We start from the raw sequence: 72089 nt of genomic DNA on the forward strand, positions 1-72089 counted from the left end.
GTCAAGGATCGAGGCTTGGATCGGGATGTACTTAACGCTATGCAGTCGACACTATCTCACGTGGTTTTGTGTGGGCTGAACCACAAGTTCAACATAAGAAAAGCAACTGGGAACGAGATTACAGGAAGTGACGTCATACTTCAACGTGAGGCAAGGCGGGTCGTTATTTGAATAGATGCCGTAAGTTTTCTAGCTTCATTTGAAATAATTTAGCGTTTTTATTGAAAATAACTGCTTAATATCGATAGATTAATCGTTCTTCTACCTGCTGCAACCGTTTTTCTTTCTTTTTACACGATTAAACAATAGTTAACACGATTTTGCTGCATGTCGTCCCCAGCGACGGATTATTATGCTTTTGTCATTTTTCCTAGTGTAGTTCTCACATCACGGAACACACTGAAGCCAAATATCAATTGATCAGTGCATTCTGCGTCTAAATACATCTACTTATCTTCATATATCCGCTGTTTTATTACAGGATTCCCCCTTACTTCACGTTTTCTGAAGGAGCACAGAATCCGGCTACATGCGCAGAGTAAGTATAGCTATATTGTCTCTAAATACGTTACCCAGACCACTTCAGAAATTGAACTCATTTAATTTGACTAATGAACTACCTCACGCGACACACCTCCTGGCCGAAGCATTTCTTCGCATTTCAATGTAAAGCTCACAAGAGTGGTTTTTAATTCAGCCTTAGTATAACTCTACTAAAGAAGTAGGCATTATGGTATATTCTAGAAATCAGTTTCACCTCCTTTCCCCAACTTTTTTTCATCACTCAACTCTCACACTTAACGGCACGACGCATCTCCTATCCACTTACCGATGATTCTTGCCAATCTTAGAAATTTTACTCCCCCACCCAGACTAAATATATTTGTATTGTCTGTAAATAGAAATCATGCCCTGCTCTAGAAATGAATTTCATGTCATTTGTTCAATTCTTTATTTCCAGAAATTGCATGGTTTATCCTACATTCCATCACAGCCGCCAGGAGAAATTATTGCCTCTTTTAAAAATATTTCTACCTCACGCACATTAAAGATAAGTTCATATTCTATAAATATACACACTGTAAAGCCTTCCAGAAATCAATTTCGCCTCATTTTCTCTATGCTTTATTCGCTCACCTCATGAATTTCGCTGCATGTCCCATTTCACAAGCACTTGCCGATGTTTCTTTCCAACGTTTACAATTTCTGTACCCCACTGTGATTCAGTTGAAGTCTCTGTGTCTCTATCCTTCAAATATCCACTCTGATGTCCCCGGAAACCAGTCTCGCCTCATTTGCGCAATGCTTTCGTCATCCCCGTCATGCATTTTTCTGCTGCACCCATTTCTAAAGTCTTTGCCTATGTTAAAAATATTTCTACCCCACTTAGACTCAATTTTGGTCACCATTTTATAAATAGATATTCTGAAGCTTTTCAGAAATCAGTTTCACCTCATTTCCTCCACGCTTTCATCACTCATCTCACACATTTCCCTGGGTTGTCGATTCCACAGCACTTGCCGATGTTTCTTTCTAATGTTGAGAATATTTCTACCCCACCAAGATTTAACAGTATCCCATAAATAGACACCCTGAAGCAATCTAGAAACCGATTTCACCTCATTCATTTTTTATTCACATAATGGCCACGTCTTGAAAACGCTCGTCCTTTCCGGAGCACTTTGCGAAATTTCTTTCCAATGTGAAGAATATTTCTACCTGACTGAGATACAATCTCCTTACTCCATATACTCACTCCATATACTGTCACAAACACCCCTAGACAATCTCGAAATCAGTTTCACCTCATTTGCTCAATCCTTTCATCACGCATCTCATGCATTTCACCGAATGGCCCATTTCCGATGCACATGTCAATGTTTCTTACCAATTTTAAAAATATTTCTACTCCACTTATTCTCATGCTAACTGCATATCCTATAACTAGACATTGTCGAGCATTCCAGAAACAAATTTCATGTCGTTTCATTCGTTTCACCCCTCAGCTTGCACTTTCAAGGGTGCGTCACGCCTCCGAACCATCCGCTCCTCAGCACCTTTCCAATTTTACAGATATTTCTACCTCACACAGATTTAAGGTAAGTTCATATGCTATAAATGGACATTCTAAACCCTTCTAGAAATCAATTTCATATCACTTCAATCATTTCGTGACCCACAATGCATTTCGCTCAATGGCCCATTTCTCAAGCACTTACCTGTGTTTCTTTCCAACGTTAAAAATATATCCAACCCAATGGCATCCAGTTTAGCTCCATGTCCTATAAGTAGACACTCTACAGTTTTCCATAGACCAATTTCACTCACCTCCTTTGCTCAACGCTTTCCCTACCAAACTCTTACATTTCGATGAAAGGCCCATCTCCGAGGCACTTGCCGACATTTCTCTCATATGTTAAAAATATTTCCACCCCAACTGGATGCAGTTTAGGTGCATATCCTACAAATAGACACTCTGTAGTTTTCCAGAAACCAATTTCACCTCATTTGCTCAATGCTTTCCCCACCAAACTCTTACATTTCGCTGAACGGCCCATCTCCGAGGCACTTGCCGACATTTCTCTCATATGTTAAAAATATTTCCACCCCAACTGGATGCAGTTTAGGTGCATATCCTACAAATAGACACCCTGTAGTTTTCCAGAAACCAATTTCACCTCATTTGCTCTATGCTTTCCCCACCAAACTCCTACATTTCGCTGAACGGCCCATCTCCGAGGCACTTGCCGACATTTCTCTCATATGTTAAAAATATTTCCACCCCAACTGGATGCAGTTTAGGTCCATATCCTATAAGTACACACTCTGTAGTTTTCCAGAAACCAATTTCACCTCCTTTGCTCAATGCTTTCCCTACCAAACTCTTACATTTCGATGAAAGGCCCATCTCAAAGGCACTAGCCGACATTTCTTTCATATGTTAAAAATATTTCCAACCCAACTGGATGCAGTTTATGTCCATATCCTATAAGTAGACACTCTGTAGTTTTCCAGAAACCAATTTCACCTCATTTGCTCAATGCTTTCCCCACACACCTCTTAGATTTCGCTGCAGTAGCCATCTCCGAGGCACTTGCCAACATTTCTTTTCAATGTTAAAAATATTTCCACCCTAGTGAGGTTTAGTTTCGGTCCATGTCCAATAAAAAGATACTCTGAAGCACTCCTGCAATCTGTTTCTTCTCATTCACTCCACTTTTTTATTCACAGAGGCCTAATTTTGGACACGCTGCTACTGTCCAGTGCAGCTTGAGCAATTTCTTTCCAATGTTAAAAATATTTCTTCCCCAAACAGATTGCAGATAACTTCATATCCTATAACTAGACATCTCTAAGGAATCCAAAAACAGATTTCACATCATGTACTCAATTCTTTCATTACTAGCCTCACACATTTTGCATGCATAGCTTACGTCTGAAGCACTTACGTTTGTCAATGTTAAGTATATTAGGTTAGGTTGAACCTCTACTGAGGTTGTGGACGCCTCCAGTATACTATAAGTAGATAGTCTGAAGAGCTCCAAAAATTAATTTCATTTCATTCAATTTTTTGTTAACATATTTGCAAAATTTTTAAAAGACTGCTCGTGTCTGCAAGAATTTGCACAATTTCTTTCTGATATTAAAAATATTTTCTCCCCACTGGGATTGAATTTAATTGAGTATCCTATAAGTAGACATTGTGAAGCATTCCAGAACCACATTTTCTGTCATTTACTGAATTCTTTCATTACTCAACTTGCATATTCCAGGGCACATCTCCAAACCGCCTGCCAATGTTTGTTTTCAATGTTAAACATATTCTACGTTACATTCCAAAAATCAATTTCACTTCATTTTCTCAATCCTTTCATCACTCTCCCCACGCACTTCTCCTCACTGCCCGTTTCTGAAGCATTTGCCCATATCCCTTTCCGATGTTAGGTACAAATATTTCTCCTCCACCGAGATGCAATTTAAGTCAATGTACTAAATGTAGCTATTCTGAAGCATTCCAGAAATCAATTTCACCTCATTCACTTCATTATTTTATTCACAGATTATGAAAAACATTTTATATTATATTTTACACATTATTTTATATTATTCAGAGGCCACGTTTTTAAAATACGGCTCCGGTCTGGAGCAATTTGCAAATCTGATATCCTGATGCATTCCAGAAACAAATGTCATGTCATTTACTCAATTCTTTCATCACTGAACTTGCACATTCTAGTGACAAATCTTTAGACCACTTGCCAATGTTTCTTTTCAATGCTAAAAATATATCTACCTCACACAGATTCGAGGTAAGTTCATGAAGAAAATAATATGAGGCACACCGGTGAATGTAGAAAGATGCACTTGAGTCTGGCTAAGAAAAGAAAGATAACCACACACACTGGGCTCAAACCATCACATACTTTGAATGGACTTAGAATTCATAGATAAAGATAGTGTAAAATTGGAAGGGGGAGTTCAACAGAAGGCATGCTGGTGCCGATTGCTGATGTTGTTTGGAGAGATCATTCTTCCACATGACTGGAAAGGTGGTACAGCTTGGGACAAAAGTTTACGGAACACCGAGGTGTCGCATTTAGCTGTTGGGACGACCCCCTGGCAGCCAAAAGGAGCAGACACACATACTGAAAAATTAACAGAATAGCCGGTCACCTGTTTCTTGTTCGATCTCTTCCTAATATCTAACAGGGGGCCGCTCGGATGAAGAAATGTGCCAGTGCCGTGTTCCGTAAACTTTTGTCCCAAGCTGTACCACTCCATAAATCAGGAGACAAGCATTGTGAAAGAGGAGCAACAATTATTGCCCCATAATTTCATGTACAATACTAGCGCACATTATCTAACACCTAAAATTCTGTTCCTCCTTCTCTCCATATCAACGCGGTATTAGAAAAAAAATTGTTGTGAAACGCGGCTAGTCCCTTTTCTTATGACTTTCATGTCACACTGGATCACAAGTTCTGCATGAACTGCAGATTTCTTGACTTCTCGAAGGCATCCAATAACGTATCACACTCTCTCTTTTTTTCATCAATTGCACAATATTGGCATTGATGATAAAATTCTATCTTGGATACATTCCTTGTCAGTTTGTCTCTATGAACGATAATGAATCCAGTCTAACGCCTGTCCTCTCTGGAGTTCGCGAAGATTCTGTCCTTGGACCACTTCTCTTTCTCATATACAGTCGTGTCTCATTATCCAGACACTTCAGTAGTCATCCCTTTTCATCTGGATACCAGATAACTGAACCAAGCAAGCTTCTGGGAAAACCTTAAAATTGATACTCCTGCCTACTCCTTGGGTCTTTTTTGTTTGTTCCCTGGCACATGAATTTTTACCAATTTGAAAGTATGGGCCACCAAACAGTCCCATCTTTAGCCCTTTCCGGGAGAACCAGACAAATTTAAAACTCTCCTTTATAGCTCCAGAAAAGGGAACAAAAAAAAAGATTACTTCAAAAAAATCATGCAAAGGGAACCGATTGCAATCAATAGTAATGTGTGACAGAATTCTGGTCACACCCACAGCATGCACTGAGTCAACCTGCTAATGTCTCAGAAAGTTGGTCTTCTTCCAGGATAACCGGGACCAAGTCCTATGGTAGCTGGCTCATTCTCGGTAATGCAAGTTTTCCAGATATGTGAAATCCGGATAAGCGAAGCATAACTATACATTAACAACCTTCCAAATGATCTTACATCAGTGATTTATCCAGACCCCCCCATAAAATCTAGCGAGATTGCAGAATATTGAGTGACAAGCATGTAAATATACCCTCCCCCCCAAAAAAAGAACCAAATTCTGGTGATAATTTCTCGCTCTAATAAAGTGCATGTGACTTATTCCATTAATAACATTCCATTTGAATCAGTATCACCATGGTCTCTGTGTATCACTTTACAAATACCTCATAATTTTCATTTCATCTAACCTGTCCTGGCTCCCTCATGTTGAACACATCACTACCAACGAATCTCGAGCTCCAGGTTACACCTCTGAATTTTTTTCATCCACTCCAACTATAGTGACTGTATAAATTACTAGCCCTTCCTAAGTTGGAAAACACAGCTCTGTGTCGGATACCGACTACATCAACATTTCAAACTCAATAGAAACAGTACAATGCAGGACAGCCTGTTCATATTTGGTAACTACAATGCCAGTATCACTGCTATGAAACATATCCTCCATCTGCTTCTACTTTGCACTTGTCAAAACATAACTAGTCCTTGTTTCGACAAGATTTATTATCATTCATAATAATCACCTCAGAGAATCTTTGGTCTAGCAGGCTATATATATATCTCATATCGTGCCGATCACCTGTAGAAAGTGGGTATTCCCTGATGTTCAAGGAAGTCATTTCTGAATTCATTTCTTCCTCGTATGTCGTAGTGGAACCGCCTTCCCGGTACCATCGTCAAGCAATTCAAGAACTGGTTATGTGTGCATGTGTTTTCATTACACATGTTGTACACTTGTGCTGTATTTTTTGCTCTCTAATAGGCCCAATTTCTTCATTTTTTCCACATTCTTTTCAATTCACGTTGTGCAGTTTTGTACATGTGGACCTAATTTGGAAATATTTTTGTGTGCTGCTTATATTAACATCGTACCAATTTTTAATCCACTCCTGGCTCGATGTAAAGAAAAGCTAAGAGATTGTGAAGCTACGTGGAACCCTTGTGAGAATCATTGTGCAGTATGGAGCACACATATATATATATATATATATATATATATATATACACATGAAAAAAAAAAGGTGTTAGTAAATATTGCATTGTGGTCATCAGTCTGAACATATATAATGATACCCATGCACTGTGTTGAAAGACAAATCATCTCGTTTTGTGGCCTTCTTCGTTTCAGAAGTGACTAGGTTTATCTCAACAGTGGACAGCCAGATTCTGAACATTCCATCTGTTTGATCCACAGGATTCCATTTGTGCAGCCCAAGTCTATAAAAGAGAGAGGTCAAACAACAGCAATGATGCCTGAGGTGCCTGTTTGCCCCACATGAACACCAACAGTGTAAAACTATCAACTTTGAGGACTACGAATCAGTCAAGATTATTCGTAATAGTGAAAGCGGCACACTTCATCGGGTGACACCTCTAGAGTGAACACCGCAAATTATAGGACTTCATATGTTCCTGTCATCCACTACAATGGTCCAAGTGTTTCACAATGTAGGCAACGTGCAAGAAAAAAAATGACCTTTGGCGGCCTGCAAAGGCGTGACAGTTAGTCAGTTGTAACGGCAGTGGCCACGCGTGGAGCCAGAAATGTGCGCTCGCTTGTACATTCCATCACTGCCAGTCAGAACTCATGTTGAGGAAGCCATCTCCTCCTGATGGTCCTGAGGTTGAGGAAGTCTCCTCTACTAGAGGAGTAAGAACACACCATGTGACGCCATCGAGAACATTCCACCTCTCCAGCATCCTTTCCGTCCTGTGCGAGTATCACCGTCTCTGTCGTGAGAAACACTATAGGGGCACAGAGTCTTGGTAGCACCCATCTAAGCCCTACACAGCCACATCCCCCATTCCCTGACACACTTCCTTTGCCAGCAGCAACATTAGCAAGGGTGAAGCAAGTTCCTTAACTGGCTTAAAACTGTACTACAATGCAACTTCAGCTACTGTGCAATAAATCCTCGACTCCAATGACTAACGCGTCTATCTACAAGACAACTTTAGCCCCACACCATTACATTGTTGATTGGTATGAGTTAAGGAATCCTAATTGAATTTTTTAGTGTACCGGATTCAGTGTGCAGAGAAACTGTTGTCTAAGATTGTGAAATGTAAAAACATGTGTATAGTTCAAAATAAATGATATACAATGTGAAAATATCTGTTTACCTTGGTTAGAATTAGAAATAAAATTGCCATATGAATACACAAGAGATGCAGGAATTGCTGGTTACATGGTTCTGTTGTCCTAGTTCCTTGGCTAGCCGGCTACGATGCAGCTTGGAAGAAGGTACATGAAAGTGCTCTTTCTCCACCTATGTGAAGTTGAAGGAGAACGGAGCTCTGAAAAACAAAAAGAAAAGCAGGATACCAAGACGGAAGCACAGCAATATCAGAAGTAGATGTTGGACAGCATATATTTCATGACATGCAATTGTCATAAAAAGGAAGGCAAAAAAATTAACAGTAATAACCTCCACAACAGCATAGAACTTGTAGTCATAAAAGTCACACATTAAGCATTTCTTACATTTGCAGGGATTTCTTAGAAGGATTCGGCGTTATAGTATGGGGGAAAGCTGCAAAGTATCAAAAAAGAAAAGAAAACTTGTATGGCAATGAAAATAATTTACTGGTATGCTTCATAACGCCCGGTTACAGGGTGTTCAATTTCTGTATAGATTCCGAATGTCAACCTATAGGATATGGACTTCGATTGAAATGAGTGGAGAACAATATTTAACATTGGAATGAAATTTTGCGAACTGCTCCAGACAGGACCTGTATATTCAAATTGTGGCCATTATGTGAATAAAAAGTTAACTGAATGAGATGAAACAGATTTCTGGAGCACATCAGAGCATCTACATGCAGAATATGGACTTAAATTGAATCTCTCTAGTGTAGAAATCTTTTTGACACAGGAAAGAAGTTTCTCAAACTGCTGAAGACACAAGCGTTATCTTGAAATTTGTCATATGTGAATAAAAGATGGAGTGAATGAGATGAAAATTATTATTGGAGCGTACCAGATCTCTATTTACAGAATATGGACTTAAATTGGGTCTCAGTGGGGAGAACTATTTTTAACATTGGAAAGAAACCTCACAAACTGTTCCAGACAGGAGCTGTGCCTTCAAAATTTGGCACATGAAGTGAATAATGACGTGAAATTGATTTCTGGATTGCTTCAGAGTGTCTATATCATATGTTATGTTACAGTCTATGTTATAGAACATAGACTTCAATTAAATTTCAGTTCAGGTTAAATTATTTACCATTGGAAGGACACATGGGCAAGTGCTTCAGAAATGGGCAGTGCAGCAAAACATGCATGGTAAGTGATGGAAGAATTCAGCAAATCAAGTGGGTTTCTGGAACGTTTCAATGTGTCTCTTTACAGAATATGAACTTGAATATATGTGGGGTGGAAATATTTTTAACGTTGGAAAGAAATATCGGCAGGTGCCTCGGAGATGGGCCTTTCAGCGAAATGTAAGAGTTTGGTAGGGAAAGCATTGAGCAAATGACGTGAAATTGGTTTCTGGAAAACATCAGAGTGTCTACTTACAGGATATGAACCTAAACTGCACCCCATTAGGGTGGAAATATTTTTAACATATGAGAGAAATGTCGGCAAGTGCCTCGGAGATGGCCCTTTGAGCGAAATGTAAGAGTTTGGTAGGGAAAGCATTGAGCAAATGAGGTGAAATTGGTTTCTGGAAAACTACAGAGTGTCTACTTATAGGATATGGACCTAAACTGCATCCAGTTGGGGTGGAAATATTTTTAACATATGAGAGAAATGTCGGCAAGTGCCTCGGAGATGGGCCTTTCATCGAAGTGTAAGAGTTTGGTAGGGAAAGCATTGAGCAAATGAGGTGAAATTGGTTTCTGGAAAACTACAGAGTGTCTATTTGTAGGATATGGACCTAAACTGCATCCAGTTGGGGTGGAAATATTTTTAACATATCAGAGAAATGTCGGCAAGTGCCTCGGAGATGGGCCGTTCAGCGAAATGTAAGAGTTTGGTAGGGAAAGCATTGAGCAAATGACGTGAAATTGGTTTCTGGAAAACATCAGAGTGTCTACTTACAGGATATGAACCTAAACTGCACCCCATTAGGGTGGAAATATTTTTAACATATGAGAGAAATGTCGGCAAGTGCCTCGGAGATGGCCCTTTGAGCGAAATGTAAGAGTTTGGTAGGGAAAGCATTGAGCAAATGAGGTGAAATTGGTTTCTGGAAAACTACAGAGTGTCTACTTATAGGATATGGACCTAAACTGCATCCAGTTGGGGTGGAAATATTTTTAACATATGAGAGAAATGTCGGCAAGTGCCTCGGAGATGGGCCTTTCATCGAAGTGTAAGAGTTTGGTGGGGAAAGCATTGAGCAAATGAGGTGAAATTGGTTTCTGGAAAACTACAGAGTGTCTATTTGTAGGATATGGACCTAAACTGCATCCAGTTGGGGTGGAAATATTTTTAACATATCAGAGAAATGTCGGCAAGTGCCTCGGAGATGGGCCGTTCAGCGAAATGTAAGAGTTTGGTGGGGAAAGCATTGAGCAAATGAGGTGAAATTTGTTTCTGGAAAACTAGAGAGTGTCTATTTATAGGATATGGACCTAAACTGCATCCAGTTGGGGTGGAAATATTTTTAACATATGAGAGAAATGTCGGCAAGTGCCTCGGAGATGGCCCTTTGAGCGGAATGTAACAGTTTGGTAGGGAAAGCATTGAGCAAATGAGGTGAAATTGGTTTCTGGAAAACTACTGAGTGTCTATTTATAGGACATGGACCTAAACTGCATCCAGTTGGGGTGGAAATATTTTTAACATATGAGAGAAATGTCGGCAAGTGCCTCGGAGATGGGCCTTTCGTCGAAATGTAAGAGTTTGGTAGGGAAAGCGTTGAGCAAAGAAGGTGAAATTGGTTTCTGGAAAACTACAGAGTGTCTATTTATAGGATATGGACCTAAACTGCATCCAGTTGGGGTGGAAATATTTTTAACATATGAGAGAAATGTTGGCAAGTGCCTCGGAGATGGCCCTTTGAGCGAAATGTAAGAGTTTGGTAGGGAAAGCATTGAGCAAATGAGGTGAAATTGGTTTCTGGAAAACTACAGAGTGTCTATTTGTAGGATATGCACCTAAACTGCATCCAGTTGGGGTGGAAATATTTTTAACATATGAGAGAAATGTCGGCAAGTGCCTCGGAGATGGCCCTTTGAGCGAAATGTAAGAGTTTGGTAGGGAAAGCATTGAGCAAATGAGGTGAAATTGGTTTCTGGAAAACTACAGAGTGTCTATTTATAGGATATGGACCTAAACTGCATCCAGTTGGGGTGGAAATATTTTTAACATATGAGAGAAATGTTGGCAAGTGCCTCGGAGATGGCCCTTTGAGCGAAATGTAAGAGTTTGGTAGGGAAAGCATTGAGCAAATGAGGTGAAATTGGTTTCTGGAAAACTACAGAGTGTCTATTTATAGGATATGGACCTAAACTGCATCCAGTTGGGGTGGAAATATTTTTAACATATGAGAGAAATGTTGGCAAGTGCCTCGGAGATGGCCCTTTGAGCGAAATGTAAGAGTTTGGTAGGGAAAGCATTGAGCAAATGAGGTGAAATTTGTTTCTGGAAAACTAGAGAGTGTCTATTTATAGGATATGGACCTAAACTGCATCCAGTTGGGGTGGAAATATTTTTAACATATGAGAGAAATGTCGGCAAGTGCCTCGGAGATGGGCCGTTCAGCGAAATGTAAGAGTTTGGTGGGGAAAGCATTGAGCAAATGAGGTGAAATTGGTTTCTGGAAAACTAGAGAGTGTCTATTTATAGGATATGGACCTAAACTGCATCCAGTTGGGGTGGAAATATTTTTAACATATGAGAGAAATGTCGGCAAGTGCCTCGGAGATGGGCCATTCAGCGAAATGTCAGTGGTGTGCGTGGAAAGCATTGAGTAAATGAGGTGAAATTGGTTTCTGGGGACATCAGAGTGCGTATTTGAAGGATAGAGACTTCAACTGAATCACAGAGAAGAGAAATTTAATTTAATTTAATTTAATCTTAGAGAAATTTTTAAGATTGGAAAGAAACTTAGGCAAGTGCTTCAAAAATGGGACGTGCAGCAAAATGCATGAGGTGAGTGAATAAAGCAGTGGGAAGTAAGGTGAAATTGATTTCTGGAAGGGTTTAGAATGTGTATATTTATAGATGGGTTGCAACGGCCCTAAAGAAAGAGGGAAAAAGCACTAGGAAAGCTATGGTGTGACGTCACGTGCAACCCATGTATAGAGTATGAACTTACCTTGAATGTGTGTGAGGTAAAAATATTTTGAACATTGGAAAGAAACATCGGCAGGTGGTTCGGAGAGATGACACGCCCTGGAACGTGCAAGTTGAGTTGAGTGGTAAAGCAATGAACATATGACATGAAATTTGCTTCTAGAATGCTTCAGAATGTCTGCCTATAGGATATGGAATTTGATTGAATTGACTATTGAATATCAGTGGGGAGAAATGGAAAGAAACTTCGCAAACTTCTGCAGATGCGCGCAGTGTTTTTAAGATGTGGTCATTATGTGAATAAAAAATGAAGTGAATTAAATGAAATTCATTTCTAGGGGAAGGCATGATGATTAGTTGTACGCTATATTATATAAATATGGTTAGTCTGAGTGCGGGAGGAATATTTTTAACATACGCAAAACATTCCGATGACAACTTGGGAGGTGGAGTGCAGGATCAAACGTGTCATTTCTGCACATAAGAAATTTACCAAATGGCATTAAATGCATTGCTAGAGCACAGCTTGATTTCTAGTTGTAGGCTCTATATATGTTTAGTCTGAGCAGTGAAGAAATATTTTTAAAACATGCAATAATTTCTGCTGACAGCTTGGATGGAATGTAGGACAAACCATGTAATTTCTGGAAATAAAGAATTGAACAAATGACATGAAATTCATTTCTAGGGCAGGGCATGCTTTCTAGTTACAGACAACATAAATATATTTAGACTCAGTGGGGGAGTAAAATTTCTAAGATTGGAAAGAATCATCGGTAAGTGGATGGGAGATGTGTCATGCCGTTAAGTGTGAGAGTGGAGTGATGAAAAAAATTGGGGAAAGGAAGTGAAACTGATTTCTGGAATATACCATAATGCCTACTACTTTAGTAGAGTTATATTAAGGCTGGATTAAAAAACACTCTTGTGAGCTTTACATTGAAATGCGAAGAAATGCTTCGGCCAGGAGGTGTGTCGCGTGAGGTAGTTCATTAGTCAAATTAAATGAGTTCAATTTCTGAAATGGTCTTGGTAACGTATTTAGGGACAATATAGCATTGCTTAGTGTGCGCATGTAGCCGTGGATTCTGTGCTCCTTCAGCAAACGTGAAGTAAGGGGGAATCCTGTAATAAAACAGCGGATATATGAAGAGAAGTAGATGTATTTAGACGCAGAATGCACTGATCAATTGATATTTGGCGTCAGTGTGTTCCGTGATATGAGGACTAGACTAGGAAAAATGACAAAAGCATAATAATCCGTCGCTGGGGACGACATGCAGCAAAATCGTGTTAACTATAGTTTAATCGTGTATAAAGAAAGAAAAACGGTTGCAGCAGGTAGAGGAACGACTAATCTATCGATATTAAGCAGTTATTTTCAATAAAAACGCTAAATTATTTCAAATAAAGACAAAAAACTTACGGCATCTATTCAAAAAAACGACCCGCTTTGCCTCACGCTGAGAAATGACGTCACTTCCTGTAATCTCGTTCCCAGTTGCTTTTCTTATGTTGAACTTGTGTAATTTCCTTTTGTGTGGTTTTGTGTTTCACTTTTGTGTAGGGCTTTGTTAGCGAGTGCCCATAATAAGGAAGGAAGGAAGGAAGGCCCGTGCTTCCATTGTGAAATGATAATGCGGTGAGCATTTTGAGGTCCATTTTCGTTCCAGCACAAGAAGGAAAAACTGTCAGTGCGACTCTACAGTGCCACGGAAGTGACATTGTCATATTTTTGCTGTGTTCCATGTGGTAGCACGGAAATGTTCGAGAAGTGCACCAATCAAACTCTTCTCTTCTTTTAGAAGAAATGGTTGCAAGGGGATTCCAACCTCACCACGGAAGAACATAGGACCACCAAATAGTCTATTGTACGAGGAAACCGTCAAAAAGAGGTGAGTTATCGGGCTTGTTTTGGTTACTACGGGTGCGTGACAGCTATGCATGAAAATCTACTACGCTACTACTACGATACTGACAAAAGATTCCTCTTGCATTGATACTTGTCAAGTCGCTTTCCAGGTGTCATCTCTTTCTTTGTATTAGGAATGTCATAGGAGACGCATGTCATGAGTGGTTGAATTGAGCACATGCAGAATACGGAACATTTTGATTTTGCTGCTATTTCCTCTTGAAACCCGAATGCACGAAATAAATGCCAGAGTTGTTTCATGTGCGTATTAAGACTTTACTACCAGAAACGTTGTGTGTTGTTGCTAGCGTTGCACCAACGGTAACGTAGACAGAGAGTGAAGCTACACCAGCAGGGATGCAAACTGAAAGCACAGCGGTAACGCAAACTACAGGTCAGAGTTCGAGTAACAACAGTTAAAGTTACAATAATGGTGTCGTGTTGTAACTTTGGAATCTCGTTTGCTAGCATGTTCGCGATTCCGAGGATTTGTGCGAGCTGATATAGATAGACGATGTAGGTAGCATGGACCTGACTGGTTCCTCCGTTTCACCGATCTTGTTTTGGCAAACCGTGTTTTGAAGCCCAGAGAATAACAGTGTGCAACTGAAGGTGCTCGTTTGGTGCATGGCTAGACTCCTCGCATGTGATATACACGAATATAGGGGCCGGTTGACACGAGGAACTGGACCGGGGGGGGGGGGGGGGAAGTCTGCTTTGGCACGATCGAGTTACGTGGACAGAGGAGCACTGGTCCCAGCCAAGCATTCACACAGGATGATGCGTGGGGGAGGATAGGTCTGTCTCCAACGCTCACTTTCCTGCACTGCGGTAGAACAGAAAAATATGCACGTTTTGTATGTTGCGGTACATTTTATCTCAAACATTCCACAGTGCAGGAAACCACCGCACCAGCGAAAGCAGAAAAGAAACTAGTAGCGTTGATCGGAACATAAAATGTTCACTTCGTTGAAAAGGAAAGACTCGGGCCGCACTAAGTTTTTCAGGGAAGAAAACGTACAACTGTCAGATGTTTAGTCTGGGTGTGTACTAAAAGCTATTTACGGGACAAAGTGTATATGCAAAACATGTCACAATCATAATAGTCATGATCATATGTTATGTCACGGTCTCTTAATAGCTTACTGGTCATGCATCTCCGCCGATAAGTTGGCCTAGGGACCCACGGCTCCGCCATAGGTATGCGGTATGAAATGTGGCTATGCGATCCGCGAATGGGACCCTGTGTGGTGTTGTTGTAAGCGTGTCGGCTCCAGAAATCGCCGTGTTTTGACAAGACTATTTGTGTGTTGCTGCGCTCGTATAATGACTATAAAACTTTCTCTTTTTATGTTTCATAGGAACAGCAACAACACGCGGGTTTATTATACTGGTCAGGGTTGGTTCTGGCAAATTGGGTCCCCCCCCCAAGTTGTCATTCGCAGTAGGCTCGAAAATAGGTATTAGCATTTACCATTACAAGGAGCTAATTGCTACAGAAGGATGGTGACATCTTGCCCCGCTTTGCATTGCACAGATTGCTTTTCATCATCAAATTCTCCGATGTGACGATTGCTATGTGCATCACAACTTATTGAACACATTGAGTCAGTGCAAATACACTGGGGAAGCTAATTAGCCTGTGCTTTCAGCATATTTTCATTATTTCAACGACTTTATTGCGCACTGCCCATGTGCCATAAACGCTCTAATCATCATGACATCCTTAGTCAACAATGACTTGTTGTGTTTGTGTCACTCTCTGACGCAGAAATGAGCCTCGTGTTGAGGAATTGGGGTGGCCCTGAAAATCATTCGCATCAACACTCCTGAAATTCAACTGTTCCAACTGTTCAATCAAGCGTGGAGAGGGAAGTGGCAGGTAGTAGTTCTCTCGAAGAAAAGCCTACACCGCTGTCATCTTTATTTTCAAAAGGAGTCTGTCATAGACCCATTCAGCACTGAACCTGCATGTATTACATCACACCATGGACTATAGTCACAGCTTCAATAAGTACACCTCATGGTTCCATAGTGGCTATTACAGAAACACGGTACAAATGGACACACTGTACCTTATTGCAGCTGAGGTCCGTGCACGGGCTTTCTTAAAGGGACAGCCGGGGCAATTCCGAAACTTAACCAAAACTAGCTTCACAAGTACTGTACACATACAACTGTCAAAGTTTCATTCGGAATAACCAAGTCGTTTTCGAGGAACTTGTCAAAACGTGCTGTAATAGCAGGCTATGAAACCTGCGCTTCTCTCATGCATACGTCACGTATGACGTTGACCTGCGGGTACGTCGTCGCTGTCACTGTAATTGTAACTTGCTGAGTCATCCCCTTTGCTCTCGAAATGGGGACACTCAGGCTCTACCTCCGCGAGTGAAGAATGTAGTCCGAGCATCGACTGTGGGGGGTCTTCGATAATGCGGCACACAATCGGATACGTGGAAGCTAAGTAACATGTTTTCTTTCCGCGAGTATTTAATGCGGGTTTTAAATAAACACGTACTCTTTCTCCATGTATGTCGTCAGCGACACATCATTTCAAAGCATGATCAGTGTGCAACGGGGAGTGTAATGGAAGTGCGCGTAACATATTTTTGGTCGGAGCTGTACTGCAACCGCGCGCGCCGATGGCCAGCGACTTCAGGTTTGTGATTGTTTGTGGGGTTGTGCTGCGACTTTTAACTTGTCTCTGAGGATTAACATAGTTGTTCTAAACCACCATGCTTGCTGCTTCTTAGAATGTCAATTTTTCACCTGAGAACTGAAAGAAAATGTACGAGAGTTGCCGCGGTGCCCAGTAACTTCTGAAAGTTGTCCGCTCATGCTGATGCGCTAGCACGCGCAAAAGCAGACTATTTCTGTATCCTGTCACGGACCTTCCCGCAGGGGGACGTGGCCATTCTTATTGTTGCCAACACAGGTCGTGGTATGCTCTGCAATCTTTATCAATTTAATTTGATTATTTAATAACCGTGGCGTGTTTTGTCGGGTAAGTTCACAGTATTCCATTTTCAACAAAGGGCAATCGAATGGTACGCTTTACGAGAGGGGCAGGGGGTAAAAGACTGTCCCTTTAAGGTATTGGTCGAGTATAGCCTTTTCTCTATTTTCTGGCAGAAGAATTTTCCTCACCTCACCACGATTATTGTCGAAAATTTTTCCTCACCTCACTTCACCCCAAAGGAATTTTTGAAACCTTTCCTCACCTTACCTCAAATTCTTTTCGAAAGTTTCCTCACCTCACCTCACCTCACGGCGGCACCAACTTGCCGTCGGAGTGTCGCGCTGTTAGAAGATATCGGCTATCGTGTGTTCCATAAACTCTTGTCCCAAACTGTAGCCCCCTTCAACAACACAGCACACCAGGGAAGCTAGCGATCTTGTACAATATCAGTCGCACACCTGTAACACCTTCAGGCGTTGGCATCTTGACGTGAGGCCATAAGCGTAGGCTACGGGGGTGCAGCGGGGCTCGTGCCCCCTCTGGGCTGCTCCATGGGGGCTGAGCCCTCCCCGGACCAGGCCTAGGGGGCTGAAGAAAGGAGATTTAAGTGGAAGGCATGGTTCTACAGAGCCTATATTTCAGTGCAAATGCACATTTTTCCTGTAGGTTATTTTAGTTGTGTGCGCAGCAAAACCAAATTTTAGCACTGTACCCAGGGATTTGTGCAGTTCTACCTTGACAGTAAGGTCGCTTCAATTGCCCTGTCTTTGGCACGAACGTCATCTTCCTTTGATGTATCCAACGATATCAATTCGCCGTTTCTCATCGTTATCATATTGAGTTGGCCGGCGATCGGGTGTTTTCGATGTGACTTTCACAGGGACGGAAGAGTCTTCATCATTAAAGTCGCGTTGGCTTTGAGTGACTGCCAATGTAAATGCATATATCTCAAGCTTGAGTGCATACAGGACGCGGCACGAAACGTGTTATTTGACCTTTATAAGGAAACGGCTTAACGGAAAAATACGGGGTAAACAACTTTCTTCTGGACATTCAGTTTGCCACCTAATTAAAATAGTTTCATCAATTTGCCATTGAAATAAATTGAATTTTCGAAACTGAACTCATGAAATTGCTTAGTCAGTGTCATGTTTTTTTGTCAGAATTAGATTGCTCGTGGCGGATTTGGCCTAATCAATCACAGAAAACGCTTCGTGGAACGATTGTTATACCCGTAAAAGTTGCGCAAAAATTGAGGTTTAGTTGCGGGTATGCGAACGACGCACAAAGTCTGGCTTCAGATCAACGGAGAGAGAGGGAGATAGTCCCCGCCCAGGTGAGAGACAGAAGCTGCGAAAAGAAGGAAAGATATCCCATGTACATGTTTTCATAAAGTTTTCATAAAGTGTGCGTTCATAAAGTTCATAAAGTTTTCCTCGCCTCGCCTCCAAAAATTTCCCCATAGTTTTCCTCACTTCACCTCAAAAACTTTTTGAAAATTTTCCTCACCTCACCTCAAACATCACCAGCAAAATTGTCCCTCACCTCAAATATCGTGAGGTGAGGGTGAGGAAACCCTCACCCTCGCACGCCCTCGTTAGGGTGCCCACCTCTGTTTGCAAGTAAAGGGAAAATGGTTGAGAGCATTAAACATTTTTATTTGCGAAAAACGAAACTTTCGTGCAGTAGGCTGCACTTCAGGTTTGAGGACCTGCTGCGAGTGGTCAGGAATATATCAAACCCAAGTCACAAAGGAGTAGAGGGCGAAGGTTGAGAAGAATACAAACAAATGAACTACAAAGGAGGTGACTAGACAAGATGGCGTAGCACAACATATGAATGGACACAAAGGCCAGTTAGGTACAAAGCACAAAAATAGACCCTTAGACGTTCGGGAAATTAGGGCTAAAAGGGCGAAGGATCGAGTACACGGAGCACCTGGCTGGCAAAGAGCTTCCAGGCCCTGGGAAAATGGTGTGGCGTGCTTCGTTTACTGTTTGGGCAACATGATGTAAAATGTAGTATAAAGTATGTAAAAAAGGTATTGTAGCGGGCCGCCATACACGTTGATGCCGTGCGCTTGCAAGGTTGTGAAATGAAATAGGATTCTCGTTTTTTTTTCGTTTGACGTCATTATTGTAACCGTATTCCAAGACGGTAATATGTAGAGGAGTGTTTAGGTCATCCTGGGAGGTTAAAATGTAACGCGACTGGGGTCGGGCGGTTATTAAAGATATCCGATTTCTGCCTATAGAATATTTCGCAGATAGTGTTGCGAGTTCCGTCAATGTATTGTTTGTTACATGACTTGCACACAATCGTGTAACAAAGGTTGGAGGAGTTACGACGTAAGGTTTGTCTAATTGTGAACTTAAAATCATTAGCAGCGCTAGAGATCGCGGTGGATGGAGCAATAAAATGGCAGGTTTGGCAACGAGAGGCTTTGCAGGATGAGCAGCCAGGGTTGCCTTGGCTGCTTCGGGATGAAGTGAGTAGACCACGTATATTGCGTGACTTGCGGAATGTGATACCAGGGGCATTAGGGAAAATTCCTTTAAGTTTGTCGTTCCCGCGAAGTATGTTAAGGTGCCGTTTGAAGCTGAGTCTAGCGTTAGGAAGGCTGGTAGTGTCAAAAGTATCCAAGTATGCTGCTTAGATAGACATCGGTAACTGCATGAACTTTTGCGATCGTCAAGCTGGACCCCCTGGGATGACCTGTGGCAGGTAGTGGGGGCTCGAGACCCCCCCCCCCCCCCTCCTATCTGCCCATACTCTGCCTCGTCCCATCTCTAGTTTATTTACGATTTATTTCTGATAGAGATCAGTCGCTTGGTTCCAGCCATGCTTATTGTGCTATCCGCATTGACGATAACCACAATGGCCAAGTGACACTGTCTTTGACAGAATCCTGGTCGACAACTCGTCGGACCTCATTCACTCACTGCATCAACACCAGTCAGCCAGACCCTGACGCCGTCCCTTCAGGGGCTATCAAGTAGTCCAAAGCAATGTTGTCAGCCATTGCACATAGTTTTGTGCACAGTTCATTTGAACTAGGACACCTGCATTGACACGAGCTTAACCTTTCACGTCTTTGACAGGTTGGTGACTTTCCTTTGTTTTATGGTGTAGTTCCTGGCTCTTGTAGACCTGCACGTTATTTCTGTCCTTTTGCCGCCATGCTGTCCGACGCCAAACTCGAAAAAGAAATTAAGTTGATGAGAACTCAACTGTTTTCTACTATCCAGGATGCGAAAGAAGAATTCAAAACTTACAACTCGAATGTCTCTGTCCAAATTGATGAGGTCTAGTATAATTTTCATCTTGGCTTCATAACAGAAACGAATTATGATAACAAGTGTGATATTGACAAGGCGTATAACCGAATTTGAAGTGAACCTGTTTTTGCATTTTAGTGCCCCTTTAAATTAGCTGAAGTCTTCATCTTTTGTGTCGTAATTTCCCGGTTGAATATCCGCTGTGCAGACAGGGACGTTGGCATCTGAAAAATTGTCCTTCAGTAGTTGTCTTTGCAATAAGTCTTTGCCCGCCATACACAGCGGCTCCGTGATCTTCAGACTTGCAGAGGAGCCAGTACAGAGTCCCTGCAACATTCTGTACACCCAGGGCAGCTCACACAGTATCAGTACTGTAGTTCCCGTCGATATTGTGGATGACAAACAGTGGGGTACAGTACAAATACCAGTAACTTGTATGTGCTGTCAATTCCAGTGTATTCTACTGCTCTAGTTAAATACACAAGATGGTGGCGTGGACCCCCTTGTCAAACCTAGACTCCCAGAGTCGAGGCAGGGAGGCTGCCGTAAGGTGCGTCCACAAGTTTTTCAAGTTGCAAGTTCGTAACGGAGTGGCAGGAAAACAGGCCAGGCCCAGGCATGAAGACGGAGATATTTATTATGCATAGCCACTCCAGATCCAAAGACCTCCAAAACCAATATGGCGGTTCCTTATATGCATTTTCCTCATCCCCAGATTGAGCCTCTCCCACGGGACACCAAGTGATGTGCAAGGGCAATTCCAAGAACTGTACACAACCGCAAGGCCCGTCACACTTAAACTATGATACAAATATATACATATACATGTGAGCAGCTCTCACTGGGTTGGGTTTCGTGTAAGACCAAATGAGGGCTGCATCCGCGGCAGATTCCCGGACTTCGGAGACTGTTGCCGAAAACTGAAACATATAGGTAGCTGGGGGAAACAAGTCACGCGAGCCAGCGGTATAATCCCTGTCTATTTGTCTGACCGCTGCGTATGTATACGGTTACAAATCACTTTAGTCTAGGCGCCAGAAACTAACGTACTCCATCGGCTTTTTATTTCCGCGGCGCATATCAGTGTGGCCCGGAATTCTCCTCCATTTGTCAGTATGTGGCACTGAGACGCTAAAGAACGATAAGAAAGCGAACAGGGTACATGAACAAGGACAAGTTGGAAAGAGAAAACAGACATTACATTCGCATATCATTGATGGGAAGCTCCCGCGGACAATGAAATCCTCCATGCTCACGGTCACCTTTTCAATTCCTAATCCCCCCCCCCCCCCCCCCCCCCTAGGGAACAGGTTTACTGAATACAGAAGGAGAAAGCCCTCATGCACAAAAAGAAATGGACAGGCGCTGTCTCTTAGGTGGGTTTGTGTTGCAGCATAGACATGGATCCTTTCCTCAGCAGCATTGTATTGAACTTCCTGCCACTTTACCCTATATTTTGGGTGCTAGTGGATTTTCTTCAGTGACAGTGGGGCACCGAGGGTTCTGTTTTTCTTTACAGGTTTTTAGCAGTGTATGGTCCACCTGATCTGTGCCCTCTCTTGTATAAATTTCCACAGCATCTGGGAGATTATGGCCTCCATTGCAGCTGCGCCATTAAAATATTAATCAGCAGCAGCAGCAGCATCTAGGAGAGCAATTGTGTCATGTCTCTGTTTCTTCTCCTGTTCTTTGCTCCCATGGTCTTGCTCCCATAGTGTTGCTGTATCGTGGTTTTTGATCAACTTTCTTACCAAAAAAAAGGTAATCTTCTCACCCTACCAATAACAGGCTGCCTCCCCCACCCCCGTCTGTGTGAAGTGTACTCCTCTGATTGCCATTTCTTGCTATCGTCTTGTGACCCAGACAGTATTGAAGAATTGTGTTCTTGGGCCTAGCTTCTTGCATGCCTGTTTCAGCACGCAGATGAGCTCCCTGATACTTAAGGAGTGACTTTTTCGGGTTAAATGCCTTTCTCAGATTCGGGGGGTAAAAATCGGGCACTATTTTAAAATCTGTAATTCGGGGAGAAATGGTGCGATAATTGTGCCTTGTCTTGTCTTGCCTTTCTCGTCTTGTCTATTAAGTCCTATCCTAATCTCTCTTTTTTGTTTTGCTGTTGTTGTTGTTGTTGTTTTTTGCGGGACCGTGACCTTACAGCGGTAATCCCCGAAGGCATAGACAGTGTTGACACACACGGGTGTATTGCTGGGAACGGAAGTGACCCATTCTTACATGTGTTATACGTGGCGACCTTTGTTCGTCTTCAGTGGAAACGTCACTTGAGGATTTCACAGTGACTGGAATTCGGGGAGAAATCGGGTTCAACCCAAATTGGTCGGAGGTCAGTTCGGCGGGGAAAAACCGGGCGGAATCGGGTTTAACCCGAAAAAGTCACTCCCTACTGATACTTTCTCGTACGTTGGGCTCACCTGGCATTATTGGAACTGAACACACACTGTGCACGTGGGTTCTTCTCCATCATCTTTTAGGTTCGACCTGCAATCTTCTCTGCTTCCTTTTTTGCGGGGGAAAATGAAAACTCTCCGCCTCTGGCCGCTACATAGGTAAAACATGATGTGTATGTAAAACAGATGTAAAACATATGTAAAACCATGATATAGGTGCGTTAACACAAATTGAAAGGATCAAAGCTATGTTTGCGATTTGCTACGAAAGCAGGGCATGCACTTTTCTCTTCCAATTGAACTATATGCAGAGTGTGGAATAGTGGTATGGCATCTGTTCTCAACTTCCCAGATGAAATTCTAGTTGACAGGCACTCAGATGGTGGCAGGAGGAGAACATCTCATTTAACGGTGCAGGTCCTCGTCCTCAGTGTTAAACCATTCCAAAAATTCACCATGAGACTCGCAATCTCCCATCCCAATCTGCCATAGAAAATTAAACATGACACCAAAAACGAACGTAGCGCAGCTAATTTTGACTACAGCGACATTCTGATGGACGCGAGTTCGTATTAGTGAACCGGTTCATGAACTTAACAATTTAGAACGAACTGATTTGAGCCACTATAGTAATTGCCCTCCAGAGGTGAACCGGAACTCAACCCTTATGGTCGAACCGCAACCAAGCCCATAGCATTTTTGGTTTGGCATTTGGCCTAAGATCCCTCACTTCACATTTTGCATAATGGTACACACTTCATTACATAGAGAAGGCAGATATTATAAAGTACATTGCACAGCACAATGACCAAAATGCGCAGGATGATGAGTGTTTGGCTTTCTTTTTCTTTTCCCTGCTTATTTTTCTCACTCCAGCATTACTTTGTTTGCGGTATTGCCTCATTCTCATGGTCACAGTAATGGATGATTTTGGCAATAACATTTTCCGCCCGAGCGCAGATCGTACAGAACTTGTTCTTCACTCCGAGGTACAGGACCTTCTTTGTGCGAAAGCCGACGATGACTCCCTAGGGACGTGCAACAAGACGTATAAGGAAGTGCTTCTAATACACTTGTTCAATTTGCGGTTCATATTTCGATGACAGTATACGGATTGCATTGCAGATAAAGAAGCACAATGCGTTACATACGTGGTAACAATGACAGTAATATGCATAGACTACTTACTACGCCAGAAAGCGAGTCATATTTTGTTTTGTAGGATCGCTTGGCCCAAGCTCCGTCGGCGACGACAGGGATAAGAGGACATCCGTCCTCATCAATGTCGCCTTGTCTTCGCGCGATCTCAGCCTCTTCCTCTGCAGCCTCCTTCATTGACGTCCATGCTACCTGTTCGATTCCGTCCGCCAGTTGGTCTTGGTATTTAGCGAATGTTCCAGTCGCCATACATGGCATGTTTAGAGCGGCACAGAACTCAGCAAGGGCTGAATTTCCTGCTCCACTAGAGATGACTCCCAGAACTGCAGCAGTGTTCACATCCACGTTATCTTGGTCGACGCTTGGTGGGCGCTCAGTGTCAATCACATCCTTCAGTCCACACATTTTGCACTGCAATGTTAGTTCGCTGCGCAGTCCTTTCCTGCGTTCAGAAACCAGTTCCATGTCCGCAAGTGTACAACTGAAAGGATGATGGATTCCGAGCGCCTTGAAGCTCCTGAACAGATGCATTAGGTCCACAATCCGTCTCCTTCTGTGGCACCAGATCAGTCTTCTGCCGGGCTTGATGACCCTTCCTCAATGTCGACAGCTCCGGCGTCGATCGACGCAAAGGTAGACGAGTGGTCTCCTTCCAGCGTGACGGATGCACCGTGCAAACGCCGTACCTTGTGCATCCTCAACAGCTGTCGCCTGTCACGCTTTCGCTTCCCGTAAACTCTTGTAGAACCCATTTTGCTGAAGTGCTGTAGCAGAGGCCGGCGCACGAACAGCGACTGAGACCGTGTTCGTCGTAGACTTGCCGAATAGCTTAGACAAACGCCGGAAACTTTCGTACGCTTTGCTTCGGACGAAAGCGCAATGTTTGTGTCTCGCGCACACGAGGCGGAGGCATCCAGGTGTTGTAATCTTTGCTTCATCGTGCGAGCAACTACACATGTATAACTTCTGAGGTACCACTAAGGTATTACTGGCATCATATGGTCACGTTCATCAGTGTCCACCCTAACGCCCTCATTGTGTAACGGTGTGAGGAAGACGGCATGGTGGGTTTGCTGTGCCGCCGGTTTTTGGCGCTTCTGCCATCCCAGTGCTCACTCGTGACGTCGTAACTCTGGGATTCATTTCCCAATCTGAGGGATCCAACATTTATATCCATTTATTAACCGTACTTCGACCTGGGTCCCAAGTGCTCCGATTCCATTTCAGCTTCCATTCAGATTCAACTTCGATCCTGAATGACTTTTCTCAGCGGAAGCGTATCTGCACACTTGCCCATCAAATTGTCCGCTGTACCCTATTGTACACTAAACGATATGAACGTGTCTGAAATCTGCTCCAACCCGCTCCATCCGCCGCCCGAAATTCCAAATGCTTAAGAGTCTAGGGGACCGCACTTGATCCGCGCTCCTAACCATGTCATGGGACGAGGAGATTCCCAGTGCGGTTCAAATAACTATTGTAAAGTTGTCCCCCCTTCCCGTTGACATCCTACTGGATGAGTGCTAAAAGCGCTGTCAGGTTTCCGGCATCCAGTGTAAAAGAAAAGATTTCACTGTATAACCTATCCAGCGCCACTCTTTTTATTTTTTTACAAGCATGATCCTTCCACATTTCTGTGGCTGCGACTGGGAATTCCAAGACAAATAAGTTTCATATACTATTCCCACGAGAAAATGAGCATCGTTGAACAAACAAACAAAATTAGGGGCTGGGCTACGCTGCCCGTGCTCATGCTCCCGCGTCATGGTCAACGTCGGCCTCGTCGTCTTCCGGCCACGTGCAGCGGTATTGCATTTCCAGCGGTCAAATTGTTGTTGCTTGTGACGACACACTCGATGGGAGATGGCAGCACTGCGCTGCCCATTCTGAAGCGGCGTACTCCACGGATGACCATACCTGACAAAAACTCCTGTGCCGAGTCAATGGCTTAACGTAGATGAAATCTTTTTGTTGGTATTGGTTCTTGATATGTTTTTCTAGTGCGTGATCGAGCCAGATTTTCGATTTTGGGTGGCTCTATTTTGTAAGAGAGCGGAGTCTCGAAATATAGCTTTTCCCAAACCTTTCAACGACGATATAAAAATTTCGGAGTCTAAAACGCAAAATCTGCTTCGATCACGCACTAGATCTAAGCATTGTCTTCCATTTAAAAGCAGTTGCACGGAGATCAACCAAATTTTCGCGGCGCTACGGGAGTTGAAAAATGTATGGGGATTCCCATAGAGCGTCTGTGGTGATGCACCGCCTTAAGTAAACAGGGCAGTTGTCAAATATTGTCAGTACAGTGTCCGCCATTGGTGAAAGCCTTTTTTCCTCTTTCGTTTAAGGTCACCTGCAGATTGTACACCTTGGGACAAGAGTTTACGAAGCACCAGGGTGTCGTATTTCTCCATTGGAGCGACACCCTAGCAGCAAACAGGAGTGGACACACATACTGAGAGGTGCACAGAACAGCCAGACACCCATTTCTTATTCGAAAGCTTCTTGCTGGCCAGCCGGGGGTCGCTCCGATGAAGAAAGATGCCAGTGCCATGTTCCGTAAACTTTTGTCCCAAGCTGTACGCTTTCGTATTGGGTGCGCGTATGAAGCTTGGCTTGAAATGTGAAGTACAGGTGCGGTCACCCGCTTGCAGGACGCCAATCTTTCCTTTAAATTAATCTCCTCCATTCTTCAGGTGGGGCAGGATCGGATGGTGCTTGGGATTGAGGCACACTAAAAGCGATAAAGTCGTCAGTCGTCATAAAGTGTCATCCCCTGCTGAGTGCAGGGGATGACAAAGAGTTGAAGCAGATGAAGCACTGAACTGACAAACATCTTTATTGACAACTCGGGAGCTTATATACTCAGGTCTGGCATCATGCCCCCACTCCCATTAGTAAATTGAGACACCTTTTCCCAACAGCTGCCAACTCCTGAGCTTTAATTCGGCCCAAAACGTTTGAACGCCATCTCACATCCTTACACCACTTCACAATGGGGGTTAAAAAATGTGAGTGATCAAGAACGACAAGCAAAATGCGTGCTCTTCCTGCGCACTGCCATGGGGTAGCGCCCTTGGTGGCTGTGGCCATAAGTGGCAAACTAGGGTATAAGTGGAAGGCGGAAATGCGCTTGCAATTCAAGAGAGCAGCCTCCTTTCATTTCTTCCACCGTCCTACAGAACCCCCACACAGTGCGATACCAGTACAGTAGAACCCCTTTATAGTGAAGTCGTCCAGATCATGAATAATCTTCACTATATCAGGGTCTTCACTATATCAGTAGTTCACTTTTTTCTGGCATGTATGACCAACAGAATGCCTGTAAGCAGCAGATATTGGTTGTAATGCAATACACACACTTCATTTACATGAAAACACATGATAGTAAGTACATCTGGAGCTATTTGAAGTGTTGCAGTAAGGTGGTCTGCACAAGATTTTGCCTGGAGAATGTTAAGGAATTTTCAATCCTCCCCAACATTTTGTACTCATCCTCTCCAACATCCTTAGCATTTAATGCCCTTCTAATCACACCAAGTGCTGCTACAACCTCATGGTAACCCGGGGAGCTCTTGAGGCCCTTCACTGTCTTCCACTTCCATCTCACCCACAGTTTCTGAGGCATCTAATACCTCCTCACAGATCTCATTGTCTGACAAAAGACCTGATGTTGGCCCTTCCTTGTCAATATCGACAAAGTCTCCAAATGTACAAGGCGCATCCAGTTGCAGTCGTGAGGCCAGCAGCACAAAGTCTTCGTCATTACTGATGGTAACATCACACACAGGTGCTGCTGCACAATCATTGTTTACTCCCGATTTCGAAAAGCATGCCGCAATAGTCTTTTGGGTCACAGCGTCCCACGATGGTGTGATGTAGTGCATGGCTTTGAGAAGGTCAACAGTTGCCAGCTTTGTAGAATCCACGTTCTCCAGACGAAGGAGCAGGTACTGAAACATCTTCCTCCGAAAATGAACCTTCATTGAACGAATAATCCCCTGATCTAGTGGTTGAAGCATACTCGTGGCGTTCGCTGGTAACAGTTGCAGCTTTATGCTTGCTAGTGGGGGTGATAAAGTTGCAGGGTGTGCTGAACACCGATCGAGAAGCAGAAGTACGTGTCTGTTCTTGAGCCGAAGCTTGATGTCCTAGGCACGAAGAAATTCCACGAAGATCTGCAACGTCATCCATGCTTGCGCTGAAATCTTGCAGTGCACAGGGAGGGACTTTACGTTCTTGAACGCTCACGGTTTCTTAGACCTGCCGACCACGAGGGCCAGTAGCTTTTCGCTGCCATCCGCGTTGCAGTACAACAGAACCGTGACACGGTCTTTGCTGACTTTTCCACCAGCGCTCCTGTTACCTTGCAGGTTGTAAGTCTTGTTTGGCAGCTGCTTATAGAAGACTGCCGTTTCATCACAATTGAAAACGTCCTATTGAAACATCCTTCCAAAATGGTTGGAAGCACTTCTTTCCACTCAGCGACTGTCGCATCGTCAACCGCATTTTCTTCTCCGCATATTCTGTGGAACAATATTCCATTGCGTAGTTTGAATCGTTCAAACCACCCATTCGAAGCTTTGAAGTCTTCATGCCCCAGCTTCAACGCGAGTTCCAAGACCTTCTCTTTCATCAGTGGGTCGCACATGGGGATGTTCATTGCGCGTGCTTGACAAAACCACTTCAACGGCGCCGTATTAATGTCCTTGTAGGGGGATGCCCTCATTCTACGTTTCGTTCCATTGCACCCACCTGCAACAGCGTCTTCGGCAGTTGCTCGCTTCTTGACTATGCCGGACACTGCCGCTTCAGAAACTCCAAACTTCTTCGCAATATCTTTGCGCTTCAGTGTTCGGGCATCCACGTCGTGAAGCAGCTGCTGTCTTTCGATGACAGTGAGCACTTTTCTCTTCGACATGCTTGCGATGCCACGCTTATGAAGCTCAAAATGCACTGTAATGCACGGCGCGTCTGACAACACAAAATAAAATGGCGAGCCTGGATGCCTGGCTGGTTGGGTCGTTGGGACATGACTCATGACCACACCTTTCATCCTACGTCATAGATCACGCCGAACTTCCAGAGCACGGCACCGCTACGTGAGTTCCGTTTTCGACCGCGATGGCGGAACGAGCCATTTTTTTATAGGAATTTCGAAGTTTCCGCCGACTTTTTTTTCACTATATCCAGTTCTCGGGCAGAAAAGTCTTCACTATAAATTGGTTGCAAATACATGGGCGTCTATGGGCATTCCATAGGGACCGAGATTTCCCTTCACTACATCCGTTTCTTCACTACATGCGGGTTCACAATAGCGAGGTTCTGCTGTACACGTTATCGAACCCTTTACACACAATCAAGCCTTTCTCCACTCCACAGTTATTTCTGTCATAGCCCGGTAGTGAAAGAAACAAAAAAAGATGTTCTCACTAGTCACATACGAAGCATCATGAAACACTTAACTTGGGGGCAAATGCATCTCAGGAGTTGAGGATATTCGCAAGCATTCCGGGGTATGTAGTCATGACGTAATCTAAAACGGGGATAATATCTGTGCAAATCAAGAGAATTAATCATGAAAATCAATGGAATGCTAGTGCTTGTGCATCTACATGGTGTCTCGCCTAACATTTTGTAAAATTCAGTGAAAAAAGCTACTTGTCCGAGAAATATGAGGTCAACATTCTCTACCTTTAGCAAGATTTGACCACCACTTAAGACCACGTTGATCAGTGTTCTGTCCCAGTAAATCAGATCTGTTCCTAGCTACTACCTGTGGACATTGCACCCTGAGTCTGCATTTTCTTTACTTCACTTGGATGGCTACTGCTTCAGCAGCAAGGGCTTTTGCTTCAGCAGTCTCAAAAGTTCGTTTCAGCGAGCAGACCCTGCTGTAACCATAACAACAAACATACAACAAACTAGATTACCTTAATTACCTTACCCCAATACCGTGCACTGCCAACTCCACCTAGAAGGGACTGTGTCGCAAGCTTGCCCTTCAGTCCCGATGTAACTCTTAAAAAAAAGTATCATGAATTAAATTTATCTTATTTAAGGCCTGCTTAATGCCTCCTCTCCCTCTTTCGCTACGTGGTCACATAAAGTCAGAATTTGTCTGCTACCATGATTCGCCACTCTGCGAATTCATGAACTCGCAAATGATTTCAGACAAATGCACTCTGTCTTTCGGTGACCGCATGACAACCGGTATCCCGTGTCGGGATGGACCATTATAAGCGGTATTCCTATATGTCATGTCCTGTGGGAAGAATATTGGGGGTCGGGGAAAAGACACATTATAAGTGGTTGCGTTATAAGTGGTCTCCACTGTATTTGATTTAAATCCGCCTCACGTATTTGACCTTTCCGTCATAACAAATACAGTGGACTCCTCTTAAACAGGACCCCAAGGGAATGGAAATATTGTTCCATTTATCGGAAGTTTCATTTAAGCAAAGTACACAGATTTCATGAAATGCAACTTTATTTCAAGATAATCAACTTCCACTACTGTATTTAGCAAGGAAAAACAGAGTTAACAGCTGTTCACTTCGCATTTTTCGATTTGTTTACAAAATATGCCTGCATGCCTGAGACTTGGAAACAATTTCATGCTCATCTCAATCGTCTACAATGAGGTTTATCTTTCTGTCCTGCCTGGCAAACTGCACATCCTCTTCCTGCGTCCAGGTTTCCGATATTACCTGTCAGTATCATGTGGCATCACCCACGTCACCTTTCAATGCACGGCCTGCTATGATGACAACGTTGACTTTGGCATATCAAATTTCACGGTTTCTATTTTCGATTTGCTCACGCGATCATGTCCCCGAATTATCCGCAACATTGACGCAAGCGAAACCCCTTCGTGTGGCTGTTTCTTGGTACACTTCATGAAGACACATGTGGACGCGAGCTAGAGCTTAAGCCTAACATTGTATGAGTGACTGATGGATTGGATTGCACTGGCTACGACTTCCGCCCGGGTTGTCAGACGTGAATGCTAATCTTCCAGGTGCGGCGGCATCTCGGTACCTCCACTTTGTTAATTAATAATAATAATTGGGGGTTTACGTCGCGAGACAACTGAGATCACCACTTTGTTCCATTTACCCGAAGTACATAAAACGAGTTGTTTCAATTATCCGAAGATTTTTATCATTCCATATATAAGAAACCAACCAGAGGTGACCCTGTTGTTCCATTTGTCCGTAATTTCCCTTTAACCGAGTTTCGTTTAGTGGGAGTCCACTGTAGTATGATGACAATCCACGAATAAATACACACGTAGCATGATGAAATGTCCGACAGGGAAATGCAGTGCGACAGGGGCAGCGCAAAGGCAGTAGGCAGAAGAAAGACAAGAATGGGACACGCTTATTCGTTCTTATATCCCGTTCATTGGTAGCTCGATTGCGCTACTGCATGTAATGTGGCCAGCTATCAGTCAGTTCGGTTGCTGTAATTTTCGCACCATAGTTTGTGAATACTTCTGGATTGGTGGGGTTGCTGGTGTCCTGCCCTACGCTTCTCTCCTTTTTATTTTTTTATTTTTATTTATACTACAAGCTTTGCAGAGGCATGCGTAGCAGGAGGGCATAATATACAGTACATCATTACGCTTCAACATTACACTAAGACGCTGAGGAAAGAAAAGGGTTACAAAGAAGAAAAGGCAGTCGATTAGGATATACAATACGGTAACTTATACAATAACTAAACGGCAGTGACGGCCAGTAGTTAACTACATGTAGTTAAACTACCTGTTGTAGTTATAAAGTAGTTATCAACTACTTGCAGAAATGTAGTGTGCAACTACTAGTTAAACTACTATTTCGAGTAGTTAACTACAGTAGTTAGGTTACTGCATGCACCAACTACTTCCGGTTTTGCCGCAAGCTTTACGGCACGATTGTGCTTCCGACTTTTACCTTGAGCTACTTGTTTCATGAGAATGGAGGTGCAGAGCAATTGTGCCGTGCATGTGTACTCAATCTTCACTTTTATCACTGCTCGTGATTCATATTTAGGTGTCCAAGAACACTGTAGAATGGGATTGGTGTTGATGTACAATGTTAAGTAGTTAGAAATGCAGTTAAAATACATTGCAGTAGGTAAAGAAGTAGTTTTAACTACCTCCCCTAAAAAGTAGTTGAACTAGTAGTTAAACTACTCCATCACGAAGTAGTTATAGTTAAATTACTGTAGAAGTAGTTAGTTGCCATCACTGCTAAACGGCACTTATGTGTCCTCGTAATGGAGTGATAAATAATGTGACTCAAGTTTACGCCGAAAATCACTTGCATTGGGGGAGCTCACGATATGATCTGGTAAACTATTCCATTCGATAACTTCTCGTATCAAGAAGGAACACATCAACCTGAACACATCAACTCTAGCAAACGGGAGCTTAATATGCATAGAGTGCCTTGTACGAGACGCTCCCATACGCAACAATGTGCTGTCTGTGAAGTCCACTAGGAGTTCATTATAAAGACATTGCCTAAAGACCTTGAGACGTTGTATTTTAGTTCTGACGTCTAACGGTTCCAATTTTAAATTTGCGCATAATGCCGAAGAAGAGTCAGTCCTACAATACCTCACACACACAAACCTCACCATCCTATTTTGTATCATTTGCATTGTCTTAATTTTTGTTACCTTATAAGGGAACCACACGACCGCCGCGTAATCAATAATACGAAGTATTAAGGACTAGTAAGCCAATAGTTTTGTTTTCTGTGTGGTGTCCTTCAATGTCCTACATAATGTGTGCAAACAATACTGGGTTTTCTTCGCAACATATTTTATGTGGGCGTCCCAACTTAGTCTAGAATCACTGTAAACCCCTAAATACTTGCACTCACTAACTCGTTTTTTGTCATTTTGTATTATTTTCAAGCAGAACATACAATAAAGGGGAAGTGATTTAAATAATAAAACATAGAGGTCGTTGTAATCTCAGTTATAATCGCTTTAAATCGCATAATCAACCTTATGCTGTGACATGCAAGCTTGTAACTGAGCTGAGCACAGAGCTTGTAAGGGGTACTGCTCGTAACATGTCGAACCAACCGTATCCATTGTGGTGGGTCACATGTTGAGGACCTCCTCTTTGCTAGCTTGATGTCTAGTTATTATGGGAGTTGTGTGGTTGTAACCTGTTGTCGCATGTTCCACACACAAGCTGATTACCTTATTGTCTTGCTCAGTATGGCTCTGAAGTTGCAAGCAATTGGAAAAACAAACAAACAATTCCCTGAGCAGACCTCAGCTCAACTAGAAGTTCACTTGCCATTTTTAATTGCTTATGGTTTGACACATTGTTTGCGTCTGTTTATGACTGCTGTAATGGATGCAGTTGCTTGCACATTGCAGTTGGTGTACATTCTTCAGGTTTGTTACGCCTATTGACATCATTGACATTTCACACGATCACTTACTGTTTGACATTTATGACGGGTGTTGTGGTTATTTAAAGACACAAGATATTTAGCCCCTTTTGTTGCATACGTTAGCATTTTTATGTGCAGGCTGTGGTCTCTCGTTATTTTTATGCTACAGTCGAACCTCGACATAACGAAACCCACGGGGACCACAATTTCTTTCGTTGTATCGAATTGAAGGTCACGGATCGCAACCTTTGCGAGGGTGTGCTGTACATAAGCGTCAATAACTCCTGGTACGATGCGGAAAATTTTTTTGTGAAAAATGACAACTACAAATACAGCGCCAAAGTGCACCTATTATTCTTGCGTGAAATAGCCGGTTATACGCGTCTGCGTCCTGCCTAGAAGATGCGGTGTCACGCATTGTTCGTACGCCGCCATGTGAACGAAGCATTTCCCCACACACGCGTGCGATGGCGCCTTGTGTCTCGTGCGCTTTTTACTTGGCTGCGACCGGACAGTTCAAAACCAGCACGAAAAGGAGAAGCCTCAGAAGAAAATCCCCAACCTTCCAATGGCTCAGACTTCCTTTTGTAGGTGCCAGATTCCTCTCGACCCTAATCGCATGTGCCATCTTTTGCCGCGGGAACAAGACCCTAAAGTTGGCTTTGGGGTCATAAACCTTATCTCGTTCGTTCGATGTATCGAGGCGGCGGCTAAAAAGTGTTTCATTGTAGCGGGAGTTAAAATACATTGATCTCTATGGCCCTCTGCCGGGGAATCCAAATTATTTCGCTGCATCGCGAATTTCGTTATATCGCGTTTCGTTGTAACGAGGTTTAACGCAACGAGGTTCGTTGTAACGAGGCCGTGGGTCACTGGTTAGAGGGTGTCTTTTCCTCTTTAGTCTTTACGGACACAGCCTCTTGCTGTTTACTAAAACATACATTTCCCACACGAGGAGAGAAAGCTTTCGTGATGATGCCTCATGATAGAAGTCAGTTTTCTTGTCTGTACAAAAGGATACCTTAGACTTTGAGCAGATGTAGGCTGTCCTTCTGCTTGCAATCTGTCATTTTGCACCTTTGGGCAAAAGAGGCGTCCTGACGTGGAAAGTGAGAGACTCTGTTGTAACTACTGGCCTCTATGTATAGGCAAGGTGGAGCAGTCAGTGGTGTTACATCGAGTTCTTTTAACACACTGATTTAACATTTGTTAGAAGCATGATGTTCTCATTGTTTGTGCTTTCTAGCAGTCTTCTGGTGCCAGGGCTGGGCTGCATGAGCATTTCTTCATGTGCTACATTGCTGCCTTTGGATGGCAAGGCAAGGCCTGTCTCCAGAGCACTTTTCGATGGCTGAAATCGTTGACCTAACATCGAGCTGACCGCTACAACCAGTTGGCCTGCGGATTGTTCCAAACAGAGCCTCCATGGGGTCACTGCTACATTTTCTCGTGAGTACGAATGCAAAGTTCCCTTCACGAAGCACATATCAAATGCATCCCACTGTCGACTGTGTAGTCAAGAGCATATGTTTCATTACTAAGAAGCTGCTGACCTGTTGAAGATCTTTGCTTGAGGTCTTCCAGGTAGGTAGGAAAGAATATTTCTAGCCAGTCCAGTTGCGGATAAGTGGGGACTGTCTCATGTGCATGCATTATGTGCAGTTGCTCATGTTGTGTAGCAGAAACCACCTGTAGACTGTTTCCATGAATATAATTGTAGAGTCGGTGTCATGGAATAGTGTCTCAGAACAATGCCCAGCTTGACTTTGCAAGTGCTTAGTGGCAGCCGTTATTGGCGTTGGGAACAAGCTGAAGGGCCCTGATGACACTCAATTTTTCTATGTTGTTTGGATATTTGTGCTTCCTACTCAGGAAATCTTGCAGGCCTTATCGACAAGTTCTTCTGGATACCGTGCAGCTTTTTCACATACTCTTTAAACGGAACTTGAAGGGACAGGCTGAATCTGTTCTGTTTATCAGGTGTTCCATTTACTGAGAGTGTGTTTTGGTGGAACTAGAGGCTTCCTCTCACTGCTGTTTAGATGTCCAAGAGCTGCGAATATTGTTACAGCACTGTATAGCAACAAATGAGCTGCGAAAAGTAGGAAGTTATTGACAAAAAATAAATGATAAGTGTCCCAGTACATCTATGTTCACCCAATATTTATTGCAACATCAATTATCTAACAGGAAAAAACATGTCCAGCCTAGCTTGTGACATTTGTTTGAAATGCTTTCTCTGGATGGCCCTGTCCATGTGGGAAAGGTAGTGCAGAAATCCTTCAGCGCCTTCTTGTTGAACGAAAAAAGTCTACAGGGTTTGCAGAGCTGCTTCCGCTTATTGCAGGTGTCTCCGTCATCAGGTAGCTCCTCTGCTTCTTCTTCTTCAGTCTCCTCAGACAGTGTTTTTTTAGGACACATTGCAAACATTTGCATTGATGCTGACATATTCATCCACGCTGAAGCACCTCTTGATGAAAGCCCTTGAACCAGTTCCTGGTCCCGAATGTCATCATCCTCGTCGACCTCATCCTCGCAGGCTAGGTTTGACATAGCTGGGGCGAACCCTGCATGCCTGAAGCAGTTTCCAATTGTTGTTGGTGATACCTGTCTCCAGGCATCATTGAGGAGGTAGATGGCACAGAGGATGTCTACCTTGTATTCCTTTTCCCGATTATACGGAGCAGCATTCTCCGTAGCAGGTTTTTGCGAAACCTTGCCTTCAGTGCTTAAATGATGCCCTGGTCCATGGGTTGAAGCAGGGCTGTTGTATTGGGGGGCAGGAACTCTACTTTGGTTGACTTTAGGCCCTCCACAACTCCATGTCCAGGGCAGTTGTCCACCAGGTAGAGGACCTTCCTTTTCATCCGCGAGAACCGCGCGTCTTCGCTGTGCATCTACTCGCTGAATATGGCCTGTATCGTCCGTGCCTTAGTGTTGGCTCCGTAGGACAAAGGTAACGTTGCGACGTCCTTCAGGCACCGTGGATGCTGTGACTTTCTGATAACCAACGGCTTTAACTGGTCTGTTCCTGTCACGTTCGCACCTACCAGAACAGCACGTCTGTCTCTGCTCAGCTTCCCACAACTGCGCTGCTAACCTTTCAAAGTGATGGTCTTTGTTGGGAGGAGCTTTAAAAAATAGGGCAGTTTCGTCTACGTTGTAGATGACATCCGGATTAAAGTGCCGTAAGACCTCCAGGAGCCTTCGCTTCCGCCAATTCTTGCATGCGGCAGTGTCGGCCACGACTCTTTCTCCAGACACAGCACGAAAATTTCTCGATGCCAAGTTGTAGTGCAAACTCTTCCGCCCTGGCGCGAATGAGAGCCCCTCTCAAAGCAACATTCGCACTTTGGGCTCTTCGAATCCACAACACCAGACACTTTTCCATTTCTTCGTGGTTTGCCAGTCATAGCCTCTTCCTCTGTGGTGCAAATCTTGAGTTGCTGAATGCGTCATGCAGCTTTTGCTTGTCGTCGATGATCTGAGTGAGAGGTCTTTGTGTTATCACATATTCCGTTGCCACTGCAATCTTCGTATCTATGCCCCCACTGTCAAAGTCATTAACGATGTCAAACTTCTTCGACAGTGACAAAGCATTGTCAGCACGTTCAGGTGTCTCTATCATGAATGGCAGCGAACTCTTCAACACCATATGCATTCAGGTCTGAACTGGAAGCTGATAATGCGTGTGGCGATTGTGCTGGGATGGTTGGAGAGCACTCAGAAAGCTGTCAAGTTTTTTTTTTCTTCTGCTCTGGGATTCTTTTTGGGGTCCTCCTGGAGGATTTTTGGTGAGCATCACTAGCACCTCTTCACTAGCTCTCTTGGGGAATGCTTTGATTGTATCTTCTGCCTTAAATTCAACTACTTTCCTAGGGATAGTGTAACTGATACATACACTTTTACGTTTATATTTCAGCAGTCTTCTTCCCTCTGGTTGATTTTTCCCATTACCGTTCTTATAAATTGAAATAGACCGCTTCTTTGCCATTGTGAATTTTTGTACTTTTCCAATTTGTAAAAAATTCCTTTTCACCTAATCTAATCTTTTCTTGTTCTAGAAACAATCTAATGTAGAAACGTACTTTCGTTGAATACGCTTCTTTGCTCTTTCTATTTTCCTTGAAGAGTGCTTTGCACCTGTTGTGCCAGATTTGATATGTGATCTCTGCCGCTACAAGCATGTATAGTTTCCTTTTGTTTTTCCTGACCTTTGGCATTGATGTGCACAAGATATCCTCTATTCTTAAATTTCCTACGTGGAATTTCTGTTTGAATCTGTGCCACAAGTGCTTTGGTAATTCACATTCCAACAGTGCATGCTGGAGGGTTTCCCATTTCCCACACCGTGGACAATCGGAATTTCCTGCCATGCCACACCTGTTCAGTCTATCCTTTACAGGGAGTGGACCCCATACTGCTTTCCATAGTAATGTTTGCCTTTTAGCGTCCAGCCAAAAGCGTGTGGCTCTTAGCCAACTGTATTCAGTTATATTTATCCTTGGCTGTTCTTCTTTTTGTTTCCTAATTGCTACATATAGTATCTCCCTAGTTTTAATTTCTCCTATTTCTGTGTCTGTTGGTACAATGTTTCTTAACTCCGTTACAATTTCTTTTATTTTCCTTTAAGGCCAGGGGGCTGTATCCGAATGCTGGCCCGTTAATGCGCCCTTATCCCCCGTCACTAGCCTTGTATTAAAATCGAACCAGAATTCTATTAGTTTTTTCCCTTCACCATTTATCCTTAGCAGTTTTCCTAATGTGCCCTCTAATGCCCAAGTACCAAAAACCACAGAGAAAATTTGCTTTCAAGTTGTATTCTCCACAGATTGTGATTACAAACAAAATAACACCATCCTGAATTTTTTACATCAAGCATACACTTTGATATGAGATGTATCAAATCAATCACAATGGGTTTTGGGGGCATCATTGAGGCTTGTGATACCGGACAGAGCAGTTGCGGTCCTTGGTGTAACACAAGTTCACCTTACACTTCCCACAGTACGAATATGACATTGGGTTCATCTCTGGTGGGCATGACTTGCATCTTAGTCTCCTTTCACCCCAGAAGGGAAGATGGTCAATTCCATCAAACCATTCACCAAATTCCATCATCGGGTGCAGACATCTGTTTTGCCTTCCTTTTTAGTGGCAGGGTAAGTGATGCACCGGAAGGCCGGCCAGGTGTCTTCTTCCCAGCCCTTATCAGAGACATTGCCAGTTCGGAGATGAACTTCCTCAAGTTTGTAGCTTTGCAACTCAGCAGGGAACAGTGCCGACGATAAAGCAACCAAGCGTTTACACAAAATCATCATGATGCTGTGATAGAATATGTACATGTACCATCTTCGTGGTTTTATGTGAAACTTGTACATTTCCACAAGGTAGTTATGAAGGTCAATACCTCCCACGTGTCTGTTATACTCAGTAACAATTTTTGGTTGTGGAACTTGAACAAACTTCCTTTTTTACGAAACTGATCTGCAAGGTCCAGGGACGTAAAAGAGGTTGTCCGCCGCCACTTTGTAGCCCCTCTTCTCTGGAAGTGTGCTGCACATGGAAATAACAACATCACCGCCTTGCCCAACTCTGTAATTCCTCTCCGCTTGTCCTTGGTACAGATCAAGGTTATATAAAATGCCTGATGACCCTGCACGGCCCCACAGCTTTATCCCCCAAGGGTGGGGCTTTATGGACATGTACTGTTTTACACCACATCTGCCGGTGAAGCCAATCATAATTTCATCGACACTTTGGAACTCTTCTGGCACAATCTTAAAAAAACTGTCCCGCACTTTCGTCAGCCAGGGCCGGATTTTCCATCCTTTGTCCTTTTTCATGTCGTCAGTTGCACTGAGGTTATCAGTGAGGTGGAGGAACCGCATGATGCTTTCAAAGCGGCTCCTAGGCATGGTGTCGGCGATAATCTCTCACCGAGTACCGGTCTCCCAGTAACACCTGATGCTTGGCATCTGGATGAGTCCCATCATCACATACATTCTGATAAACTGATCTACTTCAGCTGCAGTTATGTTCAATGACTTGCCCGTTGTGTGCTTGAGTGCCGTATTGGTTCGTTTCTCTTACTACCATGTCTATCATCTCATTGGTGACAGCCAGCCTGAAGTATGTCAGTGATGAGGGCTTTGCAAATGCCTCTGTAAATGGTGGTAAGCTGCAGTCTAGCAGCTGCTTCCTCCAATGCCCTCTGTCTGTGGACCCTCAAGCACAAGCACCATCACCACACCCGCCTTCATCGTCGTCATCTGATTCGTCAGAGTCCAAAAGCTGTTCTGCGTTGCCGTCCGTGACGACAGCCTGCACATTGGGAACGTACTCTTCTTCGTCATCACTGAGGTCACTTATGTCGCTCCGGGAACCGTCGTCTACGAGTTCAAGGACGTCACGATAACGAGAACCTAAAGAAACTAACAGAAAATGTGATGAGGCGACTCCTAATACGGCCAGCAAAATTCGTAGCACAGTGGCTACATGGGAAGAAACGCACATGTAACGCCCGTTGTAACACACATGATACGGTAAAGGCACATTGCGAAAGGAAGGACAGGCAACAGGTTGAGATGGGCGTTTTTGGACAAGAATGTGGGTAAATACCCTTACACTCAACTTACTAAAGTATTGATGTACACTTACCATTTGTTTTTCGAACTGCGGCCATAAAATGTACGAGGAGGGAGACCCGCACATCCAGCCATGTTTAAAACGTTTCGCAGCACCACTAGCGGCAGCGCGCGAACCAGGGAAACGACTGATTTGTTCCTCGTCGTATCACGAATGCATCTATGGGGTTTTCTTTATTCAAAAATAAGACAACGCGGGAAGTTTGAATCTGGAACAGCGTGTATCACGCATGATACATGGGGCATTAGAGGGTGTCAGTAGTGCCCCTGCCATATGATTTATGTCTGCAATACACCATCCTCCCTCTCTTCTCATTTTTTTTTCATCGAGCTTCTTGCTACCAGCTTCGTTCCATTTCCCCATATGTATTTAAAACTGCTCGATTCTATTTCTTTAGCTATTTTTTTTTAACTGGCCGCGTTACGTGTATCTCTATGGAGAAATGCGGTCCTACCAGGAACAGACAGATATTTCTCTACAAACAAATAACTTTGCAGGTTTGTAATTGAATGCCTGCAGCATAAGAATCCCAGAGTGCATTTCGATAAGTGAAATTGTTTGGGAGATGTAAGACTCCAAAGTTGGCCAAGATGACGAAAATTTGACCGCGAAACGCACCGGTGCAGGCAGCGAAATATTTCTATGTACAAATGTGAAACTTTCCACCATGTTACCTCATTACCTGTTTTATTAGCATCCCAGATATAATAACAAATTGATACATTAAATAGCTTAGGGGCCACACCAGGATAGAAATACCGCAGTGGGCGATGACCAGTGGCCAGCCCACGCGGAAATTCAGTGAAGCGCGTGCCTGCGCATGGAACCTACAGATTTTAATGCAGAAACGAGAACTTCTTACGATCACACCTCTGTACTTGTAGTATTACAATCTAAGGATGCATTTTCTTTAGTGAAATAGTCTGCGAGAGTATAACACCCTACAGTTGCCGAGATAACGAGAATATAGCCAAAGGCAGGGTCCCATGCGGAACGAAACTATTCATATAAACGCGAAACTTTCCACCGTGTTATATTGGTACCCCTTGATGATCCTCCTTGCCCGCAAACAGTTTGTCAGTTTCTTTGGGACTAGCACAACATTAAAGTGGCGTAGCGTCTAAACTCTAAAGTGCGTGCAAGATACCAGACGCAACAAATGGGCAACCGTACTCCTGCGAATTGCCATTGGCCAATCGCCATTCGTACTCCTGCGAATCGCCATTCATTTATTAAATCAGTTGTCACTCATGTTACTGAATACGAGATGAAACGATCGATAAATAACACATCATGATACAACACACGATTCTGTACAACATTAAATGACACGTTACACAATGCGGGCTTCGTAAAATACACATTATTCGGTATGATGAAATACAGAACATACAATGGACGCATTCTGCTTACGTCTGTACAAAATATAAGTATACAGAAAAATATACAAACGAAATGTTGGAGTACATACGTGTCACTTCATGAAATAGTATGCAACTATTATCATCAAAAGAGGATCGCTGTCTCTCTACACATATATCCCCCTGAGACCTGAGAAGGGATTAAATAATTCATCTGCCTGAAAAGTTAATTTCTGAGGCCCTCATGGCCAACCGAAATCAATCCCAAACTTTCAAAACTGGTGCATGAGTAGTTTCTGTGGAATGGCGTGTACATTTTAATGCACAGTGGGACTCAATACACACAAATGTTGAGAAATTGGAGTGAGCTATGGAATTTATTTTTCAGTGCTGGAAAACATGCTTTTATTTACTATTCAGTGTGAAACTGCTTGTAACAGTTTCTGTTTGCTGTCATGCATAGGAACACATCGCAGGTGGTACACCTGACCTTTGAATGTTTGTTGCAGCCAGGGTTCCAACACCTTGGTGAGAATGACTTGCTGACAAGCTCCGGCATGTGCTTTGCGTACGAGTGCCTTTGTGGAACTGGAGGCAAAGGAGTAACCTTCATTTTGAGCATTTTTGCTGGAGGCTCGTCGCAAGTTTCTGTGTCACCATGGTCCACGGCAAGCAGATGATGTCCAAGGGCCATTTTGAATTCGAGAAAACCAAGGATGTTCTTCTTTGACCGGACAAGCAGCACTGAATCCTCTTTGTATTGCAGCCATGAGTTCACAGCTGCCAAATCAAGAAGAAAAATCATTGCTCAGACAGTCCACTTCTTGGTCCGCTGTGTTGTCGAATACAAACTCAGCATCCGGTCGCATAAGTCTACGCCACCCATGGTCCTGTTGTATTCATCAACAATAGCAGGGCGCCGGACATCTAGGTACTTTTTCTCTTTCTTGGACCACCTTCGGCAGCTCCCAATAGGTTCCTCACCAATGTGGGTAGACGCAAGGGTTATGGGCTTGTTGTCCATCCACTTTACCAAAGAGGTGCTTGAAGTGCTGTTGACAATTTGGGAGCTAGAGCCCCTTCCTCTCTTGCTGAGGGGTCAAAAAATACTGCTGTTCCGGGCGGGAGAGTTGCTGTCAAGTGCAAAATGACGTTTGCTCCAATTCCCAGTTCCTGGTTTTTCCCACCACACAGGGTTGACTTGCCCTGGTAGATTTCATAGTCAAGCACGAGTCCACTAGGACTAGCCAGAACTAAGTTTTTCAAGCCGGTTGGATGGGGCTTCCCAGGAACATACTGCTTGAGGGTCATGACGCCAGTAAAGGGAATAATCTGATCATCAATGCTCACCATTGGTGGCCTTGGAAGTTTGTGACACGCCTCTCTGATGGTGTTAATGACTGGCTTGATTTTCCACAAGCGATCGCTTTTCTTGACGTCATTTGGAACGTCCAAGTCGTTAACCACTTTCAGGTTGCTTTGCAGGGTAAAAAAACGGTCCCTTGACATCACATCGGCTATAACTGGAACTCGGGTTCCCTGTGCCCAGTACAAGCGCATCTTGGGGTATCCTAGGCAGCTCATAAGAAATGTAGCACCAATGAAGTTCTTTATTTCTGCGGCTGATGTGCTCAGGAGTTTCCCGGTCCTCAGGTGGTATGCAACATTTGTTGAGTCCTGGAACTTGTTGTATACATCTTCGGCTATGTACTGGGAATAGTAGTCTATTGGCCGCCAATGTTCTCTAAGGTAAGGACTGGTGTCTGGGGGACATGGCATGTTGCAAATAGAAGAGTGAAAAGATGATGTTCATTTCCACACCGTTGGCCGTTTTCTGCTGTAACTTTGTTGTGGCTCCTCATCATCGTTGGAAGAGTCTGTGAAGGAACGGAATAAAAGCTACATAACATTCATTTCATAAAAATTTTAGAAGACAAATTCGAGAGACCTCACTTTCACCTACCTTCATCAGCATCTTCCACTTGAGCTGCCGTACCCCCAGATACAACAAGTGACCGGTCATTCACTTCATCGTCAGACAAATCAAGGTCCGAAGAACCTTGCTTTGCTATAGCCTCAAGAATGCGTTCGGCAGTCTCCTCTCGGCACTCCGGTGCGGATGCGATGTATTGTGGCTGCTTTCTGCCTTGGAAGGTCTTTGGTGGGGCACTGGGTTCAATCAGAGGTGGTGGCGCCAACAGTAGCTTGTTGGATGCTTCCTATGTATCTGGATACTGCAATGCGTGTGGCGTTGGGGGTCGAAGGGGGCTTGTATGGAGGGGGGAAGCTTGTGCGCTTCTGTGGCCAATTAGTCGACTTGCTCATTGCCTGGGATTCCGACATGTGATGGTAGCCACTGAAGACTGATTTTGAAAGAGTGCTCTTCTAGTGTCTGTATAACATCCCGAATTTTCCAGGACAGGACGTCGTCAGGTTTAGGGTGTTGAAGGCGGGCAAGAGCTGCTTGAGAATCAGAGAGGATTACCACTGCTTGTGGTTGTACTATTGCTAGTCCTCTTACTGCCTGGAGGAGGGCGGTCTGTTCTGCTGTAGTCGAGGAGACTTGCTCTTGGATGCGACCCTTCCACAAGATGTCCAGTACTGGCATGCGGTAGGCCGCAGTGCTGGAGCCAGATGTTTGGTTGACAGATCCGTCAGTGAATACTTTGAGCTGCAGGTGATATGCTTCCTCGATGAAGTCTTGTGCAATCAACTGGGCGACCAGAGGTGATATGTTGTTTTTCTTTCGGGTATGGGGAATGAATGTTCTAACTTGGATGTTAGAAGCTAGCCATGGTTCCCTGGGACGAGTAGCTGGAAAGAGGGAGGTGGCCAAATTCCTGAAGGTATGGAGGAGGTTGCCGAAACGGGAGGATTGGTGGGATTGTATTCGTCTGATTATTTCCTTTCCAGCTGGCGTTTTCTTCAGCCTGTGAAACTGAAGAAGGACTTGTTGGGTAGAGGCAAGACGTAATGAAGTACATTTTGCTTCTGCTAACGTTTTGACGTTGCTGGCGGCCTGTGGAAGCCCCAAGGCGGTTTTGATGCTTCCACGGTTGATGATCTCCAATTTCTCCATGCCTGTTTTGCAGGGGAGGGTGAATGGCAAGCCGTAGATGATTCTTGCGATGGTAAGGGCCTGGAGCACCAAGAGCAGGGAGTGAGGAGAATATCCTCATGTGGTTCCACAGAGTCTCTTTTGTGCATTGCGGCAGGGAGTCGCTGTAGCCTCGATGGCAGTCAAGTATGGCCTCCAGGATAAGCGTTCGTCAATTATGAGGCCGAGAACTTTGACCCTGGGGATGAGTTCTCCGTCTATGTTCAAAGTGACGGGGTCTTTCCTTCTTTTCTTGTTGATTATCATGTAGGTTGACTTCTCTGCGGAGAGGCCTACTTTGTCCAGGTAGTCTTTGATGGCCGTGAGGGCTTTCTGGATGCTTCTGCTCATTTGAGCAACATTAGTCCCTGTTGTCCATATGGTGAGGTCATCAGCATAGACGCTAAGGTGTACAGGAAGAGAGAAACTGGGGATGGCAAAAGCGATACCAGCCATTACTATGTTGAAGATGACAGGGCTAAGAATGCTGCCCTGAGGCAGCCCTACTGGCGAGGGTCTTGTACTGCTTAGGGTAGTTCCCAGGCGGACTTGCATCGTTCTTCCTTGAAGGAAGCCGAGAATGAAGCGGATTGCTCGCCCAGTAATCCTGACGTGTTGCAACCTGTTGACAACGACTTGAGGTGTGACGTTGTCAAAGGCCTTTTTGATTTCAAGAAAGGCTGCAAGGAGGGCTTGTCGGGTCTTCCTGGCATTGTCGGCTGCAGAAGATAATTCGAGAAGGGTGTCCAAGGTGCAGAGATTCTTGCGGAAGCCAGTCATTGTGGATGGTAGAATGAAGCGGGTGTCCAGGTGCCATTGCAGCCTGGCGACGACCATTCGTTCCATTACTTTTGCAATGCAAGACGTCAACGAGACTGGTCGATAGGAGCCGGGTAGAAGAGGAGGTTTTCCTTGTTTCGGATGGAAACTACTATGGAATGTTTCCAGTGTTGTACCCGCTACCCGAAAAAGGTAGCGCAATACCGATACGCGCTACCTGAGCAAAAAGTAACGAAATCCCGATATCGTTACATGTACCTAAAAGTAGCGGAATACCGCTACCGTTACCCGTAAAAAGTAACGCGATACTTCATGTGCTACTTTTTAGGAAAGAAACAAACAGTATCGTTGATGACGTACTTCAAACGTCTTAAAATAATTAAATGAAACAATATCTCAAAATAATAAATCGATTCCAATGGAGGTTACACGTAGGTTGCCTGAAGGCTAAAATTTTGAAAACCATTTTTTTACAGATTTACTAAAGCCTACTCGGTATCCTGCATATCTTTTTCTCTTCCTCTGAAGCAAATAAAGCACAAAGCAAGTCTACCGATAAAAGGCTCAGCAGCTTTGTCACAAAAAGAACTCAGATTTCCCGGAACGAGAAGTTAGTAAACATACCATGGTGTGCTTTTTCAAATTGGACGTTGACTTCCTTGACGCACAGATAAGGCTTTCCCACAGAGGCGCATAGTAGACATCTGAACGCTGCGCTACTGTTTTGTGCTGTAGGAGGCCATGGTCCCTCCATTGCAGCGGACAAGAAATGGCAACTCTCAAGCACCTGAGCGTACGTGGTGCAATGTCATGTGGAATGTCATGACTCATAGCTAGCGAGGACGGCTCCAGAATGGAGTGACGTCAGTTTGCAGACAACTCAGAGGTTGTGAAGAGGTTGATTTCCTGTAGCTTTGTTCTGAGGCCTCTGCAGTTCCATTGCATAATTGCAGGAGGGGGAGGTGGCGGGGGGCTCAGTGGGGACCTGTTGGGGGTGTGTAGCAGACTGATGGGGTTCTTTGTGGTGCTTGGTTGAAGCAGGCGTTGTGGCGGTCTTTCCTGGGTGTGAGGGGGCTGGTGGATCACCTTGTTGACGACCCTGGACGATGCCACTGTAGGAGGCGAAGGCTTCTTCATGAGTAGCGCGTGGGGAGGAGAGAGCCTTTTGTTGCTTCTGGTCTTCCGGTTTGCTTTGTGTGCCAGCGTTGTTTGCTGGTGGGTTCGAGTGCTGAGCGCCCGTAGAGGAGGTCGCGGGAGTGCTCTTTTTTCGTTTTTGTAGGAGCTTCCTAGCCTTGCTTGTGGGACTTTCCTTCTTGAGGCTGAGACGATGAGCAGCCGTTTCGAGCTGCTTCACAGGGCATTGTTTATGTAGGGCTGAGTGAGGGTTCCCACAGTTCGCACAATTAAGCTGGGGGTTAGTATCACGGTCACCAACATCATGGTCGCCCGCACAGGTGAGGCACTTCCTAGGACGCGCACATGTAGCACCAATGTGGCCGAACCTACCACACTTGTAACACTGTAACGGGCGAGGTCGGAAGGGGTGAACAGGGAATTTTGTTGAACCGATATGCACAAACTTAGGCGCAGGGCCGACAGCAAAGACCAACTTCACAGTATCACTGTCACCAAGGCGCTTTACACTTGTGACGGAGACACGCGAGCGAAGACGCTGGGCTAGCACAGAATCGGTGACAGTCTTGTCAGAGACACTGATAACACCAACAGCTGCCTGCTTAGAGGCCGGGAGATAAGCACTGACTGGAGTGGAGCACAGTCGGGAGAGCCCCATGAGCTTGTGGACACCACCCGCACTTTTCACATAGACGGCAACGATGTTTTTTGCCTTGTTGATGCGGATTTCCGAGAGTTCGTTGGGAGCCTCTGAGGCGATGAAATCCTCAAGCTTGAGGAGTTGGAGACTGGACACACTGTGTTGCTTACCCGTTGGGCGGAAAAGAAGGGTCAGACCAACATTGCGAGGCCGGGGAGGCGCCGACATCACGATGTCACCGCTGGAGGCACTAGAACGCCGTTGAGCCTGACAGCGACACTTTCTTTCCCGGGAGGAGAGCACAAAACCGTCCTCGTCGTCCGCCGAGGACCTGTCAGTGAAGTTTGTGGTTTGGCTGTCCTCCGTTGCTGCCGAAGAGGCGTCCGAGTTGGCGTCTATATCCGATGCGTCCCTGTCTTCCGACTGGACCGTTTCCGGAGGAAGATCCCTGTTTTGTGCATCGAGGATTATCCGTGCTTGAGAGAGTTGAGCCAGCTTGCGGGGAAGAACCGCTTGAATGTCTGCCATCCTGGCAGAAACCAATCCGATGAGCTCGGACAGAGCGAGGGGAGAAACCCTGATGAGGGCTGGTGTGACGCTTCGGAGAAGCGCGGGCCGCGGGAGCGAGGAGACAGTGCGTCCGCTCTTGACGGGATCTGGAGAGCAAATGAAGCGCCGCCGCTACGGAGAGAGCAAAGAGACATCCGCTCGCTTCGGAGGACAGCGAAGGAATCTTCTCGGCAGGCAGCACAGAACACGAAGCACACCAGGAAGTCTGTACTGGCCTAGCAAATGCTTTGCAGTCGAAGGAAGCAAAACTCGCGTTCCTCGTAGGTTCAGTGAAGTCCAGAAATATACTGGCTCCCTAATAGTAAACTGTTTATCACTTCCCCAATGTCAATCTGCGCAGCAGACTTCTCGGCAGAGGAAACTGGTCAGCTTGGCGGAAGAAACCAAGCCAAAAGTCATGCCAAGCCGGAGCGCGGGCAGACCACAAATGTGTCGTCGACACAGGGTTTGCGGGCCACAAGACGAGATGTCAGTGAAACTAAAAATTCACTTTTTCGGAAAACCGCGAGGAGTTTGGATAACTATTTTGCATACATGAACACATCGTGTGAGTACCATTCCATTCTGTAACATTCGAAAATCGGCGTAGCTGACCTTTAAAAGAACGTCCGCTAGATGTACGCTAGGGACTGTGGACATTTGTGTCTATCATGTACATCCGACAGACGTTTGGTGTTGTTGGGGGACTACTTGCGCAATACCTCTGAGCAAAAGTTTCAATTGGAATGAAAAATGTGTTTCAACATACTAATAATGTTTACTAGAGGATAGAGAGGTATCAAGCGAGCTGGTGGTATAGATCCATAACTTAAAAATTCCGAGACTAGGGGACCTAGGGGACCTTTTTTGAGACCTTGTCTGTGTTTGTCGTTTTTTTGTCCCCTAGTCTCGGGTTTTTAAGTTATGGATATGTTCACTAGTTTGCTGCAAGTCCACAAATGTGAAGTCACACTTTCACAGGATTATTTGTGGCCCTTGTGCTTCCAACACAATGAAGGTGGCTCCTCTTTACACGACAAGTAGGTGATGTCCAGCCACTGTCTGTTATAGCACAGGCGGTCATCGACGTAATCATGGAGAACTCCCCAACCATCATGGCGGAATCTCGTAGGAGCGAGCCAGTTGGAGCGCTTTCACTTTTATGATCTCTGTCGAAACCGGAAGTTGACCTAGCCGTAATTCCTTGACGTAATCTGCAAGAGCGTCTTCCAGCTGGGGGAAACCGACTTGTCTTGGCCCATTAAAGCCTTTGCTCGTAGATTTGCAGTTGAAAATCCTGTCCTTTTGTTTCCTCCACTCACGGACGCATGTTTCCGGAACATTGAAGAGACGTGAAGCTGCTCAATTTCCATCCTCTTCTGCTGACGGGATTACCTTTCGCTTGAAAGAAGCTTGATAATGACTGCGTTGCTGTGGCATCATGGAGCATGCGGTCACTAGTTGTCACACCCACAAGTCCGAAAGCACGTGTAACAGGTATGCAGATATCCGATATCAGCAAATGCATGATCATGTGACCAGGTCGTTGTGCCGATGACTATGGGCCAGCCGCCCTTCACCGAGTACTCGTTAGCATTTGAGTTAGCTGCCAGTTCTTGGCACCCGATTGTAATGCGCACCTGGTTTTGAGCACCAATTTACCCGAAAAAAAGAGCGCGCTAGAATCGAGCAAATACGGTACACTCAATACAAGCATTGTAACTAAACAGTGCCTAGCAGTCATGCTTGGCAACAAGAGAGAAAATATGTTCTACAACAGTACTCGTATAACATACTAATGCCACAGAATCACTATATTATGCTGCTGCTTTTCCTCAAACAGTTGAAATGCAGCTGAAATAAATCGATCGTTTTGTGAGAACACTGCGAAGCGAGAAATATGACCAAAATAATTAGCACTACGTGTGCTACGTACATGAACGTACCACAGAATTTGGAAACACACATCTTATAGCCTTAGTTGCTCATGCGCCAAAAAAACCCCAATCATCATCATCATCGTCATCATCAACACACATTCTGAAACAGGCAGGTACCACATTTGGGATGCTATTATTGTCTCAAAGATCATTACAACTCGTACAATGGTACGCACTACTGCAACTAAACGGCAGTTGGCGCTAATGTAACTACACTCAGTGATAGATGTGCACCGGAAACTCCCGAGATGCACATACAAATACGTGCTAAACATGCAGCAAGAACCATGTAACATCTGTTCCTATTCCCTGTCAGGGGAATGCCATTGCCATTTTAGAATATAGAGCCATTTGGTTGTTGTTGGAAACTCTGCACATCTTAGAGGGCAAGACTTTCTCCTTCTGCTTTTCTTCTTCTGCTCTGAGATTCTTTTCGGGGTCCTCGTGGAGGATTTTTGGTGAGCATCACTAGCACCTCTTCACTAGCTCTCATGGGGAATGCTTTGATTGTATCTTCCGCCTTAAATTCAACTACTTTCCTAGGGAAAGCGTAACTCATACGTACCCTTTTACCTTTATATTCCAGTGGTCTTCTTCCCTGTGGCTGATTTTTTATTTTTCCCATTACCATTCTTATAAATTGAAATAGACCGCTTCTTTGCTATCGTGAATTTTTGCACTTTTCCAATTTGCCAAAAAATTCCTTTTCACCTAGTCTAATCTTTTCGCGTTCTAAAAACAATCTAATACAGAAACCTACTTTCTTTGAATACGCTTCCTCGCTGTTTCTATTTTCCTTGAACTGCGAACTGCTGCAAACTGCTACAGTGTGGGCGTCTGGCCCGGCGGGCAGAAGGCAAATTCGCATCCTCCTCGACACCGGAAGCCAGCAGACGTTCATTCGACGTGACCTTTTGCAGCAGCTGAGGTGCGAGGTCGAGGGTAAAGAGAGTTTGTCTGTATTCTCATTTGCGGCGACGCATCCCAAGCATTACCGCTGCGAGCAGGTCACGGTGCGCCTCGAATCCCTCTTCGAAAGCGACTCCGTTGTCGAGTTAACGGCTCTTGGCGTCGACGACCTTTGCCACGTCGTTGTTCCTCCATTGGGCATCAAGACAATCAGGGTGATGCAAGAGCGCGGCTTGCCATTTGCCGACACATGTCACACCGCAGAGATTGGAGTGTTGGTGGGAGCAGACTACTATTGGAAGGTAGTCACCGGGAATGTCGAACGCCTCGCTACCGACCTCATAGCCGTTGAAACCATCTTCGGATGGATTGTACAGAACGTCGGGGGTCCCGTCCGTGGGACGATATCATCGTTGGTGTCAGTCTTCTTCCTCGCACACGAAGATCAGGATCACTTCGAGAGTATTGACCCGTCAGAGATGTGGCGTCTGGACGCCCTCGGTATTGCCGACCACGTTGCCGGCGACGACGACTCAATTGCCTCACTTTGCTTCTCAAGTCAAGTAGAAAAGCGTAATGGCCGCTATGTGGTTCCACTTATGGTTAAGGGCTCTGGACTTCCAGCCGAAGCAAACAACCAGGTAACGGCGGCGCAGCGGCTGGTCGCGCAGTTGCGGCGTAATCCTAATAGGTGGCGGTGCTGCGAGCTGCCGCGCCGCGGATGTACGGAGCCGCGGATGTACGGAGCCGTTCCGCTTCTATGGCTCCTACCAGTGTCTTCTCTTTCGCGCTTCTATTTTTATTTTCTTGCTCGAGAAACAGAATTGTCACGTCCAGAAAGTATTCCGCATTAGTGAAAGAAAGGAACTGTCACCCCGGAGTCAAGAATTCTTTATTGCACTCATGTTCTACCGACATCGCCGCATTTTCAGCAGCTTGCGCTTTCCGTGAGCTGAGCTTTGATCTTTGATCTTTGTTGGGTGCTTTTGCATAGAAGTGAAAGCGAGTCAAAACATGGAATTTAATTATATACTTGGCAGTTCACGACCATGCGTCTCATGAATACTGTGGCCTCTCAGAAACGTCAAAAAGGGAAATCAGGCTGTCAGTCTCCAACTTGTTTCGGCTAAAATATACTGTGAATGCATCTTCAAGGTTCCCCACGAGCTCTGCAACAGACTCAGATGGGTATAGCAGGGCACCATGGTCAAACTGCTTCGTCAGTGATGCGTTGGTGTTAGACTCTGCTTGCAAAGGCAGAGTGGTCAGAGACGCCGCACATTCCGTGCATGGCATCTTCTTCAGAGATCTCCGGACAACGTAGCCAGCTATGGAGAATATAAGTCTGCTGTCGCTTCTCTCCTCAGTGCAGCTTCGGTGTTCCTGAAGGTCCGTACGCTGTGTGAGCACCATTTCAGCTTGCGACAAATTGCCTTGAGTGAGTAGGTCGTCTATGAGCTGCGATATGTGAGCGATACCCTTTCATGGTGGGTTGTAGACGGCTGCAGAAGTGCAGTTATCAGCACAACATCAGTTCCCATTCTTTGGCGGCCTTGCAAGACTGTAGAAGGTGAGGTTGCTAATTATGACCAAAAATTGCTCCGGGGATGGGTGGTCATTACAGCCAAAGGATTGCCGCACAATTCCAAACATGTTCTCAGTCCTGTCTTGACTGAGATTTGCAGTCAACGAATATCTGTGTCCTCCAGGAGCTGCGCACTTCCTGACTGAGTCCTTTAGATGGGATCCTAGATGACATCGCGTAAATTAGCTTCTCCATGGCCCGCACAAACTTCTCGGTGGGTTGAACGGTTTGAAATGCTCGTTCGAGGTTGTCCTTGTAAAAGAAAAGCCCTTTGAGCACTTCCTCGCTAGCATGTTGTGCTAAGTTAACTCTCATTTTCTCAAAAGAGTTTGGTTGTAAATGGGCTAGCGTAATGTGAGGCATCACTTTCAGTGTCAGCAAGTCCTTGTCCTGTTTCCACGCCTCCTTGATGGCATGGACGTGCGCATGACCAGCTGGAATCAGTACACCTTTCGTGACAAACGCATTTCGCGCGCAGTTTAGCAAGTGCAGGAAATCGGAAATAAAGTGCAGGCTCCTGTCTTTGTCGACGGGATGGGGAACTTTGCAGGCGATTTCCTTGGATGTAGCTACGCAAACGAGAAAGTCGAATAAGTAAAATACGCCCACAAGAAAAGGTAAAGTTGCTCATTTTGACGCTTGAAATAAAGCTACCTTTAATCCCAAATAGCTTCCACATGCTGCGGTTCCACGGTGCGCCGTCACCTGTCCAAAAGTCGACGAACAACCCAGACCTCTCCGCTAGTATGGTGGCCTCCAGTAGTATTTTTGACAGCACAGGCGTTTTTATGTTGCCCTTGGAAGCGAACACGCCATGGATTTGTGTCCACTTTCCTGAAAGCAATAATTATCGTTACAAATATTGAGTGCAAATGCAGCACTTAAAGGCTAAAAAAAGCCAATTTCCATGAAATATGGCTGGAACATTATCACAAGGCCATGGTCGCTCTTTTCGGCGGCGTCAGTAAATGGTCCAAGATCAATGAAGCCGCTGAGTGTCCCAGATGATGACACAGCTATGTTCTCAGACAGCTTGATTTCATCAAACACGAGTCCACCGTGAAGGTCGTACGCCTCCATACATTGTGTCTTTTCTTTGAGAGCCGCGAAGACACTTGCATTGAAGCCGAAGGTACTCTTAAGACATCACATATGTTTCTCCAAACATGACTTGCTTGGCAGAGCAATACTTTCGTGCCTTCTAACATGCTCATATAGCTGAGGGCTTTTCATTCGCATTAGGATGCATTCAAACAGCCAGAGCTTGTCGTAGATCATGCCACGACTTTCTTGACTTTCTGGAGGCTGCTTCGAAGCACGTCTTCACAGCAAGGCGCTGCTTTGGTGGGAGGCCCTTGATTTTTTCCTCTAGTACACTGCTTGAAATAGACTCTGTAGTGCTCCGTAGTTCTTCAATGGTCTTCTGTACTTTTGCAAGCTTTCGCTTTGCCCGAAACAACTGAAGGTTCTTTCTAGAGTGACGAGGATTGAATGTTGTTCCACCTTGTTTCTTGAGCCTGTACATGCGGTTTTGCTGTAGCTTCTTAGTGTACTTGCACCTGAGGCACGGCTTTCCGTCGGGTGTTGTCACGCTGCAGTTCTTCGCAAACTGTACCTCACAGTGGTCTGTCGTCGGGCTAACATCAGAACCTGGGCAAAGCAGCAGTTCATCAGTCTTCCTCAATAGGCCTCAAGGGGCATCCTGGCTTGTGTATCTTGGGGAGACCATAGAGCATGTGGGTGGCTCCGTCCGAGGAGAAAAGGCGACCATAGGTAGCATCATCTAGGTGGTCCTTCTTTAAATTACGTCGGTGGTCAACCAACGAGTGTTCTGATTTCGGAGTTAGGTCACGAGGCAAGGCGACAAAATGTGTAGCATCTTCAAGGATCTCTTCATCTTTGCATCGTAGTGCTCTCTATCTAGTACAACCATACCTTTATCTTTGTGGAAGTACGATGATGGATTTATCTAAGCGTAGGTCATGCAATGCCGACTGTTCCTGTTTGGACAGATTGGAAGGCAGTCTTCAATATCCACTACTGTCTTCCTTATCGGCACAGCGTGGGGCGCGAGGGCGAAATCTAAGCCCTTCGAGACCAGGCTCACATGACCGTCGGAAAGTGTCTTCGATGACAAGTTGAATACATTGTTGCAGTCCCGAACAAGACGTTTCTTCGGCAGGAGCAGGGACAGCTTCCTGTCATGAATATCGGTCCGTTTCTGTCTCTCAAGCAGCTCGACCTGTTTCCGGGCGCTGAAAATCTGGCGCATCTCGTCGGGTTGAAGGTTCCGCAACAACGTTTTCTCGGCTAAGTCAAGTCGATGACGGGAGTCGTTGAGTTTGCACTTCTTATAACCTACGTTCATTAATCTCCGGGTGACAGCAGACCCCTTATTCATCAATTGAAGTCAGGTTTTAATTTCTAAATTCCAATGACCGATCCTTCTCCGGCGATTCCTTCCTTCGGATGTTGAACTTGTACAGAGCATAGTACATAGTATGTACATGCATAGTACATACAGAGTGGGCGAAAGCGGGCATCCTTGCCTTACGCCGCGCTCGATGGGAAAAGAGTCACTCACAAAACCGTTAACTATCACCCGTGATTTGGGTGCCCTATACAGGGTTTTAATTTTTATTACAAACGCCTGTGGAAGGCGCGCGGTACTCATCACATCAAATAGGTACAGACGACTAAGGCGATCGAAGGCTTTCTCCTGGTCTAGTGTTAACACAAGACTGGGAAGGCTGCGATCGATCACCCACTGTATCAGGTCATGCAAAGTAAACGCGTAAAGTTGCGTCGAACGTCCTTCGATGCAGGCAGCTTGGCTGCTGCCGAGGATGACGGGTAGTTCTGGCTGAAGCCGAGACGCGAAACATTTGGCGATGGCCTTATAATCTGCGTTGAGCAGAGTTGCGATGCGCAAGAAGTTCGGCACAGGCTTGGCCATATCCATGACGACACGGAGATGGCCCGTGCGCCATTTGAAGTTCTTGTGCATGACCTCGGTCACCTCGTAAACAGTGCCAAATCCCCCAAGGGAGTTGCGCACATGTGCTCGAGGCGCATCCAGTGGGAAGTACATGATGAGGACTTCCTTCATACGTGACCTCATGAAGCGGAGCTTTACTTCCTTGCCCTTTATTGAAAGCAGGGGGTCTCCAGGATTTTGGTCAGCATTTCAGCGCAGGTGACCTCCACTTCATGACGGCCCCGACCGAGGGCTTGCACCCCGCTGATTCCCCCCGTTACAAAACGTGTGGAGAGCGCCAATCCTAAATCGTCCGTATCCAAGCCGTGTGGAAGGTACGTCACGAACATACGTTCGCGGTTATGAAAGGCGCCGGCATCCCTGGCGCCGCCGTGCTGTCCGTCGCATCCAGTGGGAAGTACATGATGAGGACTTCCTTCATACGTGACCTCATGAAGCGGAGCTTTACTTCCTTGCCCTTTATTGAAAGCAGGGGGTCTCCAGGATTTTGGTCACCATTTCAGCGCAGGTGACCTCCACTTCATGACGGCCCCGACCGAGGGCTTGCACCCCGCTGATTCCCCCCGTTACAAAACGTGTGGAGAGCGCCAATCCTAAATCGTCCGTATCCAAGCCGTGTGGAAGGTACGTCACGAACATACGTTCGCGGTTATGAAAGGCGCCGGCATCCCTGGCGCCGCCGTGCTGTCCGTCGCATCCAGTGGGAAGTACATGATGAGGACTTCCTTCATACGTGACCTCATGAAGCGGAGCTTTACTTCCTTGCCCTTTATTGAAAGCAGGGGGTCTCCAGGATTTTGGTCACCATTTCAGCGCAGGTGACCTCCACTTCATGACGGCCCCGACCGAGGGCTTGCACCCCGCTGATTCCCCCCATTACAAAACGTGTGGAGAGCGCCAATCCTAAATCGTCCGTATCCAAGCCGCGTGGAAGGTACGCCACGAACACACGTTCGCTGTTATGAAAGGCGCCGGCGTCCCTGGCGCCGCCGTGCTGTCCGTCGCCCGAGCGGAAAAAAACAGCCGCAGCTACTTCAAGGCCAGTATCCTCCGAAGAGGTACTCGCTTACCTCACAGCAATGTTATCCAATAGATGTTACACTGCACTGATGCACACACACAAACACAAGGGAGACACAGGATTCAAGATGCTGTTCGGTCTTCGCTATCAAAGCAAAGCTACTGCGCTGTCGTGCCATGTGTCACTTACAGCGGTGAAACTGATTGTCCGCTTCGGTGTAGTGACAACGCACGTAAATACGGAAACTTGTGTTTTATGCCAGTGATGGCTCTGAACCTCCTTTGGTAGTATGACAGTCCAATTTTCTGAGAAGTTAAAATGAAGTGCCACATTGCCACGCCTCAGTGCAGATTTTTCTCTACGTATCGCTTCTCTCTGGATCTTCCTCACATAATCGTGAGTGACATAGCGTCCCACTGAATTCTGCAAAACCTCGACGAAGTCGCTTATGGGCAAAGTGCACTTCACTAGTCCTCCGGATTCCCACGTGGCAAGGGGAATTTCTTCGTCTTCTGGTAATCCCAGACTTGCCGTTATTAGGGCCTCCGTACCGGGACAGTTCTCACACTCTCCGGAGAGGCATGCTCCTGAGCCTCCGTCGCAGACACACATGCTGATGATGCTAGGAACAGATAATTCATGTTCGCTATTGTTTATCGCAGCTGCTGTCGTTAACTCGAAATTCACACAGTAGGAACACACACACTCTTCTCTACAAGGGCTGATGCTCACCCATCCTGGACGAAGCGAATAAAACTTGCTCATGCTGAGACTGATGTCCGGATATTTGTTCTTGAATTTTACATAGGCTTCCCAAATAGAACACGTCATGTACCATTTCGTCTTTGCGACTTTGTTATCACCTTCCTCTACGTGCACTTCGTCCCTTTGTCGCGGGCTTTGGACGGAGCACTCCAGTTCGTCGGATGTGTAGAAACTCAATGCCGAATCCAAGTCCTCCTGCTTTAATGGATTTCTTGAATATGGATCAGGCACTGCCCACACATGGTTGTGCTCAACTAGCTTCTTCGCTTTCCGAATCATGTACCATGTCGCTTCGGGGATGCTTTCTAGTATATCGCGCTCACGCGGGGCCACGCGGCGCTCATGCGGGGAGCAGTGTAAGGAGCTGGCATCTTTCTTGCAGAGACTTACTTGTCTGGTACGCCACCCGCAGATTTCCTAACATTTCTTTGTAGAGCTGCGCCGGTGAAGTCGATGTGCCAGGAAGAGCAATTTCAAAAGCAGTCTAAATCTGCCGCCGGGTTTTCACATTCAGAGCCTCGTTAATTTCGGGAGTGTTTCCTTGCTGCGTACGACGCTGACGGCTTCTTGCGTTTTTTCATGGCTGACACGCCGATTTCTTGGGTAGTGACCAGAGCATTTATGTCCTCGATTGCTTGAACTTCTGTCGAGAATGGCACATCCCCAGCACTGCCTTCTGAAGGACCCGACGAAGAGGCCTCCTCTGATGGCACGAGATTCCACATACAGGGTGTTTCAAAAAACGTGTCATTCGGACGTTATAAAAAAACGGGGCGACGGAAAAATACGGTTTAAAGGTCACTTATGTGGCAACTGAATTTGCCATCTTGCAAAAATATTTTCATTTGATTTTAATTAAAATAGATTGAATTTCTTTAATTGAACTCCAAAATTTCCCAAGTCAACCTAACATTTTTTTTTACAGAGTTTGAGAGCCCGTAGCGAACTTAGTCAGGTCCACCAAGAAATCCACTGGATATTGCAAACGGAACTGCCCAAAAAAAGTCCCGAAATTGAGGCTTCAGAGTTTCGGGTATTCAACAGCGTACCAAATCAGTCGGAAAAATGCGCGGAGGGCAGGACATGCTCCTGCCCTCATGAAGCTAGAACAGTTTATCGCCGGACCGGCGTGCAGAACAAGACGTGCCGATAACAAGGCGGTTGGCATTGCACCATACGTTGATAAGCGGCAAACAAAAATGATTCCGCCTCCTTTTTCCCGCCCTGTGTTTTTTCGACTTTCTGTCTTTCGTTGTTCTTTCGTTGTTGTTTCGTTTAAGCAGTTGTACATCTTTACGTAAAATCAGTTTACAAATTTTCATATGGCCAATGTGAAAAACTAAGACTGTCATGACATACAATAACATTCTGTGTATCAGCTGAAAAAATCGGATTCAAAATCGATGAAGTGGATGCGAAGGCATCTGCTGCATAAGTAGGACAGGTAGCACAAAAATTTGTTTTGAGAAAATGGTGTTCAAAGTTTTACAATACGTTTATGTACACTACAATGCTCGTGGACTATAGTCTTTACTGTCTTTATGTGCACGGGTCTTCCTGGTCACCTCTCCTTTCGTCTGGTGCTTTTTAGCTGCCTTTTTCTTCCGGGCTGAGTCCTTTTCAGCTGCCCTGCGTACAGCATGTTCTGTAAGCTTCATTCCAATCGATGAGCAAAACTCCGTGTAGGCACGAAGTGTGCCACTGTTGTACCTGCAGATTGCGCCGCTGACAGCTGTATCTACTGCATTCAGCGAGGCATTCTTGTCCTTGGACTGCAGTGACCAAATGACTGAATGTAGACTCTCAGCAGCATTCTGAGTCTTTTTTCCCTTGCACCTTTCAAGAAGCTGTGTGCCAGACAGACGTTGGTAGCATTGCCTCAGCAACATGGTTTGACAGCATGTACTTGTGCACAGGCTGCGGTTCACCCTTTTCATCTGCCGCCTGGTGTCTGCACCAACTTGTGGGGCCTGTGGACAAAGATCATGTTTTGGTGCCTCATCGGTAGACGTGACATGGTAGTATGTCGCCATAACTGCGTTTTGCATGCCGTCAACATCGGTGTGGCCCCGAAGGGCCATGCCGTAATATGTCGTCAGTTTTTTTTATGAGGTCCTGTGTGAGACCACCTCTGTCCCCAAGTGGCTGCCCTTTCTTGCTTTTTGCCGCCAACGAACGAAGGGCAGACCCCATACGCTTCTGTACGTGGTTCACACAGTCTTCCTTCGTCATTGGGATGAACCCGTATGTTCTATCCTCACACAGAGCTAGAAAAGTTCTGCTGTCTCCACTGCAGACAATATTCGTGTAGCGAAGATAATTTTTGCTCAGCGAGTGCCTGAACATTGGCAGTGCTGCTTCTACCTCCATCCTTGCGGAGTTTACTTCAGTGTTTTTTTTTTTGGCACACATGTGATGCCTTCCAGACACTGTAGCCTTCATCACCTTTTGGGCCCAGGGTGCACCCATGACAGTAGTTAGAAAGTACAACAGAGTCAATCACTAACCCTGTATAAAATTCAATGATTGTCCCTACACCGATGTGAGAGCTGTGGCCCCGTGTCAACCATGCCCCATCGTAAACAACGGTGTTGTTTTTTGTGAACTCCAGGTCCATGGCCTCGTAGACCTTGCGTACAGCAGCGACAGCATCAGCAAAGATATTCCCAGCTGTTTCTGAGGAAGCAGGCGTAAACATTGCCTTCAAGTGTTCTTGGAAAGTTTTGTGATGTAAACCTCTGTGCGAGACGTTCATAGTCGCAAAAAAGTCAGTGGCACCCTTCCCAATGTTTTTCACGGCTTGCATCGCCCTCAGGTTCACCTCAAACACCCTGCTGTCCTCTTTCCTTGGCGACGACCATTCATTAGCGACCGTACTGCACGATCCGCAAGTTAGCTGCATCTTTGCTGCTAATCCAAGCCTGGTTCCTGGTACCACGCTCAACCCCGGCCGCGAGCACTTTTGACACTTAGCATCGCGCAGAAGTGTGTGTAGCGACGCAATTTCGCAGATAAGGTACTCTCTGTCTTCCTCAGTTTGACTAGAATCTCGAACTTCACCAGCTAGTTTCAACTTCCGTTCTGTCGCAGACACTGAACTCATAGGTGGGTCATTTCCCAGTCATTTTCGAGGGTCTACCGAATATATTTTTTCACTCGAATCCATGGTGCAAAGGTTCCTTGCTCGTTCGAAATTCGGTGGAACTAGCCACAGTGGCCGATGACGGCCGGTCCACGCGAAAATTCCACACATGGAACCTACAGATTTTTATGCAGAAACGAGAACTTCTTACGATCACACTTCTGTACTTGTAGTATTCCAATCTAAGGATGCATTATTCTTTAGTGAAATAGTTTGTGAAATATAAGACCCTACAGTTGCCGAGATAATGAAAATATAGCCAAAGGTGGCGGCGCATGCGGAACGAAACGATTCATATAAACGCGAAACTTTCCACCATGTTATGTTGGTACCCCTTGAAGATCTCCCCTCCCCTCCCCCTTGCCCACAAACAGTTTGTTAGTTTCCTTGTGACTACCACAACATTAAAGTGGCGCAGTGTCTAAACCCTAAGGTGCGTGCAAGATACCAGACGCAACAAATGGGCAACAGTACTCCTGCGAATCGCCATTGGCACTCATTTATTAAATCGGTGGTCACTCGTGTTCCTGAATGCAAGATGAAACGATCAATAAATAATACATCGTGATACAATACATGACTCTGTACAACATTAAATGACACGTTACGCAATGCAGACTTCGTAAAATACACATTATTCAGTATGATGAAATACAGATCATACAATGGACGCATTCTGCTTATGTCTGTACGAAATATAAGTATACAGAAAAATATACAAACGAAATGTTGGAATACATACGTGTCACTTCATGAAATAGTACACAACTATTATCATCAAAAGAGGATCGCTGTCTCTCTACACATATATACCACAGTTGATATAATGCAATGAGTATACGTCAAATGTGGCAACAAATGCGCAGTAAGCAGAACGAACGCATATACACTGTACAAAAAACGAATTCTGTACTGTTTTACACTGTCGTTTTTGCTCTCTTACTTTTCTCCGTTCGCAACATTGTTTCCAGTTTTTTGTTTTGTTCTTAAACGTGGTGACGATACCGAGTGCGCGCAGTTCCGTTCTAATTTCCCCACCGCTCAGGGTGTTTGGCGTCTGCAATGTTTGTAGTACCGGATGTTCCGCTGCTGATCGAAACCTTTTTCTCTGAGATTCTTGAATTCCGCTGTGCCAATAATCATCGTCGTGCTTCACATACGTACGCGCAGTTCTGGTGCAGGTCACATATTCTGCCCTCTTCCCTAGTCTCAGTGCGTCAGCCACGGGGTACCACTTGTTCGATTTCGTGTGATGAATTTTCTTCAAGATGTCGTTGTTCTTTTCGATCCCCTGACTCGAGAAGGATGCGAGGCATCCGAACTTTCCATGTTTTACGGAAGCATGATGGACTAAAATATGGATATAGGGAGTAAATCTGTTGGCTTCATAGCCTTTCCTGCTCTTTCCGAGGGTAGTGAACAAACCCAAACGTTTGATTCCTTTTTCTTAAACACCTTCCCTTGTTTCGTTCCTTTCAAAATGGTCAATTAACTCCTTAAATATCTTCCAGAGCTCCACGACCAAATGTTCTGTTTCACGATGTATGGTTCCCTTAATCTTGTCCGGAAGTTGTCGCAGCAGCGTTCTGCAGTCGTCGCCCGTCAATGTGGTGAATCGGCGTCCTTCTCTCTCGTCCTCCCATACTTGAAATTTCACCTCACAACTGTTCACAATTTTCGCAGAGTTTTCTAAGTGATGCTCTTTTGCTTTATCTCTTGCATCGAGGTCGTCCAGTTCAATAAGCACGTTACTCAAAAGACGATGGAAAATTCTTAAGCGCATATGGAGTGCATCTGGAACAATCGACGATGGATCGATCTTGAACAGAACTGCATATTGCGCTCCACGTGGGAGATTGTCACAGTCAGTTTCCAAATTTTCTAATGTGCGAACAACGGGAGGTTCGTTGAAATAATCTACAGGAGCCTCCGGGTTTGCTCTTTCTCATGGAGTCGCTGTGCAAAAGGGGCACGGGTAACTGGAACTTGCTGATCGCAAACCCACGACTAATAAAATGAATTTGAGATCAGCGCCGAGGCATACTGTCGCAGGCGTGAATACGTCGTCTGATGTTATACTTTTACCGTCAATGATAAAGTTCACCTCTTGGATTACAGTCACGAACGATTCTCTGACTGAGAAATAGTTTTCTGAAATTGCAGCTATGGCTAGCAGACGGTGCGCCTTGGGACTGTGTATTTGCTGATCTGACTGCAAAATGACGAAAGACAGCATCTTCCACGATGTTTTAACTGCTTATATTGCAGCCGTCCCCTTCGATTTTGATTGTTAAAGATTAGAGATGGGATGAATCCAAAATTTTTTGAATCCGAATCCGAATCCAAGGGAGGCCTACGAATCCACGAATCTTACGAATCTCAAATCTTTGGAATCCTTTCTTTAAAAAGAGTTCAAAAAGCAAAAATAAAACTGCTAGGGAAAAATATTTTGAAGCAGAATATGATGCCTTTGTTTAATGAAAAACAAATTAAATAGTGTGTGAGTTTCAGGAGAAAACATACTTATATAGTTCTTCTTAAACTTAATTTATTTAACACGTTGGTCGTCGACTACAAGAAATGCATAAATTCTAGAGTCTGAATTATTTCCATAAAACTAAGCAACGATCAAAAGCAAAACCGTGTTACCTTTAAACTTGTAATGTAACAGTTCCTGTCTGAACTCTTTGAGTCCAGAGCAATGCAAACAAACAACAAAAAAACACCTGTCGGCCAATGAGGCTTTCGGCGGACTTCGGAGGCGTCAGTTTGTTAAAGAAACAAACAAACGTGGTTGGTGGATTCGAAAGATTCGATTCGCCGTTTTGGGCGCTGGGATTCGGATTCGAATCCCTGCCTAGGAATTGAGGATTTGCGGATTCGGTTGGCACATCCCTATTAAAGATGAACGCGCGAAGTAACTCCAGCCTCTCCCTGTATTTATGGCCAATTCTCTGATGACGTATGTGAGCTCTTTGAGAATAGACACCTGAGCTCCAGGGGCCGCCCCTTGGGTCTTTGTTATCTCCGATTGAGAGTCAAGGCGTTTGCGGTAGTTGTTGATGAGCGCCAATGCGGGCAGTCCATTTATAGTACGACTTACTTCTTGCCAAAAAGTGTTGCTGACGCCATGCTCATCTAATGTTCTTACAACTTCCTCAACGATATCTTTGTCGCTGCGACACAGCTCGACGTATGACAAAATGCCAGAACCGCCAAAATGCTTCTTCATGCCAAGTCGAACATTATTCGTTTTTCCTGTGTCGCTGTAGAAAATTTTATGCAAGATGCGTTTCAGGTCGCTTACAAGTACTTGTTTTACGCTGAGTCCGAAAGTATGCAGTAGGTCTCCTATTGATGCGTGTATGCACTGAGCAGCCTTTTGCAGCTTCCGCTGATCGTTTCTCCTAGATCCATCTTCAGTTTCATCTCCCTTGTTTGTCGCACATGCTATTTCTTGCAGTGAGGACAGCAGTTTGTCGTTTTCGCTGTTAAGTACACAACTTTCCTTCTCGTGTTCCTCCTCAACTTTCCTCCTCGTGTTCAGAGTTCATACGCAATAGCGCGCTGTGTCAGTGCAATGTTCTTCTCATTCACTACGACACACATGTTTTCGCCGTAATGGTCCATACCACAATGATACATACAATACTGTACAATTGCCTATTGTACAATTTTGGTAGTCACGTAAAGATGCAAGGACTCAAGTGGGAATCCGTAGCGAAAACCTGGTTTTGAATACGCAAAACTCCTTTTATCTGCGCAGGAAAGTCAATACTAACGGCTTCACCAAACTTATTTTCTTTCCTGTACCACCATGAAAGTAAATTAAGCCGCTCAAAGTCAGCTTCGTCACAGAGAATACAACCCTTGCCTGTTGGCATACCTTTCTTCTGAAACGCCTAGCGAAAGATGTCTAACTCATAGATGAAGTTCGAAAGTCGCTGCTTCCAGACGACGTTCCAATGGACAACAAGAAGAGACAAATGCTTTGATGCATCTCGGATTCAAGTTTCGCCTTGGTTCAACGGTGCATTTCCACAAAGGAAAGCCCTCCCATTTGATGAGAAATCCCTTCCTCTGAAAAGCAATGAGACAGTAACGTTTTATTAATGCTGAAAACGACGCCTTCACAAAATATGCGACTGAAAATCAGTTTCACATGTGACGACTGAGCAAACATCGGCCCATGGAGTTCGACAAAGGCGACAATCCAATCCACGCCACCATCGCCTGAGCGGTCTCTATGTCATACTAGAAAGCGACAGGGAGTAGGAAGTAGGCATAGTAGGACAAAGGAACCTCCAACTAATGAATAAGCTACGAACGTTTTGTATGTCTACATGACCTAGGTGTCAGAAAGAGAAGATTGAAGTAACAATTAAAACTAACATCGGCGACCCTGGTACCTTGCAAAGTTTGACTTTTTTAGTATCAGAGGGATTTTTCAAGCGGGTAGTGTCGAAAATTGCCCCTTTACCATATGTTCGCTTCCCGAAAACACACCTTCAAACACTTCCAGCTCTTTGACAAGCAGTCCCACCTTTTTCTCTTGCTGAGGAATAAGGTATGAAAAGAAGGCCTGTATCAGGCCGTACCGTCCATTTGTGAACAATGCTACACAGTCATTGGTCTTGTTTGCCCGCGTGTATGTGACACTGTGGAAAATTGTCCCGTTGCATACCATCCTCGAGAACACTGACAGAAGTGGCGGAATAACTCCAATGTTAGAACGGATGCAGTTCGTTTCAGGTTGCCTAAATGTGGGAGCTCGTCCCCTTCCTAGTAGTGACACTCCTGCAGCGTGCTCAGCAAATGCAACTCTCTTATCATTTTTTTAAACAAATGCATATCGTTTCACAGCTGACGAGCCAGACACTTGGACATATGTGTACATAGACTGCCTCAACATGACCTTGTGCAGCACCTGCTCTGGTACACCACGGCTCCCCTTCACTGCTTTGACCAACACCCCATTGTAAGGTTCAGAAAGAAATGTCGAATGTGCCCACACGGGTCCCCAGTTTGCAACAGACTTGGCAACATGCAACAAGATATGAATGTTGTATACCATGTTGTAGTCATCATAAAGCATATTGTATTTTACTACAAACTCAGTTAGAAGATCTTGTGCCGTGTTGATCTCCGAAGATTGAATTGAATCCTGCAGCAGAAAGTACAGTGCCTGGACAAGTACTATTGATAAATGGTGAAGGTAGTGCCGTGGCAGTATGACATTCAAGACAGGAAGACAATATTACAGCAGCCATGAGCGGTACTCCTGTGCCTTCCACAGTTTCCTCTCCGTCAGACTGCGTGGACAGCGACCAACTGTAGTTGGCGGCTTGATCTGGGCCATTCGAGCATCAGTTTTTCCTATTCTTGCTGGTGCTCCAATGTAGAAGTTTTCTGCACAGTGCTTTGTGTCCAACCACAAGCTCATTAGCCTTCGAGCAACTCCAAGGAGGATACAGTGCAGATAGTCTGGTACAAATGATGACACAACGTCAAACTCTGGCAAATTCAGTAGAACAGAAGGGCCTTTGAAGCCAAAGCAGATGGTGTTTTACGCAGCTGCTTGGTACATGCACCTTATGGATCTGTCAGACTTCTTTCCTCAAAGGTTTCTGAGTTGACAGGATACCTCACCTCACCTTTGACACTGGTGCCGGGATGAAGGCACCAACTACATCCAAAGAAACCATGTAGCAATGGACGTGCAGCAGAGTCCACACTACAGCAGACTACAAACGCTCTCCTAATGACCTGTACTCCATTTTTCATCCATGTGAAGCCAGTCTCAACAAGGTCTGTACACTGTTTGACGAAGTTCTTGAGGAACACTTCCATACACGGTTCACCATTCCCGAACCAAACACTGAACAGGACCACATTGCGAAACCTCTGGAGAGCTGGAAGTTCATTATGAGAAGCTGTACGGGCCAACTCGAGTAATGTTTGCTGTTGAACACGGGACAGCCATCAGTGTTGAGGGTTAAGGAGATATTAAGGGGGTTTCCAAGCAGGTTGAAGTCTTTGCAGAGGTTCTTGTACAATTTTCCGTCACAGATGTCTGATATTGTCCCTGGCTGCCTATTGTATCTGTCATTCAGAAATGCATAGTCCAATATGCTCTCCAGAATGCCCCGCAGCTGCGACTTCAGTGAAGCTGTCAAAAACATCAAAACATTCTCACGGTCCTTGAATTCGTATGACTTGTGGCATATGGCGCAGCTACCAGTATTGTCTGTGCCTGTTTTGAGTGCTACGGAACATGATGCACAGTAATAAGTTACGTCAAAGTTCTTACAAAACTGAAGAGGCTTTTCGAACATGTGAAGTGTTGATGGCACAACTCGCCGTCCAAAAAGAGTGTTTACCAGGACAAGTAGGTCTTTCACAGCAATGGATGAAAGATTATGCCTTAGCATAAACAAAACTAGCATCACTAATGCTTCCTTTTTGGTTACTCCGGTAGGACATATGCGTTCCTGACTATCACCCTCGTCATATCCAAACATCTCCTGTGGCACACTGTCTTCGTTGTCAATGGTGTTGTCACCACCACTGTCACTCTCATCACCAGGAGACTCTGTTTCTTCGACATCCGATGTATCAGGGCTTGTGATGCCGGAGGGACCCTACAAAAATATTTAGACAATACCACTGGTTAGTGACCAGTCATACACTTATACCCAAACACCACATCTCTGGGCATATACATAACTATCTCCCTTGTTTCATTTCATTTCATTTCATTTAATATACCTGAAGGACCCATATGGGTATTACATACCCCTGAAGGACCCATGTGGGTTTTTCTGTTGTTTTGATACTGTTCATGTTGTATGTCATTTTCAATCTTTCATTGCTAGATCTGTTCAGATGGCAGAATTGCTCCAAGTGAAATATTGAATTTGAGATAAATCTTCATTGAAAAAACTGGTGATCTGAAATTGCATTTATTTATTATTTATACATTTATTTATACATAATAAACTTCTACCAGTCATGACCCCAGTGCATGATTGACGATGAAAGTGAAGCAAAGTAGATTTGTATCGTGAGATGAGTAGAGCCCCAGTCACCTGTGCGTTGAGTGCACCTTGTTTCCAATTGCATAACGTTTGTCGTGTGCCATTTTAGTGCCTAAAAATGTGGAGTCCACGTACGTGGATTATTTTTTCAAGCCCTTTCGAAAATACTGGTAGAACGGATATGGGCCTGTAGTTACTAAGATTATTTGGGTCGCCGGGTTTTCGCAAGATAATAACTTTAGCTTGTTTCATTTTTTCGGGGTATATACCCGAGGATAACGAAAGGTTATAGATGTAAGCTAAGACTGGGGCAAGTAAGTCAATGACGAATTTGACCGGTCTCAGGTCGCCACAGTCACAGGCTTTACTATTTTTACAGTTTCTGTAAAATGCATAAACATCATCCTCAGTGGTCAGAGAAAAGAAGACAGAATCAGTAACATTAACTGACAGCAGGCTGCATGGGTCAGACGTGACGCCGTGCTGGTTTAAGTTCCTACTAACCGAGTTTGCAAAATGATCGTTAAACCTCTCACAAAGTTGTTCACCACTTATTGTTTCACCATTTACTGCGGTGCTAGTGATTTCAGACCATTTAAATTTTATAATTTTCCCTATTGCCTTCTGGCGCATTATAGCCTTAGTTGCTCATGCGCCATAAAAACCCGAATCATCATCAACCTATTGCCTTCCATGTCTTTGCAGAATCACATGCATCACTACATAAGTTCCTAAAGTAGTTGGTTTTAGAACGTTTGATCTCTTTGGACACATAATTACGGAATGTTTTATATTCTTTTAGAGTGCTTAAGTCACGGGAGTTAATGAAAGCTTTAAAAAGCTTATTCTTTTCTGATATCAGTTTAAGCAATTTTACAGTGATCCAGGGTTTACGGATCCGTCGGCTAACTTTATGTGATCTGACGGGGAAAATTTACGTGATAAATGTGGCTAAACTTGTTCACGAATTCCACATATGCATCATTGACACAAGTTTTGCTAAGCACTGATCTCCAATAAGTACTTTGAATGTCTCTTCTGAATTTATCAAGTCCCTTTTCGGAAATTTCCTGGACTGGGCTATACGCTGGCGCCGTCCTAATGCACTGACTGTTGCTTACGAATGCAAAAATTGGTAGATGATCACTAATATCAACGGATAACACACCAGCAGTAATTTCACTTTCACACTAATTCGTAACACATACATCAATCCTCGTTGAAGTACATTCTGTTACCCGAGTGGGAGCATTGATACAATTTACGAAACCAAATGTGCCATCTTAATCTTACTCTGTAATTGTGAATTTCAAACACATCTAGTGTCATTTACTTGTTCCCTTAATGGCTTTTTTCCTGCATTATATATACAGGGTGTCCCAGAAAACGTGTCATTGAATTATAATAAAAAAACTACGCCACCTAGAATCATGCGGTCAACAGCATTTGTTCTTATTAGGTTTTTGCCACCTCCTAATGTGAATGTCATGTACTCAAGTTTAATTATGTAAATATTTGTGAACTGAACTCGGAAATTTGCCAAATAAAGGTCACTTTTTTACCCCACCAATATGAAGAGCGTGCCGAATTCACTCAAATTCATGATAATTGACAGTGATATTCACGAGCTATCCCATCGGAAAAAATAGCCGAATATCATGCTTTTGGGGGCACCGGACCATAACGCGCGATGACTTTTTGAGCGCAATCGCTTTCAGTGCGACGAAAGGAGGTTCCGAAGTCAGCCCACAGAGTGATAGTAGAAAAAGTAACAGTTCCTAAAATTGGGAGGGGGAAAGCATTATCCCAGCGAAAGTCGGACGTGATAAGCCGTGCCTGTTTTATCTCTTTCTGCGATGTCGGTGAGGGCTGGGTTTCCAACCTCCTTTCGTCGGACTGACAAAGATTGCGCTGAAAAATTCATCGTGCGCTATTCTGTGCGACCTCCGTAGATCAATATGTTCGGCTATTTTTTCCGATGGGATAGCTCCTGAATATCCCTGCCAATTATCATTAATTTGACTAAATTAGACACGCTCTTCACATTGGTGGGGTAAAAAAGTGACATTTACTAGGCAAATTTCCGACTTAAGTTCGCAAAAATTTACATAATTTAACTTACGTTACACGACATTCACATGAGGAGGTGGCAAAAACCCAGTAAGAACAAATGCCATTGGCCGCATGACCCTAGGTGGTGTAGTTTTTTTATTATAATTCAATGACAAGTTTTCTGGGACACCCTGTATACATACAGGATGCATATACAGCATATGTTGGGATATTAAGATGTACGTGAGACATGTATACGGATCAGCATAGGAAGTAGCTCTCACTTTATTTTATGCCTTCCCTATGCCAGTCTAACATGTGCAGCTTCGCAATTATTGAAATATGTTCGGTATGGCAGAAACATCTATTCGAATAGGAACTCGAACGTTGACTTGAAACGTTCAAAATTGAAAAAGGAATTCGAATATAATATACGACTACTCGCTTCGGTTGACCCTTCGTTTTTTTTTTCTTTAATACATCTTCATAACCCACCCACCCTAATTGTGACTAAGCTCGACATTGAAATTAAACACCGAACTGACTAACCTAATAATAAATAGGGAATGACTTTTTCGGGTTAAACCCGTTTCCGCCCGGTTATTGCCCCCCGAACTGACCTTCGACCAATTCGGGTTAAACCCGATTTCTCCCCGAATTCCAGTCACTATGAAATCCTCAAGTGACATTTCCACTGAAGATGAACAAAGGTCGCCACGTGTAACACATGTGAGAATGGGTCACCTACGTTCCCAGCAATAAACCCATGTGTGTCAACACTGTCTATGCCTTCGGGGATTACCGTTGGAAGGTCACGATTTCGCAAAGAAAAAGAAAAGAACAAAAAGAGAGATTAGGAAAGGACTTAATAGACAAGAGGAGAAACAAAAACATCCAATAACACCCGAAGGCACAATTATCGCACGGATTTCTCCCCGAATTACAGGTTTAAAAATAGCGCCCGATTTTTACCCCCCGAATCTGAGAATGGCGTTTAACCTGAAAAAGTCACCCTCTAATAATAAACTAACCAACATGCAGCACTCTGCAGTGTCTGCTGTGCTACGCCTAACCGCGCTATTTCGCGAGCCTTTATTTTTTGTGAATTTTGTGAATCGAGAAAATTTGCGAACTAGAAGGGCGCGTTAAAATTTCAAAACAGAGAAGGGTGAGAGCTCGAGGCGTTCGCCAAATGTAGTAGATGCGAATATATTCCTAATTTATTTCGTATGAAACTGCGCGTCAAAGCATCGTATCACCTTACCGGGTATTATATCACAGCGTAACATGACAGGCGTTTTTCTGCAACTGTTTATTCAGCACTTACGTGCCTTTGAAAAAAATTATGTCCATCAATGCACACAGCATCAGTCCACGAAGAGTAATCTCAAAGGCACGTATCCGCAATCTCTGAACTGCTATGCTGAAAAAAAAAAATGTTGAAGCACTGAGATAATTGCCGATCATGCTGCTGCACTGTGTCTTGTACACCTGGTGATTTGAGATGTCCCGTCCAGCTTGCCTTTCCTGCACGAAAATTAACGCCATCCAACTTCGGCCAGACTCAGTTTACACCGTCTCGCCACAGATGCGGACTCATCTGCGCAGAGCGGTCACGGGGCGAGTTTGCGCCCCAGGGCGGAGAAAATCTGAAGCGCCCCCTCCCCCTCACATACACACACACACACACATACACACCTCCCGTTGCCATCAGAAACCCCGTAAGCAAAGAAAAGAAAGCACTTATTTGCACTGCGGAGACCGTAAATTTAAATTTTATTTATTATCGCTTTATACTGTCCAACCAACCTGCCAGGGCCTGCAGGTCGGCGCCCTCTCTGGCGAGGGAGCCCGGTGCGGCTGCCCCTCTCGCACCCCCGTCGCTACGGCTCTGCATCTGCGCGGCCCCTCACGTGAGCTTAATCTGCAAGAAATACAATTTCAAAAACACTGCTACAGTATCATGGCACCCTGGAGTAAGCAACGAAGTACGTGCATATACCTTTACAAACGGCTCCGGTGGTAGCGGACTGGCTGCAGTCTTGCATTCTTCCTGTCAGCAATCATATTGCCTGCGAAGAAGGGTAAAATCATGGGTACCCGCATAGTAGGGTCGTGAATGTCTCCCACACTGACAGCATACCTTGAGAATGGGTAAAATCTTGAAAATGACGCACATGGATGACGCCACTTGTAGGAGATCCATGATTCACATGCACCAGCGTCACACATCTGTAAAAGAGCCAGTATATTCCGATACATTCTCCTTCCCTGCAAATTATTTATTAAAATTATTCAGCATTTTTTTACATTCAAGGGCACAGCTGTAAAGGCTTGTACTGTCGTGGAGCAGACGACGAAGTTGCATGGGTGAAGCGTACGCCCCATCTGTTTCGCAGTAAACGGAAGTCCGTTAAGAGCTCTGCAATGCACTTCCGCTTAACTTGCCTGGTGTCTTTCAACATTTCTGTGATATATTTTCCCATGTCGTGTTTGTGCTGTCCCAACTGCATTATTCACCGAAATGAATATGTCGAAAGCACCTGAAATTGACAGATTCAACATTAGTAACAGGGCCACTGGTGCATCACATATGACATCCTCACCCTGATAAGTGCTATAGAGTGCTAGTGAGGTTACGAGCACATTGAGCTGGCAGATAAACGATAAAGTATAATCAGAATCAATAGAGGTAATAATCACACTGAAAGCATAAAGTAATAGGAACCCACATGCTAGGAGGATACCAAACAAAAGTTTAATTGACGAAATCGCAGGACTTCTGGATGTATCTTCCAAGGTTCGCAATAACAAACAACGTTGGGCTAGTTGGTAAGCATACGACATGGTAGAAAGCGCACAAAAACACGGACTAGAAGAAGAAGACGACAACAACACCACTGCTTATGTTGGTGCAAGCTCTGGTGTTGTCGTCTTCTTCTAGTCTGTGTTTTTGTGCGCTTTCTACCATGTCTTCCAAGGTTCACACACGAAAGCAGTCCAAGCAACACTAGTGGAGCACAAAAACACATTCACAGCAGTCCGGGCTCTTGGGCGCCAGAGCCACGACGAAACGCAAGACAGCGGGAGCAAAAGCAAACGCGTGCGAACTCGACGTAACTTGCAAGCGAAATGGGTGCCGGTGAGTTTCTTTGAGGAAAGAGGCTAGCTGATGTGTGCGTTTAGCACGTTCTGCAGGAGTTGTGCCGTTGCATTGAAGAGCAAGTCGGCGAGGGTCCACGTGGTGGCCATGAGCTGTGGGAGATGCTTGCTCCTGTCTGATTGATAGGCGGGGCA

General features: G+C 44.7%; 2 long non-coding RNA genes and 1 pseudogene across 2 annotated transcripts; 1 reads left to right on the plus strand and 2 right to left on the minus strand.

Annotated features, from left to right (window-relative positions):
- Positions 1 to 1005: 1005 nt before the first annotated feature.
- On the plus strand, positions 1006 to 7881 carry LOC135378766 (uncharacterized). The gene is made up of 2 exons (XR_010418568.1): positions 1006 to 2099; positions 6964 to 7881. It is a non-coding gene; the product is annotated as an uncharacterized LOC135378766 (long non-coding RNA).
- Positions 6855 to 13484, minus strand: LOC135378767 (uncharacterized). The gene is made up of 3 exons (XR_010418569.1): positions 13448 to 13484; positions 12044 to 12120; positions 6855 to 8066 (listed from the first exon to the last, which is right to left on the minus strand). It is a non-coding gene; the product is annotated as an uncharacterized LOC135378767 (long non-coding RNA).
- Positions 13485 to 64540: 51056 nt separating this feature from the next.
- LOC135389336 (uncharacterized) lies at positions 64541 to 65290 on the minus strand (annotated as a pseudogene).
- Between the last annotated feature and the right edge of the window lie 6799 nt (positions 65291 to 72089).

This window comes from Ornithodoros turicata, chromosome 1, assembly GCF_037126465.1.
Source record: "Ornithodoros turicata isolate Travis chromosome 1, ASM3712646v1, whole genome shotgun sequence".
Classification (NCBI taxonomy): Eukaryota; Metazoa; Arthropoda; class Arachnida; order Ixodida; family Argasidae; genus Ornithodoros; species Ornithodoros turicata.